A 62,852-nucleotide genomic window follows, 5' to 3' on the forward strand; every position below is an offset into this window, starting at 1 on the left:
TCACAGAGTTTGTATCTGTCCAGTTCCCTCAGACAACCTGTTAATTAAATCTACTTAAAGAGAAAACGCTGAATTTGCAGCTCACAGTAATTCCTCTGTTTAATAGTTCTCTCCTGAGCCTCCCTTTGAAGATGAGACACTATCCCTTCTACACCCTCCTCTCAGATTTCCGCTCTCTCTTCATCGCTTTCCCCAAGGATTGCCTGCAGTTCATATCACCCACCAGTCAGTTTTGGAGATGCCAGCCCCTCCCAACTCTGCGATGCAGAAGCTGGTCCCACACCTCCATCACCCCACTCTGTGCACCTATGTCAGCTCTGTGGCCTAAGAACCACATCACTGATTTTGCCCTCAATTAAATTTCATGTGGCAACTGGGTAGCTGACACAGTGCAATTTAAGACCTGACTTTGTATGATATTTTTTTTTCTTAAAATAACGTTTCATTAATATTTATGATGTGTCAATATAACTTGATATAGGATTGAGATCTGGCACAAGGCTTTTGTTTAAAAACTACATAGAACACTTCCTTTTTTGGTGGAGCTGGGTTTATTTGTTGATTTTCAGGTAGAGAACTGTATTTAATTGCTTATTCAGTGTCGGTACAAAAGACAAATCCTACCCTCTTTTAATAACGTGCCAGTGCTTTCATGAAAGGAAGTTGTATAATTTCTCTGGCACAATGAGGAAATGCAAACAGACCTTACGTTTCAGAAAGCTTTGTACAATTTCAGTTCAGATGATTCATAATGACCTGATAAATATAAAAGCTGCAAACACAAGAAAAGGAGAAAAGGGCTTTTATTTTTTTCTTCTGGTGGCACTTTTCAAATTTGTTAGTTTAGATGTTACTTGTCCTGAATCAGAAAACCCTTGTACGAAATGTGAAGTCATAACTTACACTTAAAAGCTTTTTCTGGACCAGGGCATACTAGCGTTTAATAGTAATATAAAAAAATGATACATAAAAGTAGCACTGCTATCTCTGATTCTTACCTCTCTGACTCTTACAGTAGCATTTACAGACCCTGAGTTGGGCAGCTAAGCAAGCTTTGAGGGGAGGAGAGAGAGAAACTTGAAGAAAACATGACTGAACTCGGCACGTTTCTCAGCTGTAGATTTGAGTTTAGTGCAGCTGTAGGGTGGGTATATGGACTTTTGCACTCGAACCATCCATTTTGATAAAATCAGCTTACCTACAGTTTCAAGACACAGATGACAATAGCAACACTGCTTTCCTTTTGCAGAAAAGAGCTCCATCAGAGGATCAGAGTGTCTGGGATTTTAGACTTTATCCAAAATTACTGAAGAAGCTGCTTGTTTCTCCTACCACTAGGGAGACCTGCCACGGAGACTGGCGCATGGGCACACAGACACAGTTGGAAGGGAGCTCAGCAGGAAGGTTGGGAGGGCACGGGCTCCAGAGCATGTCCCCCTGGTTATTTCTGCTTTTTTTTTTTTTTTTTAGCAAATGCTTCTCTGTACAACATATAGGCAGACATCCTGTAGAAAGATGGGAGCAAAACACAGGACTTCTCTTTCCTTCTAGCCAGTGGGCTACAAAGTTAGGCTCCCTTTACCTTTTATCCCATTTTCTTGCTTCCTGGCTACAGCGCTGGTCCAGCTTCAGTGTGAAGAGTGAGTGCTCCACTGAGTTGGGCACTCTCTGGCAAGGTGGGAGTGGGGAATGGAGGCTTGATGCTCTACAATGAAGCCTCCCTCTTGCTGAACCACACAAATACTGTGTACATTCTTGCTGTCCCACATTTGCAAATAAAAGGCATCCTGACAGCACCCCTGCCTGAAGAGTCCTCTGAATTTGTATGTACCAGGATGCTTCCTTTATTCATCCAAAATAATTGTAGGTGGGTGATAGGTGCCTACATGTTGAAACTGGTTAAGTAGCAGGAGTTATGGACCATCACAGCAACTGACTTTAGGCACTTTTGCAGAGCCAGAACCTGAGATGCCAAGAGATTCCCAAGTGCTGACAATGTCCACTAAAAATCCTTTTGACTTAAGTACTTGTTTAGGCATCTTCAGTGACACTCAAGTGCCCTAAAAATGCCTAGTTTTTAACTCTTTCCTGGAATATCTCAGCTACTCTGAGGTCAAAAGCTCAGGGCAAGTTGAAGTTATCCATTTGGGCACTCATGTGCCAAGCATGTCTTTCGGTATTTCTTTCTTCTGGATTCAGGCCATAGTACAGAACAGAGGAAGTCAGTATCAGCTTCCACCCATAGCACTGCATGTGCCCAACTACCGTCGTTTAAATCTACATCCAAACCTCTACAAAGATCATGTTCCCCTCTTTCCTGCAGTGTTTGTTGGAAAGAAAGCTTGATATAAATGTATAAGAATTTGAGTCTTCTCCGAGCCACTAAGTACCTTGATACAGCGCTTGAAAGTGATACAAGTGCACTGGTCCCAGAAGGAAAATTGTGGTTTGGTTCATATAAGAGCTTTGTTATTTTCTCTGAAGCAGTGTACAAAGGGCCCTAGAGAGGCAAACATTGCTCTTCTCTGCTCCTCATATGACTAATGGCCTGGCTGGTGCCATTGTTTCTGTCTCTTCTTCTGACTCATACCTCTCTACTTCTCCCATGGTGAATCGAGACTTTGGCATTAGAGCTAGATTGCCTGCTCTGGTGAAACGATGCTGGCTGATTGAATTTCCTCTTCGACCTGACAGATTGGATGGGCCCGCTCGTCTATCCAAGCGTGTCATTGGAATCAGCTCTTGCTGGCGGTGCTTTGCTTCGAGTGGCCGTAGTCGGGGCTGGGGTCTAAACATTACTGGGAATGCAGCATCAGAGCCACTACTGTGGTGATCTGAAGGAAAATAGTCAAAAAAAATCGTATTTTGAAGAAGAGAAAAGAGAAACACCGTGGTATTGTCAAGGGCAGTTAAAGGGTATTCAATACAATATAGCCTTATGGTTTTAAACCCTGGAACTGAAGCATTTTATAGAGCTACTGTAGAATAAGAGAGCAGTCAAGAACTAAAAATAATCTGAAATTTTAATTTTCTTCCCAAAGCTGACGTTTAAAAGACTTTACTGATCTTGCCTCTACCCTGAAACCCCAGAAAATAAGCACAGTCAACTATCTTTAGTGCCTCAAAGAGCTGCTCAGTGCTTTCACCAAGCAAGAGTGCTCCTTTATGTAGCTTTCCATTTTCTACAAATTTCACAAGTATACCTAGTGCCAGGGTTGAAAAGCATTGTGAAACCCACAGCAGAAGACAGAAATTGACTGAGGAGAAGACTCTAGTGCCACGGAAAATTCAGTTTACTAGTCAGCTGTGATTAACAACTGGGAAGAAAACAGTTTCACCTGAAACCAGGAGTTTGACTCTAGGGTGCTTTGATTATATTGGGTGTGTCAGACCAGCTTGCTTTGCCACAGATACACAATATAAATTTGCCTGCAGTAGGACAATAACTGGCTCTCTCATTCTGTTGACTTTACAGAATATACTTTTAAACTTTTCTTAAAGCCACCTGTTGTCTGACTATGCAGTAGCAAATTAGTTAATTTTAGAAACAGGTCATAACAAGCTAGAAGGTTTTGGGAGAAAAACACAGAAGTCCATGAATAATAAAATTAGACTATAGCTTGCTACAGTTAATGCAGACATTTGGTATAGACACACAGTCAAATTTATCAAGTTACTGCTACTGAATAACTATCAAATAATTTTAACCCAATGTTTACTTCACAGCACACAGTAAGAGCATGTGTACCCAGTGCTTGCTTCCACCGAACGGGGGCACGAATTTCTTTAACAGAAGCAGAACCTGCTTCTCTTAGGCCATGTGGGCATACCACACCATTAGCAATAAAATAGAATAGGTATTCTCAGATTTGAAGGGCTTCAACTTTGGGGGCATCACTGCTACAAAGTATGAATGATATATACTGTCAAAGAAATCGTGCATTTGTATGAGTGGCAGAAGGAGCTGATAGGTGGTTTAAGGATCTATTTGTGGTAGTTTCTGATCTTTTAGTTGCTAAACTTTCTGCATATGCTATATGTAAGAGCTAAACCACACTTGCTGGAGGATGCTTGTTGCAGGAGGGCTTCCAAGCATAGTCAGAAGATGTGGCATTTATCTCCGTAAACACATATGTGGATATATGAGGTTGTCATTCTAAATTCCTACATACTGACTATTTCTCTTCTTGCTTCCCAAGTGCAATTCATCTCATCCTAACACATTTTATGAGAGGTGCTTAGGGTGGCTTCCTCCTGCTGCAGACATTTAAACTGGTGTGAATGCTATGCAATGGACCTAAGATGGGACGAGGAAGTTTATTTGGATAGAGAACAAGGTAAGGCTCAAATTCAGGCCTAGTTATTAGTAAAAATGTATCTGTATTCACTGCTTCAGGATTTACTTCTCTCCCCACTGAAATAACGTGCCTGTCTTCTATAGCAGGACTTGGTCCCTTGAAAGTGTCTGAAATGCTTTTAGGTCTGAGGCTGGTGTGTAGAACAGTTTGAGTCTTTTAGAAAGATACATATCTCCCACCATAACATCTTGACAAACAGAACAGAAAAGAATCAACTGTATGGAAAAAAAAAAAAAAATCCCCTTGAGTAACTTCAATTTTTCCCCTCTGAATAGATCCTATGGGTTTCTGTTCTGCTGCCATCATGTGTGAGTACCCAGCCTCAGGGGGATGGTTTGCCTACACAGATCTCTATTGCCTTCATCTCTTTCAGAATAAAACAGATAGGGAAATACATTTTGCACCTGCAGGAAACAAACTTTGTTGTCCAAGGTTTTGACACAAATACGAAGATTAAAAATATGGTTTCAGTCACTATAATTAATTTTGCCAGAAATTAAAAGAAATTTCTGTAAGGAACCCATATGCATTTCAGGTTCACCTAAATAAACTCAGAAAGGAGTCAGGGAGATTACAGATGGAAACAGTGATGAACATTCAAGTGTCCTAAATTCCATGTTTTATCTGACACTGTCATGTTTTCTCTGACACTAGGCAATTCAGTGTTGCTAACCTCTGTCTCCTTACTTAGAGTGTAAGTGCGGATGGGTCTGCATTTGTGCAAGAGGGATAAAAAAGAAACTAGGCGGTGCTGGAACGATATTGAAACTGCTGCAGTAATGACCTTATAAACAGCATAGATAAAAAAGAAAGGAGGAAAGGGTGTAGCTCATTTAAAGAGGCCAGGGACTTCAATAGGATTATTCATTTAGTACTGTTAAATCCACTCAGCAACTGGCCAAGTTTCTCTCACTGCTGGAGTAGGATATAGAATAAAGCATTTCCATTACCTGTAAAAGTAACACGCCTGGCTTTTTGTCTAGGCTGGCTGGGGCCCTGAGGCAAAGAGAGGTAGCGTACTTCCACGGTGCTAGCCTGTGTATGAGACAGAAATGAGTTCAGTGCCTGCGATTGCCTCCACAACTTGCGCTTACTTGGTGGAACACTGACGAGGGATGGTTATACACTTTTTCTGTTATGCCTCTGCACCCTTACAGCCAAATTTAGAGAGGCGTGAATAAGACCAATGCTTGGCTTGGATGGCTGTACTCAACATCAGCTCCAGTGAAAATGTCTGTGTCTGATATAATAGCCCTGGGTTTTTTTTTTACAGTCAGCAGAGAGAAATATGTCCCAAGATTCACCTTTCTTATTTCAGATGACTACTTTAAATAAAATTAGTATACCCAGCGAGAACTTATTTCTCTTCCTTAACTGTGATTATCTCGTCTGTAAATGTCTATGCTATCCAGTGCCTGCATTAGGTCAGACAAATGTTACTCTTACTGATTGAGAGCCCAAACTGTCAGCACAAGGTGTCAAGGGCTTTGAATGAGGCCTTTTGTGACTATACTATGTTTTGTACATGCCAAAACAGTGAAAGTCACATTATTTTACCACTTACAGCTATAGTAGCTGTTTTCTCACCAATATATAGAGGTAGAACATAAAAGCATTGCTGTCCACATGCTAAGTGGAGCTCTTTCTTCTTATGCGCTGCATGAGAACATTGGGGAAATGATCCATTTTAATTATTGCAAAAAACATATAAAAATGGGTGTCTCTTTCCTTATTTGCAGAGAAGCAGAGGCATTTTTCACATGAATAGTATTTTACATAACAGGTACCGGTCTACCCCAAGGTAGGCTGTTTCCCTTCCTGCAGCTCTGCCGCAGGCTGTGCTGCCGGCGGATGAGGATTTCTTGGGCTTGTTTCTCATTTGTGTTGCTAGGCAGGTTGTGTCGGCTGTATGTCGGTGCCTGAAACATAAGATGAACCCAGGTGATTTTTTTTGCACTTGCAATGTTAATAACCTTGCACAGTCTGCTAGATCACGGGGTCAACGGGACACCTGCCCCGGCTCGGCCAGGGACTCACCACAGATTTCTTTGGTATCGTGTGGAAAAACGCAGCCTCGCACTTCCCTCAGTGCTGCAGAGCAAGGCAGGAGGAAGCACAAACACAGATCTAAGCCTTGGACCTCAGAGGTTGCATTTTGATGCCGTTTTTGATAGACTCTTGCCTGCTCAAAGTGCACCATCAAAATATACCTACCTACACAAGGCTGTTAACATCTCTGGGCTTGTCCTCCCTTTGTCATCCCTCTTCTCATCACACATTTGGGAGCTACAGATCTGAGGCAGGTCCCAAGAGAGCGGTAGCTGATTAACTGACCCCCGAGCCTTGCTACTAATATTACTCAGCCAGGAGCAAGTTGCAGAACAAGTTGCCCGGGAGCAGAAGGCTATGTTAAAAAGAGTGCCTCTCCAGAATGAGATGCACAGCTGAGTTTCCCTTCCATAATTGGACAAACTGCACCTTAATATTACCTTAGAACTGAGCATCTTTTAGTACAAGCTTTTTAATTTATTGCATACATCTAGTGAAACGAGGGAAATAATTATCTGTTTTAAAAAGAAAATAATCATGACTTTATAAACCCTCTTAAAAAGCAGAATCTGATCTCAGTCTCACATGCAAGTCTCCTTGTAAAGTTGGTTTGGTGAGCCAGAGCATTACCAGGCCTTCATATTTGAAAGTGAAGTGTTAGAAGTGGAATTATTTTACTTCCGATCTTTCATTTTCAAAAGCACACAGTTCTGAATACCGCATAGGAAGCAACTGACTCAAATAGTAATTACTGTGATTGATTTTGAAGAGAGAGAGTTCATTTCAGTAATCTAAGAGGCAGCCATACATGCAAATTGTTGCTAGTAAGATAAGAAATTAATATCATAAGGATAATTGGCCATGGCAAATCAAACAATATTAGGAATGGATATCATATTGACACATTGAAATGAGCAGGGCCTAGCATTTTCTAGTAATTGTGTGTTACACAAGTTAGCCTCATTTTTCTGCAAAATTTCAAGGTTACCGTAATGTATCCTCTACCGCTCGTTGCTGTAAGAGAGCACTCAGTTGTACATTCTGGGCCCAAGATTGGATTAAGTAGATATTATACACTGGGCTGCATCAGGATCAGCACAAATTTCCACAAAACAAATCCCTGCTGAGGTACTATTACCTCCATTTTATGAGGAAAAAAAAAAAAATAAACAACAAAAAAAACCCAACCAAATAAGCGTGTAAAGTGAAGCTCCGGAGGGGGTGGAATTTTTTTTTTTTTTTTTTTTTTCCTTTCTCCTCCTGTGGCAAGGGTAAAACCCTTGCTCCCACACAGACCAAGGGTTTACCAACCTGTCTCTCGGCTGACTTTGGGCTACACAACGTTTACGGCCACTGGTCCACCCACCTCCACAGGGGAGTTTCACCGCTGCGGGCGACCCGCCCGCCCGCCGACTCCCGCACAGCTCTGCCTCCCTCCGTGGGTGCCGGGCACCCGTCGGGCCCAGCCTCGGCCCGACCCGCTGCCCCCCGGGAGAGGGCCCAGCACCTCAGTGTCCCTTCTCGGGGATGCCAGGCAGACTTGGGAAGGCAGTGTCCGACTCGCTGTGCAGCGAGGGAAGCCTGACCTCTACAGCTCAGTCACAGATTTTCCTGGCTTTACCCACTGCCGTCAGGGTGAAAAACTGATGGAAAAAACCTGGTTTCCTTCCCGCCCCAGCAGCAAGCCCCGAGCCAAGGCTCCTTCCCCTCCTTCCCTTCCCCACGCAGCTCCCGGGGCAGGGTGACTCAGGGCTCCCCAACCCACATCTCCCACCGACGTGACCCCAGGACCGGTCCTGGTGCTACCACCCGCCGTGGCTACGATACGGGGAGGGCAAACAAGAGCTTTCAGTCTGCAAATACCGCGCGATAGCGGGTGGCTTACGCACCCTTTGCCGCACTTGATATAGATTATGTGCCAGGACATCTCTCATGGACTCCACCTCTGCGGGGGAGAGCTGATGCACACGCCGATTTCTACGCCTCCTGTAAATAAAAGAGAAGTTTAAATATGATATTAATGAGTTGTTTAAATACTATTCCCATGAAACGATGCATGATCTATTTTTAGTGCTAGAACAGAAGGCTATGAAGGACCTTTCAGTGACCAGTGAAACCACAAAATCATCCAAAGATGAATAGAAAGTGTCAGATTTTGCTCTTTCCCAGGTTTTATCAGTATACTGGGTAGTCAGAATGGGCCCTAAGCCCTCATACAGCTGGCAGCAGAAACTCCCCGTTTCCTTTTCATAGCTTCATGTGGAAGTTTGTATTTAAGGATTAGGCTGGGCAACAACCATCTGTATGTCCAGGAAGGCACTGCAAGTTTCCTTCTCTGTCTGAATACATTCTTCAGCATGGTCTAGCATTATGGGCCTTACAGTCCTACTGGTTTTAACTCCTTTGAGAAAGCGCAGCAAATTCTTAAGAACGAAAGCACATGCCAACTAAGGAGTCAGAGACCTGACCTGTGGTGAGGAGAACATATAGGGTTTCCTTGCTACAGAGCCCGTTTCTCCGTTTAAATGAAAGAACTACCTAAACGATAGTCATCTTAGTATTTCTAACAAACTGAGATAAGAAGCCCACAGTCACTTGTAGCTGCCTGGCTTTTTCACTAACAAAACAATGGAGGAGGGCTGCTGTGAAATGTTAACTGGTTTTGCTAAGTCAATCAATCTGTGTGAGAGTTAGTGTTTGGCTGAATTCCCAAGAAAAGAAAGGGAAATAGATAACGATCGTCAAGGATGAATCACTTGTTGTTTCTGGTTTTTTCCTTTCTCCATTTTGCTTTCTTGTCTCTTTTTTAAAAAAAATGTAATTGCAAATCTTTGTTCTCAGCTAAGTGATGTCCTTAAAGTGTCGTCTGTAAATTGTGCAATTCAAGAATGGATTGAGAGCAGTTTACAGTATTGCCAATGCTTTGTGTGCATTTATTTTGTACTCCCTCAAAAATAAATTTAAAACTTTTAATGGCAGATGGATTCAAGCTAAATTGAGTTTATGGTGTAAACATAGGGAAAATGTTGGAATTTTCAATTACATCTATTTTAACAAGATTACCACTGTTTTGTGCTATAATCTAATATTAACATCTTTGCTGCCTCCCTGTAAGTGTTCAAGGCCAGGTTGGACGGGGCTATGAGCAACCTGATCTAGTGGAAGATGTCCCTGCCCATGGCAGGGAGACTGAAACTAAATGGTCTTTAAGGACCCCTCCAACCCAAACCATCCTGTGATTCTATGATTCTATAATTCTATGTTCTTGAAAACCTGTAGGACCACCATGGGCTGCCTGGATTCTATGTTTTACTGCCTCTTACCATCAAGTAGACAGTGCGCACTGGTGGCCTGGCCCTGTCCAAAGCCCCTGGAATATAAGAATTAATTCCTGATACATTTCAAGGTTTGGTAATGTATTTTCATTCTGCATCAGACCAAAACTGAGATCTGCCAGATTTTTCATGAAGTAAAAAGAAAGAGAGAAATTGACAGTAGGTTAAGGTGTAGTGTTAGAGGTAGGACTGGGGTAACCAATAGTTTAAGGATCTTGCTGAGGCAGGAGAGACCCATCAGTCTACCACTAGGCTATTAGCAAGCCAGAGTGACAGAAAAGGACTCTATTTCTGGCTTTGACCAGAAATCTTAGTCTGACCCTGATAAGTCCTTCCCAACAAACGTTGAATTGACATTCATCAATTCACAACAACTGTAACAACAACAAAGCTAGGTATTTACCAGCAGGGAAAAAAAAAAAGACCACCACTATCACCCAATTCCAGGCCAGCCGGGTGGGTTCATTGGTCGGTGGTTGGTTGGCTGGTTTTTCACTTGCCTTCAGCTCTCAGGGATAACGCTGAGAGGATCCAGGGATGCCACCAAGTTTCCAGGCTTAGGTGTAATGCACCTTTATTCCATACTGGGTCCGGTGTCCATACTGTGTCCCACATCTGTGGGACAGCCCACATATGCTACTTTCCACAGAAAGGAAATGAGTCTCTTTGCTGTCAGCAGCCCCTAGTTGCCGTCTCTTTGGACAATAGAGACACCCTAGGTACGGTACGCCTGGGAAAGCAAATACAAGCACAGCCCCTGGGGACTAATGGCAATCTAGGCTGTCAACAAATAGTGGCCTATAAAATACAGGCTTAGCGCATTTGGTAATGCAAATTGAACTGACATAGTTGATGCAAGTAGCTTTGACATCATAGGGAATAACCACCTCCGTGGCCCGCACCTCAATGAATGTCTTCACAGGGTCTTTATACATTGCAGTTGGGAATAAATAGGGGAAAGCAGCTAAATAGGAGAAAGCAGAACACCACTGGGAAGACATCAGATCATCTCTTTACTTTTCTAGTTGCACAGCTGACCCCCTCCACATGCCAGCACAGAAGTGGCTGGTCCTAAGTCATTGAATGGCTTATCATTTTGCTCTTAAGGTGACTTAAATAAAATAAATAAAGTTCTGAGTTTCAGCTGAGCTGGGATAGCAAGAGAACAAACAACATGATGATAGTCTGCATTGTTCTGGATCATAAATAAAAAATGTGTATTCTTTTTATGGGATTATATATTAACCTACCCAGCTGATAACAATGCACAGGTATGGTAATAAGGAACAGATTACTTTTACATTTTGCAATATACAGTACATTAAAAAATAACTTTCAAAAAACCCAAATAAGTTTGGTATGTTACCAAACCCATAAAGCAATCCTTATAGAAAAAATGTCTTTGTTCTTACTGAAACTTCCAGCATGTTACAATAAAGCACAGCACAGGAGATGTATTTGTGAAAAAAATACTGAAATTATAACATACTATGAAAACTGACTGTCTCTCTGTAATGAGTACCATGACAGCATCTGTTTCTTCCTTAGACATGAAGATAGTTGATACATGGAGGAAATAAAATGTCTTCCACAAACCTGGCAGTATTATTTTTCATATGCTCTATGTACAATTTTGAGCTTTGTGAACTCTCCACCAATGTTCACTAGTCTTGTGAAGGCAATAACATTCATCAGACACAACTCTTGCAGAACTGTACCACCACAAATGACAACATGGCACTTGTTTCTGATCTGTACTGTATAGATACATTCTATGATTTACTCTTACCCAAGTCAAGATACTTGCAGTAGTATGAAGCCAACATTAAGTAAGCTCAGCATCAAATCATCTTTCTCTAGTGGGAATATTTCCTAAAAAAAAACCATCCATACAAACACATTTTTGATATTATCTGCTTGGCTCTGCTTTTGCCACTTCTAAGGCTTATATTCTTCAAAACACCATAATGAAATGTTCTATTTTAATTCAAATGTGGATTCTTTGTTGCACAGTCCATGGGCAAATTTCTCCAGTCCACATTGGAAATACTTACTGCATATTGGACACCCACTTCATCTGCAAGAATCACACCATCATGAATGAAATTTCTGAGAATGGTGATAATTCACTGCAATGGAGGTCTGCTTTGATTGTTACAAAGCATTTCCCCTCGTGTGCCTAAAGTCTGCAGAACTCATCAGAAGCTCTAGTGAGAGAGTTTTCTCACTACTTTGGCACTGTAAATATTGCTTTACACGCCATACATTGAAATTTTACTTCAAATTTCCACTTGCTCGTGGCCAGATTTTTGTATCCTCACTGAAGACAGGGACTTTAGGTACAAGCTAACTCAATGATAGCAATCAAACAGTTTACAAATACATTTAGAAACCTTTTAGTCTTAAGCAGGTTTACTTAATTGCTCAGGAGAATGGAGATATAAGAACTGCTGCATTGGCTCAGACCAAAGATCCAACTAGTTCACTATCCTGTCTCCTCCAGTGCTCAACAGTGGATACCTATTAATGAACAGAGCTGGGAAAACATCTTTTCCTAGAACACTCTCACAGCCTCCAAGAATCAGGATGTTTCTGAGCCATGGGCTGCACTTAGTTTTTTGAAGTTGGTACTTCATTTTTAAACAGGCTGTCTCAGTAGGATAACCTGTGCATCAGAGATTGATGGACAGTAAAATTCAATTACAGCTGGAATAGAGCTGGAAAAAAATTAGTCCATCATCTCGGCTGTTTATTATAGAATATTTTTCAGTCTATATTCCCTGCTCTGGAGAGAATTTATGAATTATGCTGAAGCAATCTGTCTTATTTTGTCTTTCCCTCAAGAAAAGAAGAAGAATGTGGTTTGATAGACATAGATTGTCTACTAACCTTGCACATTTTCTCTTGGCTCAGAACATTTAAGGGAATACAGCAGACAGAAAGGAGCCTGACAGACACCCAATCTTTTTTTAATATCATCTGTTCAGCAAAGGATGATTTAGAAAGAAAAGGGCTAGGTCTTATGCTGCGTGCTGACATCAGTTTCAAGAAAGCAGATGATTCTTGACATGATGGAGCCAAAGTTTCAAAAGAGATTTAAATTTAACACCCAATTGGTATTTGGACTTTCTGGTATGAGTTGAGATGATCATTGAAAAAAGAATATGCAGGACCCCAGGAAAGAATTTGTGGGGGCAAGTGCCATTAGCAATACCCAGACTCTGGACAGTTGGTTCCAAGTTGAGGAGAAATACATTCACAGCAGTTAAAGTATGCAGGAGTAAGATCTGTACAGACTTCTCTCCTAGAGGGTAGTTCCCTCAGTGATAGCTCTGGAGATCTCACTAGCTTTCTCCTCTGGTCTGTGCAATGCCAAGTTACATTACTGTTTCATAGAATCATAGAATCACAGAATGGTTGGGGTTGGAAGGGATCTTTAAAGGTCATCTATTCCAATCCCCCTGCAATGAGCAGAGACATCTTCATCTAGACCAAATTTCTCAGAGCCCCATCCAGTCTGACCTTGAATGTTTCCAGGGTTGGAGCATCTACCACGTCTCTGGGAAACCTCTTCCAGTGTTTCACCACCCTCATTGTAAAAAATTTCTTCCTTATATCTAGTTTGAATCTACCCTCTTTTAGTTTAAAGCTCCTTGCCCTGTTGTGACAGAGACTGTTAAAAAGTCTGTCCCCATCTTTCTTATGAGCCCTCTTTAAGTATTGAAAGGCCACAATAAGGTCTTCCCAGAGCCTTCTCTTCTCCAGGCTGAACAACCCCAACTCTCTCAGCCTGTCCACACAGGAGAGGTCCTCCAGCCCTCTGATCATTTTTGTGTCCCTCCTCTGAACCCGCTTCAACAGGTCCACCTCTTTCCTGTGCTGAGAACTCCAGAGCTGGACCCAGCACTGCAGGGGGGTCTCACCGGAGAGGAGCAGAGGGGCAGAATCCCCTCCCACAACTTGCTGGCCACACTGCTCTTGATGCAGCCCAGGACATGGCTGGCTTTCTGGGCTGCAAATGCACATTGCTGGCTCACGTCCAGCTTTTCATCCACCAGGACCCCCAAGTCCTTCTCCACGGGGCTGCTCTCAGTGTATAATTGGATTAATTTGGTATGGAAGTACCAAAACATGGCAAGACAGTTTGAGGGTCTGAAAACTGAAGCAGCAAAGATTTGCAAATGCTACAAGGAAATCTGCTCTCTGCAAAAATTTGTGACCGGGGTAATGGAGTCTGGACATGTGCTCTGAGCTCTCCTGCAGGTCTCTCGGCACCTAGCAGTGATGAGCAACACCCACTGGCCAGCTAAGTGACAAGTACAGCTACCTTGAACCACTGCTGTGATTTAAAGCAGAGTGGCCTCTGCACCTGACTCATGATTCCTTTTCAGAACTGCCCATTATAGAAGAGAAACAGAGAAAATGTCCCTGGTTTTAATTTTCACTCTGTGAACAAAGAGCCAAAGTGCAAATATGATGAACACCAAACTGCCAACATAAACCAGCAACTTCTCTTTTCACAACTGCTTTTTTTTTTTTTTTTCTTGCCTTTCTATTGAAGTCATAAAATTCCTTGGGTATTTCCTCATTTTTGTCCCCTTTCTTCCTGACCCTACTCTGCAAAGGGTCAGGAGGTCAGTACTCACTGTAAAGAAGCTGTGGATGATTGTGAAATTTTCATGCCGCTCTCAGCCATCTCAATGGCCAGTTTTATCTCCATCTTTTTGTACAATGACACAATGCTGGATTTGGGCTGGTGTTCACGAATTAAGAATTTCTTCAAATACTTATTGTCAAACTTCTTAAATCTGCAAAAGAGATATTAAAATCAAAGTATAAAAAAGGGAAATGTGTTCTTATTTCTGTGGTACAAGCTGATCTTCATTCAAATGAACACATGTAAAATTCAGTGGTGGAAACTGAATCTAAATTGGAGGCACCTGTGGACTCCTGAAGGCCTAGTGAGCAGAGACCTTTAGGGAGACATTTGGCATGGTCTACTGGCCTACAGAGATTGCAAAGCCCACCAGACAAAGGAAGGAAACAAGCTGCAATCAGAGCAAAAAAGAGGGCTGGGTGTGTGTTTGCATATAACACCGCCACATTTGTCAGAAAAGAATATGGCCAGTCTCCACGCTTTTGTACAAATGTTGTATTCTAGTAGGGCATAACAGCAGCAGCTGCTCTTACAGTAATCCTGGCCTATTCAGCCAGACACCAATGAGGCTCTAAATGGCCCAGCAGTTACAGTAGTTTGGGCCCATTATGTTGCTTATAATTTTGAATCCTGACAATTAAAGCAGAGAAAATACATTTCTTTGTATTCTGAATAACAGAGAAATTGAATGGACCATAAAATACTATGTGCTCGCATGCTGCGGATTATAAAATATCACTAATGTGTGGCATAATTTGAATGTGAATATGTGTGTGTGCATGCTTTGGAACAGGTATGTGCTTTCAGGCAGATATTTAGCAGAACAGCAGATCTTCTTACATGTTTCTTTCAAAGGAACAGTTTACCACGGCACGGTAACATGCTCCACAATGCTAGGAAAAGCACTACAGAATTTGTACATTTTTTCTTAACACAGGCTAGTTTTTATACACTAATAGCAGAGATAGATACACAGATGTTTCCACTGGGATTAGAGCTCTTTATGTCTTCCTGTGTAACAGAAAGCCTCCTGGAGAGTCATCACTTAGGTAATTAATTCTGATAGACATCTGCTAAACATCTTGAAGTCTAGAGAATACCTTTTAATACAATCTTCTTACATTAAATGTTTTCATATACAGTGTGTTGTTTGAATCTGCCCCTGAACTGAAACACTACATTTATACCAGTTTGGACAAAATTTTCTTTACATAGCTGTTGGGTAGATGTGAGATAAGGGGAAATAACATTTTCTCACTGATATGTGAAAATGCAGTTATTTCAATTGAGTTACTGCCCCAAGAGGGATTTGTTTAGTTTATTGACTGCACAGGCAGTAGTGTGGTCCCAATGGACATCCTAAAGCTATCTCTGTACTTGAAGAGCCAAGAGGACATTTTATCTTCTTGGTCCAGGTATGTGCCCTAGAAACATAATTCCCTGTCGGGACAAGAACTGGGTACAAACCAGCCACCTTTTTCCCACTCTTAATTCTTGATTTCCATAGGGAGAAATGCGGTCATGAAATGTGTTGCCACGTGTCCCAGCAGGCTCCCAGCTGGATTACTGGGGTGCGATGCTGAGAAGTGAGGCAGACGACTCCAGCACAGAAGTCTGGTCATAGCTTAATGGCTAACGTTTAGCCCATGATATCAGAACACGATGTTTGTGGAAAAGGAAGATTAGCCTCCACCACACTTCCCTTCACATGCTGTGGTGATGGCCAACATGATCACAGGGCTCCCTTAGGGGAAAGGTAAAGGGAAGAGCAGCTCAGAGTGGCAGGTCCATCTCTTCTGGACAGTGCCTGGAAGAGCCACAAAGTTTCACAAAACCACCTCATCTTGCTTATAGAAGACACAACACAGGTCCTGCATTTTTAAGTGAAGACCTGCTTGAAAGTATCTGTTTATGCTACTGGATATTTAAATTCAACCATTAACTTCAGTACTGTTATTTTAAATATTACTGAATACAAAGACCTGTAAGGACAGGTGACTAATTAATATTGACTCTGTACTCACCAACAAGGGATGATATTTGCCGTGGAGACTTACAGCAAAACTCAATGAAGCAGGTGCACCTTATGTAGCTTCTGTTCTAAATCCAGACCTAAAGGATCACTTCTATGGATCTAGGATTTATGCCAAAGTTATGTGCACAGGCTGATGCCTGCAGCCTGAGTTCATGTGCTATGTTTTACTTTCAGAAGACTTATTTTCTGCTTGTTTGTGCAGGAGCAATTCAACAGGCAATATATGAGCACTGCACTCCCAAGAGATAATGGTTACTCAGGAGTTCACTTTTTAAAAAGAGATATTGCACACATCCCCCATGTTTTCATGCTATTTTAGCTTTATGGGGCACAAGATTGATTGCCTATTCTATTTACCTATTGTATTTTACAAGATAGATAGGTTATTTTATTATAGTAAGCTGCAATAAGAGATGCTTACTTATCTCTCAGCTGATAATGACTCCAATGTCCACATATGTCTTCAATACCAGCCTTCAAGTGATCCATCAACTAGAGAAACAAACATGGAAAAAATTTAAATGGCCATTATGAGAAAACAATGTCACCACAGATACACAACTGTTGATGGGATTTTGCTATTTTTTTTAATTGGGGGGTGTGAAATAACTCAAAGTGTCTACATTTCTCTAAAAATCAAGGCAAATATCCCACTGTGGCAGCTTCTATGCTTGGCTGCAGTGACAATATTTTGATGGAGGCAACAAGTCTGTCAGTCTGCTGTCATCTCACCTTCACCTAGCAACATATAGGCACAAGGAAAGGTCCAATGGGAGATGATACTGAGCATCCAAATTATCTGGTCCTCTTTGTCTACTGAGACCAAAAACAGAATTCTTGAGTCTGTCAACCAAGTTTACCTTCTGCGTGTGTGACTTCCCTGAGGGGGGCACAGGGCCAGGTACCCCACACCTTAACCATTGTCTTGACTGACAAATCCTCTGTGGATTTTGCAAATTTTCATGAGAATGATAAGTTCATCACTACTAACTATCAGAATTTTCAGTCATATTTTGTGTGTTTCAAGCATTATAGAAACAGAGAAATAGCCAATTCTTACATGCTGATGTAAGTGATGCTTTTAAATATAAATTCCTTTCAATGTTAAGTGTCAAGGTTGGAGTAGTAAGAATTAAATTCACTTGAAATTCAAATCAGTTGAGACACGTTAATTTTGCTAATGTCTCTGCATGTGCTTTATTTTAAGGCACAATGTGTCTCTTAGTTTAAAATATATTCCCTATTGTGAAAATTAAGGCACGTATGTATGTTTTGTATAGTGGTGTTAAGTCAGTTTGAGCAGCTTTCTGTTATTTTATATAATGGCAATTTGAGAGCTAAAGCAAATGTTTGAGAGGGAAGAAGATTATTACTCAAAATAATTTAGAACTAAATTTGTAGACCAATGGTTCAACTCATTTCAGTTCAATAAAACTTGATTAAAAACTTTTAAGGTGTCAGTGTATCTAGAACCAGTCGAAAGATGTCAACAAAGGTTGCCATCTGACAAATCTAGCTGGGAAGGATGACGAGTGCATTTTGTGAACTCTACCTTTATGCTTCTGTCCTCCCATGGTCACAAATACGAAGAAGGGCCCTGCTACACCATGACAGCTGTGGTACAATATTATAATATAACAGTCATTGTGAATACAAGTGAGATAACATATTTTTGAAAATTATGCCTAGGATTTCCTCCAAATGTTGTTAAAAGCGTTCAGTGTCCAAATCTGTTGAATGCCAGTGCTGCCAAATGCCTCCCTCTGTTCAGCTCTTTTGGAACACCCTTTCTCTTCTTCTTTTTAGGATACCAGCTACTGCTATAGAAAACTTACTCGGACATGAATTTCTTCATTGATGGACTCCTTTTTGTTGGTCTTTTTAACATCTAGATATCTGACCAATGGTCCAATTGTGATTCCCTGTATTTGGAAAGATGAGTTGAACTGTTAATTATCTTTTAGAAAAAGCATAAAGAAAGCAAAAGGATTTAATTTTAATCAATTGGAAAAGCTGTGTCTTAGACAGTAGAATGATCTGTTACTTATATGGAGAGCTATGGAAGAGAATTAAAACTCAAAAATTTAAAAAAAAATTACGCACCAGATTTTTTTTAAGCAAGATTGTATTTATCAACATGTAAAGTAACTGACTCACTGCCAATCTTCTTCAAAACAACACTCACTTGAAAGAAAACATTATCTTTGTGAGGCTCTTACAGTCTTGAAACCTCTTGCTTCAACATTTTCAGAATTAAATATTTTAGGGGTTTTTTCACTTAAAAAACATTTTCAGCTGTTTCCAATTCTTTACTGCATTGCTACAGAATAACATTTAAAAGGGGAAATGGAAACAAACTTTTTTTCTGAAACATTCTGGTGGAATCTAAGTGCCTAACCACAAGTGCATAGTGCCCTGTTGACATTCTAAAGTATCTGAGATATTTGGGTGGGAAAATACAGAACATGTGGTGCAAGACCTCCAGAAGTTCCAGTTCTTTCAGGTACAGCATTGTAGGCCAGGTGGGAGAGCCCAAACATCTGAAATAGCACCAGACACCTATTCTTACAAATCTGAATTGCTTACTTCATTTGCCTTTAATATTCTTTTACAAAGAATTTCAAAATGTTCTCATTTGGTCTCCAAGATTAATGAAGATAAAAGTAAAAATTTCAAAATCCCTCATAAAACAGAGATATTATGTTCTGTTCAGTTTGAGATACACCCCTAGCAGAGAATGATTCTGTTCTGAAGTGTAAAGTTAAAATGCTTCATATTTCAAATGCATTAGGAAGCACATGCGGTGTGAACATAAGAGCTTTTGGACACAAAGTACCCTTTTCCCTGAGTGTTTTAGAAGACACAGATTTTCAATACAGAAAAAGTTATTTAATGACACCTGAAAATCCATGAAGGGGTAATTACACGATGCAGTGCTAAATCTGGACATAAAATATGATAGCTTGTCCTAGTTTAAGAGTAAATTCAATGCAATCTTTACTATGAAGCTTTTGGTCACCTCTGGCACATGAAAACAATCCATTAAGAAATACACTTACTTGGATGAACACGGTGAAATATATAACTACAAGGGTAGCAGTAATGAACAATTTTTTTCTTGGGAAGAGATTTACTGGAAGCAAGAATGCAAGAGAGAAGCTGCTGGCTCCTCGAAGGCCACTGTAGGAAATAATGAGTTGATCTTTGAAGGTGAAGGGGTATGTTCGGAACTTGTTACTGATGTAGAAGAGAGCAAATACACCTCGGAAGGGAAAAAAAAACCACAACAATTATTAAGCAAGGTGAAAAAATAAAATATTTAAATCAAAACAACAACTTGGGTCAAGCAGGTGTCGGCATACTTTTCTTTTCAATTTTGGGTTCTTGTATCTTCTCTTTGATCAACTGCTGAAACTGTTCTGTGTGAAATAATCTACTAGAAAAGACAATGGTTGCTAACTGCTTCAGGATTTAAATTCACTTATGCAGTTTAAAAGTGAGATTAGGGGAAAAGATTTACTTTCTATAATTGTGTTGCACAGTTCTTCTCTGAAGTATTCTGGAGACAAGACAAGCCACTAGATGAGAGTTTTTCCTGTGCCTTCCCTTGCAAGGTTTCCTGCTTTCTGCACAGTATCTGCCCAAAGTGTTTGAACAGTGCTTTACCAACAAGTCCTGTGGACAGGTTCACTGAAAGGCAAAGAGTAATAGCATTTTAATTTTTAATACTCTGGTTTATTGTGTCTCTAATTCTCTGTTTATTTCTCAAATTTAATTTTGTTTTTAATAAAAGTTAAAATTAATCAGACAGCCTGTGGCTCTGTACAGACTGCAGCTTTTCTTTATAGAGTACATTTAACAATTTGCTTGATTTACTCTTAATCTTCTTCATCTTCCATAAGTAACAGGTATTCTGTGTTTTGTGTGGATACTGTTACATTACTGAAGTAAAAGCTGAGAACTGCTGATAATTACTGGTATTATTTTACACAGCTGTCACTGATAAATTCAGTGAATTATTATAGGTAAGGCCAGTAGCAGTATCCTGTTATGTAGGTTGCAGGATACTGCTTTATGTAACACCTTCTTTGTCTACTTATCACTATGCTAGTCATCAGCTACTCAGACTGAAACTGCGTATGTGAGGTATCACCTTCAGGCCAATTCTCTTTACTTTATTCAAGCTTCAGAGAAGATGATGTAATCATTTTAGCAAACAAATTTAGCAGAAAATATTTTGGCCTTCCTCTGGAAAGCTCTAGCACTCCCCTTGGTGTTTGAGAAAAGGAGGGACATGTGGCAGAAAAATAGCTTCTTTAACAGGAGAGCACTTTTCCTGTCCTGATTGGAGGTATATTCCCTCTGAAAGTGAGCCTTTAAAAACTTAGAGGCCATGCTGGGTCCAGGATTAGCAAGAAAATATTTAATTACTTGCTTTTTGCTGTCAACCCACAAGTATCCTATCACTTCTCCTGTTGAGTACTTGTGTCATCCCTATATAATAGAGCTGTTCAGATGAAGGTACTCAAGCCTTCACAGGCTTCCCCTTTTCTCTTTTTCCTCTGGTTAAATGCTTTCCTCCAGGGCTTCCAGTCTTAAAAGTCAAAGGTCTTGAAATGTGTATGGGTTTTGAGGGTCAAGCCAAAATCTTGCTCCTGGTCTGGCATTCTTCTTGACTGAGAAATAAACCACCTGAGCGATTTAAAAAATAGCACCTTCATCTTGGATGTTTGATGCCAACACTTAGCCGGTCCCAAATGTTAGAGTACTGCAGGCTGAAAGGGACCTTTGGAGGTCATCTAGGCCAAGCACCTATTCAAAACAGAGCTAAGCAGATCGCATTGCTCAAAGCTCCACTCAAGTCTTGAATAGCCTTAAGAATGGAGAGCTGGGCCACTGTACAATATTAGATCACTCTCATGTTAAGAAATGGGTTCTTATTGTCTAATCAGAATTTCCAGTGTTCCAGCTTGTGTCTGTTGCCTCTTGTCCTATTGCTGCGCACCTCTGAGAAGTGCCTGGCTCTATCTTCTCTCTCTCCACTGATCACATACTTGTAGACAGTAATAAGGTGTCTTCTGTGCCATATCAGGTCTTCCCCAGGTAGCACAGACCCAGCATTCTCAGGGTCTCCTTGTACATCCAGTGCTTCAGCCTCTGACCAGGTTGGTGGCTTCTATTGCACTTGATCCAGAATTTCCATGTCCTTCTTAAGCTGGTGAGCCCAGGACTGGAGACAGCATTCTGGAGACAGCACACAATTCCACAAGTGCAAAAGAGAGGGGAAGAAACACTTTGCTGGACCTGCTGGCTACACACTTGCTAATGTAGCCCAGGACATGGTTGCTCTTCTTTGTCACAGGGACATAATTCTGGCTTCTGCTCAACCTGTTGTTTACCAGGCCAGGTCCTTTTCTTCAGAGCTGCTTACTAGACTCCAAGCCTGTACTGGTGCATGAAGTTATTCCAACCCACATATAAGTCTTTACATGCACTGTTCTTGAACTTCATGAGCTTTCTGTCAGCCCAGTTCTCTAGCCTGACCAGGTCCCTTTGAACGGAAGCCATCCAGAATATTGACTGTTCCCTACAATTTGATTTCAGCCACAAACTTGCTCAGTGTGTACTCCATTACACCCTACAGGTCACCAATGAAGACATTAAAACAATACCGATCCCTGTACTGTGCCCCAAGGGATGCCATTAGCCACCAGCTAGATCAGTATTTTGAGCCCAGTGGTTCAGCCAATTCCCTTCCCACATTAACAACCACTTCAACTGGCTAAAATCCACTCTTTGAAGTCCAGGGTTGTAATTCTGCTGTTTCTCAGTTTGCTTACTCCTCTCAGGATCTTAGCTTCCACAGTCTCACGGTCACTGCAGTTAAGGCTGCCCTCAGTCTTAACATCTTCAGCCATTTCTTCCTTCTTTGTGAGTGGTAGAGTAGACAAAGCCTACTCCCCAGTTGATTCACCAACCAGTCTCCGGAAACTGTCACTTGCCGTTTCTTATCAATCCCTTTTTGCCCTCCCCTTCAGGGCACAGCTGAGCCCAATGAAGCACCTGACAAGTCTTGTTTCTCCTCAATACTGTAACAGATGATGCAGGGGCCATGCCCAGAGCTCAAGCCTGTGCTCTGAGTGTAAAGGGAAAACAGGCGAGGGCTGAAGGCTGGAGGAGGTGATGGCAGGTGCCCGGTGTTGATTTCTGCCTCACAGGATGCTCTAGAGAAGCCTCCTTTGAGTGTAAATGAGGCACGGGGGAACTAACTACTAACTTAGATAGCCAAGGTAGGTGCCTAAATTTCAGTGCTCAGAATATCTCCTCCAAGGCCACCCAATGGTATACTTGCATTTCTCATTTTCTTTAAAAACATCAATTACTCTGAAAAAAACTTACTGAAATTCAAAAAGAATGTTAAGATGGTGAATTCAGGCACTCAGAACTTAAAAAGTGTCAGAAATAAGGCTGCTTGCATAACTGTATTTTTGTCCTTCTTGTGTGTACACAAATCTTGTGTGTTCAAAACATCTTTCATTACAAAATCATCATTCACTCATATTTTTAACTAAATTTAAGTGAAAAAATAACAGTGGCTGAGTAGGGTGCGTTCCACAATTCTTCACCTCTCCGGGAGTAAATGCATTTGCTTTCTGATGCAGCAGGTGTAACTTAACCTGATGCAGAATAGAGTATTCAGGTTCAAAAAAAGGATGGCATAATTCATGGGCAACAGGACCAAACCAGCCCCTTGTTTATCGCAGGCAAGGAGTGTACCCTCTCCCATCCCTAACACAAGGACTGTAGATGCTGAGGAAGTAGGAGGTGAGCAGAGCTCAGACGGTGGCCAGGCTTGCAAGCCTGTCCTATTTAGCATCTTCTGCAGGCTCCACTGAAGACGCTGCTAGAGGGTTGGTCTGACCTGTAGGCCATTCCTTCTTAGAATGTTTGGCTGGATGGTACTAGTAAATGAGGGAGAAGATGGCAATGTTTTGCCTCTCCACTTCCACAGTTGCAGTAAGTTGTCTAACAGGCACAAGAGCAGCTTGTGCAGAAAGTCAGTGCCAGGACTGCTACCACCTCCAGAACACCATCAGCCTTCTTATAACTTCTCCTTTTTCAACATTACTGTCAACCCATCCTGGACATTAGAATAAGATGTGAAATTGCATCCCACAGTTTGTGTGACACCATGTATAAACTGCCCTGCTCATGCTGGAGGTACCTCAGTCTCACAGATTAGGGAATAGGAGACCTTTGCAGGAATGGGAGATAGTGTGTGTAGAAATGGAGTAATTTCAAACAGGCACTCTTTGCTAGCAGTTTAAAACTTCAGAGCTGACTTGAGAGGAGCAGTAGCATAGTGTGGTTGGCCTATATGTGCTATAAGGAAGGAAATAGAGTGTCTGTCAATTATCTATCAGTGTTAATTTTCACCTTCCCTCTTTTTCAATGCCACTGGCACCCCTGGCCCAGGACCTGTAGTGTTATAGCAGCAGAAGTGTGGTGATGTACATTATCTAATTAGTAAGTTAATTACAGTGTGCAATTAAATCATTACGAAGCCCACTTACCCAAGGGCATATAGTTAACTAAGATATCAGCACATATATATAGGCATAATCATGATAATATTTTAATTTTGCTTAAAATATTCCATTCTTACCTACATAAAGTCTGTGCTTGGAGACTGGCATTCAGATTTGTTTGGATTTTTTTTCCTCCCTTTTTTCCATGTGTAGATTTGTGAAATTAACTTGTCAGTAAAATATGCTTAGTAAATTCATTATGAAAGTGGTTATACCAGCCTGCACAGACTTTTCTAACACACTTTTGCACCAAAGGGTTTCTCTCAGAGATGGAGATCATATTGTCCCCAAAAGCTGACTTACTCAGTGTCCGCCAAATGAGGCAGAAGAACAGAGTGAAGCAAATGAAGGCCCAGTTCCACTCGTGGTTTTTCCCCACTGTAGACACTCCCATGAACATGAAAATCAGGGTCTCACTGACACTGCTCAGCATCTTCATGAAATATTTTATTGTGGTATAGGAATTCTGGGAAACATTCTCCTCCACGTATTTTTTCATCGTCACTGCACATGCCGTCATCCTGTACCAGGCAAAACATCAGAGATCAGCCACAACCTGTTTTTCTTTTCTTTTAAGAACAACCTCAGCCTTCGTTACCTGCATTCTCCATCACCAGCCTCTGACCTTCCTAATATCAAGAAGCATTATTTTTTCTTCAATAATGTTAGCTATTTCAACAGATAGAAGAGCATCTTCATTCAGTTTTACAAATCTATTTTGCATACAGGAAAAAGGAAGCAAACCAGTCAGCTTTCCTGATGAGGAAGTGAGGCCATCACATTCCAGTTCAAAGTCCATTTTATCCTGAATGCCTAACACACAACCACCAAGCACCAAATATTTGAGTCTCAAACAAAGGGTAAGTTGGTTTTGTACCAGCCTACGGACAGATCGGTTAGAGAGACGTAACCTTCCACTTAGTGATCTTCTCCTTTCAGCTGGTGGTGGGAGGACATGGTGGTAGTCGTAGGCTGTGGCCAAACCTGATCAGCAAGCCCCAGGTAAGCTTCAGTGACTCCACCAACAGCAGCCCATTGCTGTAGAGGGGAGGGAAATTGTTATCCTCCAGAGGTTTCCTTCTCCCAGGTTGTGGGGAACGTGCCTAAGGAAGCAAAGGGATGTTTTCCACCTCTTGGCTGTTGATGAAGACTAAAATCTGCTCCAGAGGCATCAGCAGCGACCCAGCACAGACGTTGGTAGCAATTGCACAGAGCAGTAGTCTTTGAGCAGCCCTACCAAAGGGGGTTTCCTCTCCCCCCCTTAATTTTTCATAGTCATAGGTAATAGATAGGTTGAATGCTATGTTAGCAACATATTCCATCATCTATCTAGTTTCTACTGATATTATTTTAGTCTTTTGGGGCTTCTTGTGATGATATTTTTCCAAACCTGTGAATTCATAGAACACTGACTGTACATTAAATAACCCTTCATCTAGTTTCTGCTCATTTAATTTCCACTGAAGACATCTCAAGGGTATTCTGGTGGAGCTGAGATATTTAGCAGGTCCAAGGACACTCTAAGACAAGGCCATTAGGCATTAATGTTTAATTCTGTTGACTTTCAGAGACACATACATAATAGACTTTCATGATCCAAGTGAAAAATGAATGAATTCCTCAATAATTCAGAAAGGTGACAATAAGTTCCCATCCCTAAAACAAGCAATAATTTCCTTAATGAAGCAGTAAGCATAATAAATCCCAATTATATTAACATTCTTTTATTACTAATAATTTCAGCACTGTAATGAAAATAAGAAGCAAAAAAAAAAGAGCTATGTAGTCTAGTGTACTAGTGTAACGAACAGTCAGGGAAGCAGTATTTTGGGCAGTGCAGGTAGGAAAGGATCCATATGTTATTAGTGCTCACCACATACTGGGTCTAACCCTGCTCAACTAAATTCACCAGTCACCTCAATCACAGCAAATGTGTTGGATATGCAAAACATAGTACAAGATTTGTCTGCTTTGTCTAATTGCTCAGAAAAACTTATCTCCTGTCCAACTACTTGTTTAATGTGGTTAAATATTCAAATATTGCTTCCCAGGGTCACCCTGAAAAGGTTGTTTTTACAAAGCTTATTCTGCTCTAAAGCTAAACACATTGGGGTTGTTCAGCCTGAAGAAGAGAGGGCTCTGGGGAGACCTTATTGTGGCCTTTCAGTACTTAAAGGGGGCCTATCAGAAAGGTGGGGACAAACTTTTTAGTAGCACCTGTTGTGATAAGCAAGGGGTAATGGTTTTAAAATAAAAGAGGGTAGATTTAGACTAGATACAAGGAAGAAATTTTTTACAACGAGGGTGGTGGAATCCTGGAACAGGTTGCTCAGAGAGGTGCAAGATGCCACCCCATCCCTGGAAACATTCAAGATCAGGCTGGATGGGGCTCTGAGCAACCTGATCGAGTTGGAGATGTCCCTGCTCATTGCAGGGAGTTGGACTAGATGACCTTGAAAGGTCCCTTCCGACCCAAACCATTCTGTGATTCTATGAAATCAGGGTTTGACAAGTGAAGGTGAGTAAATGCACATGCCTGGACATCAACAGCCACACCCATTTGTTAGGTTTAAACTGGTTTGTCCTCAATAAAGGGAGCTCCTTTCTGGAGCACCAGTGTCCACAAGACCCAGCATGCAAAGTCAGAGCCAACATAGGCCATGCAAGGCTGCTGCCACCCCCCAGCTGGGCACTGAGCCCGCAGCAGCCAGCAGCACTAGCTGGAACATTTACCACCATCAGGTCCCCGTATCTTCACACTTTACCCTCCTGAGGGGCTGTTTGATGTGGTGTCTCTGAAATTCACCTACCAGCAGCTTTCTCGTAAAGCCTGTCACTCTCAGCCCTATTCCTTCCTTTCTCTTCAGACTCCTTTCCTGGCGCCATCCTCTTTTCTTCCCACAATACTCACCCTCTCCGCATTTACTGTGGTTGATAGACCTGCCAGCTTTCTCTCTGAAGCATGCACCCCTGCCTTCACAGCACTTTAAGGAAGCAGTCCCCAGCATGACACCAGTATCAGGCTAAATATGATTGTCAGTATTCATACACACGAGTATTTTTATGCATATGTGCTCAAAGTTCTCGGTTGGCTGGTTTTGCCCAGTTTCAGTTCCAGTGATGCTGTTCAAATGTAATGTAATTCCAATAAATTGTGTTAGAGCTGATGTTCACAGCTGTATGCAAAAGAAAGAACTCTGACATTCATTATTAGGTTTTCCATACTCATTACTTTTCAGCTCTCTTGTAAGCTGATGGTGATGCTGCCTAGAAATAAATACAGATACAATGATCTGTTATCAAATCATTCCTTCTGCTGATCTAATCGGAGGTAGCAGCCAGGCGGTGGCAGCACTAGTCATTTTACCCACAGCTTGCAGGATTTTTTCCAATGGGCAAAAATGTAAAAAAATTTCAGAGCAGATATGCACTCCCCAGTAGTACATCTATGCCTATGCTGACTGTGGGTTTGCTGTTCCCAGTTACTGTTGCATTTGACAGATCCCTTAGAAGCCATCCGCTGAAGATGTCTAGGCCAGAGACTGAAAATGCCTGTATTGGACCAACCTCGAGCAAACCACCTCCTCAAAACAATGCCACTTCCCTTGAGAGCGCACCCAAAAAGTCAGAAGGGATACTTACGCCAAAATGCCCGAGATGTAAAGGGTTTCAGCGGACAAGTATGACAGGTAGCTGAACATGAAGACCAGCAGGGGTTCGATAGCAGAAACGTTGTGGGTGAATCGAGTCATGAGGGCTGAAACGAATCCAAAGACGATGCCAAACAACACGCCACCCAGCCCCACCACGAAGAAGCGAGCGAAGCCAGCAAAGACATCAATCGATTCGATTTCTTCGTACCTGTGCATCTGGGTGAAGGCGATGAAGATGTTATATAAAACCTATGGGTGAAAAAAAGGAGACAGCAGTCAGGCATCTTTCTGAACCTGGAAGGCTTACTCATTTCATAGCGGGGTTTGTGTGTGTGTATATATGTGCCTGAAATTACTTTAGACAGCTCAGCAAAGTAACAGTTGAAATCTCAACTGGTTCTTAACAAGTCCCAGAATTAAGGGTCTGTTAAGTGTCCCAAAAAATAGCAAAAAAAAAAAAAAAAAAAAAAAAAGAAACTAAAAAAAGCAGGGTAGATGGTTATGTAATAAGACTAAAACTCTGGGGGATCAAATGCAATCGAAATAACTGAAAAATATTCGTGCTTTTTTGCTTTCTGAAGGTACACTTAATTATTGGTCTTTGTAACAGATGTTGAAAGCCCAGCTGGATACCTTACCAACCACAGTCTATCCCCTTCACATTCTCTTTCTGACTCAGAATGGAGCAGGGCAGGGACTAAAATCACACTTTTGATTTAAATACCATTTAGGCTGTCTGTATGATCAGTAGACTGGGCACACTTCAGTAGGTAGGCTGGAACGCTAAATGTTTTTCCATAGTACTTGACACATGAAAATCATGAAACATCACTGGGAATGGAAAAGGAAGCAGGAGAGGAAAGGGAAGGGAAAGGAAAATGAGAGACTCAGCTACACATTGTCTCTAGCTAGATACATACAGCCTCCCTAGTCTCACATGTTTTGGGGTTGATGCCACTTAACCTCCTTTCCAGGAACTCTGTGTCAATATCAAAGTGGAACCAAAAGCTGTAGCACTCTAAACGGCCTAAAGATCCTTCACACATATATTTTGACCAGAAAGCTCAAAATTACAAAAATAAAAATAAAATAATGTCAGATTAGAAAAAAAAAAAAAAAAGACTCTATTTTCTACATTGCTACATAATTTGGTCTGTAAGATGATTTCATTCATTTTAGAACAGATAAGTTTAGCACACTTCTATTATCAATAATTTATTTTCTGCAGAAATTAGTGATGAAAAATCTTCAGTATGCTCCACTTTCATCCACCTTTTAGAAACTAATAGAAAGTTTCCACAGCAATGAGTAGTGTAGTAATAAAAAGGTCTTAGAGGTTGCTGAGAGCAGGTTAACATTAAGTCCTGTCAGATCTGTTTACAGGGAGTGTATAGCATATGAAAGTCACCTTTCATTTTTCAAGAGTATTTGGGGAACATCTAAAGACACCAGCTCTCCAAAGCTGTTGCACCAAAACATTAGTTCAAAAACACAAAGTGGACCAAAATAATTTGTCTTATCTGGTTTTCTTTGGTCTTTCTTCTTCATATAGTTAAATCCAGAAGGCTATTAAGAAGATTAAAGCAGATATTTGCAGGTAGAAGAGTCAAGCTCATTAGGATAATAATGATTCCCCAGCTACTATCTAATCTTAAATTGCTGCTGGGAACATATGACCTTGAGCTATCACACAGCCTGTTCTCCAAGAAGCTCATTGCTAATATTTCTAAGAGACATACAAAGCACAACAAAATGCTTCATGTGAGAAAATACCCAGAGCTGCTTTTCCCGATGAGTATGTATGAAATGTGGCAGATAAGGAAAAGAGGGTTTGTATCTCCACAGCAAGTAAACCTTACTGTACCTACCATATAGCTTTTAATTACAAAGCCTGTTTTCTCTTTGTCCCCCCCTTTCTTGCAGACTTCAACCTCTTCCTAAGACTTGTGATTCTTCATAAAAGATACCAAGGCATTAATCTATGTTGACTTACGAATAAAGTGAATTATCCTCAGCAGATGACTTAGTAAGGTTTTATCTCTTTTTCTAGTTCCCAAAGTGTCTATATAGTATAACTGAATTGGCATTAAAATGGAAATTATGGAAAGATGATATAATATCCATTTTTTGGTAGCATGCTTTGTGGGAGCAAACTGTTCTGTACAACATCCTGCACTGTGTCATACATGTAAGGGTCCATGTAACTGCTGCTCAGCTAAGTTACACTGCAGTGTTTATGCCAGTAAATTGAGTACTATAATTCTTTATATGGTAGGAAAGCCCGAATCAGCTTAGGATGCCTTTGTTCACTCAAAAAGAAGGGGTGGATTGATTGTTGGCCTCATTTAACAATTCTGATAACGTCATGCTTTGGGGTTTTTGGAGAGGATATTCCCGTGTAGTGGTGTACCACTGGGTGGCTGTTAGAGCCAGGGAGGGGAAGAGACGGCACGGCACGGCACTGTCACCCACAGGGGACCTCCCCTGGGACTGGTCCCTGCTTCAGCTGTCTGTATGATACAAACTTTTCACGTACCAACCACATCAGAAGCAGTAGAAAAAAGATTTTCAAGTGACTGCCTTAACCACCAACACAGGCAGCCTTGATAGCTCTTTCTTTCCACCCTGATAACTCTTTCTGACCACATGCACTTAATTTAATTCTAAACACAGTGGGTCAGCTTCAACAGCAGGAGCAGGGAATATCTCCCTTGTTCTTCTCATGCACCCATACATCCCAGTGGTCAAATCCTTCCTCAGTGACATCAGAGAGGTAAATTCAAATCCCCTTAAATAAAGAAATTAGTTTTACTTGGGTCTTCATCATGCAGTATATTTTTTTAATTGCTCTGCTACTGCATACAAAGAAGAGAGGGCACCAATAGAGAAAAGTCACTGCCACTTCATTGTGAGTGCAGCATGATGTGTAAGTGTTCTCAGTGTTTCTAAAATCAAGCCTCGGTGATTAATTAGTCAGGGGAAATATCCTATTTCCTGATGCACACAGGTGCTTAGCTCCTGCTGAGACAGAAATTGTCTGTGCGTATGTGGGAGCAAAGCTGCAGGTGCCTGAAACACTTTGCAGCAAAGTCAGAATCCTCCACCTCTGTTGAGTTTTGAATGAAATCTTCACTGGATTTACCAACATTACTGTTCTGAACCAGGCTTTGAAACTCCACTAATGTATGATACATGCTAGAACCAGTCCTGTCGCTGTATGCTCTATCCTGATGCTAATAGTCTGCTCAGAAGCAACTGGGAAAAGAAGCAGTTAACAGGACCTGAAACCTTCTTGTTCCACCCACAGACATGGCCCTACTGAGGAGAACAGGAAAAAGTACAAATGAGTATAAACCAGTAAATTACCCACTTTTGTCCCAGTCCCTTAAGTCAAAGGCATAACTCCTAAATCATCATCCTAATTCTACAGTCTGTTATTTTGCAAATTTTTTATATCAGGGTATTGAACTAAATATAGGAGAGGGAGTTACTGTTGTTTCAAATGTAACACACAAGTTCTGCAAAATTCATGCCAGTGTTTCCTGCTGGGGAAAAAAATGTTCAAGCTGATAAGCAGACTGGAGAGAACCAGGGGATATTTGTATTTAAACAACCAAAAAATATGTGTGCTTAAAATATCTTGGTGATATTATCTTTCTAAACACATAGAGCTAACACAAAGGAAACGGTTAAGAAAGAAACAGGGAGGAAACAGCAAGATAGAACACCTGAGATAAAAAGTTTTAAAACCTTTTAAAAAGCAAGTAGGGTATCAGAGAGGAGAAAGCCACCTATGGGGTTCCATCCAGGTGACAAATGCTTCAGTCTTCTCAGACATGAAGACAGATAGACATTCTGAAAACTTGAATGCCCAGAAAATGGATGCAAGGTGGATGATGCAGAGATGCATCCACAGGACCTGACAAACTGAAAGCCCCAAAGATGAGGGCGCATGAGGCAAAGGGAACTCACAGTGGTGTAGCCAATACACCTCATGCACAGCCCTTTCATCTCTTTTACTCACACACCTAGCACTGCTGAGGAATGCCTAAATACCACTGTTTTTAAAGGCTTTCTGTCACTACACATTTATGCTGTAACAGGATGCTGACTGAAAGCTCAGGTAAATACCATCATGAGTTGGACCCATATCATAAATAACAGCTGGGAACAAAGGGAAGGCAAGGTAGAGAGCCAGTCAAAAAAAGGATGAAACAAGCCCTTCCAGGGTGAGGAAGAGGTGTTACTTTTTTGAGGCCTGCACGTGAAGAACCAAAAAAACAAGTGGAAATGATAGGTGCACTGGGGATTTTTTTTGTTGTTACAACTATAACACATACGCAGTTTGCATATAAAGTTAAGTAACATTTGTCCCTTAGTTCTACATCAGCCCTACATCTCTGATCCACCAAGAGGAAGGATTTATGATCAATAGGCTGTGGCTGCCAGAACTTACTTCATACCTTTTCCCTTTTGTGTTACTCATAAACTGCACTTCTCCCACAAAGCCTTTCAGCAATGAACTCTGTACAGATTTTACGAGTCTAAGCTGTGCTGTACCTCATGTATAACAGTATTTGAACAGTTTTTATGTGGTTTAGATTCTTGTGATTTTAATTCTGTAAAGATCTTATCTAGTAGAACTCCTTAACCTGCAGTTAACTTGCTGCGCATGAGCAGTCTTGTTGGTTTCTGAGCAATGAATTTCCTGCTTGAAATTTCTTCCTTGAAAAACAGGCATGTTTTAAGTATTTTTGTCACTTGTGGTTTACAGCTAGAATTTCAGGTTGCTCCAAGTTTTAGTAGAACTAATGAGAAAAGATTAAAAGTATTAGCAATAGGAGCTCTGTAAAAACACTCTTTTCTTATTAAAAAAAACAAAAAAACAAAAAAACAACAAAAAAAAAAACACAAAAAAAAACAAACAAACAAAAAAAAAAATCTCTCTTATTCCAGAAGCATTGTTTCAGGCCACTTGAGACTAGACAGCCAAGAAAGGTGAACATTTGTCAAGTGTCAATTTTTATACTGATAGAAAGAGAGTTATGCAAAGTTATTAGTGGATTTTGGAATTCCTGACTAAGGTCTCTGGGGAACTTCCTAGAAGGGGCTGGAGGAAGGACTGTGGCCTCCAGAGGTTGTCCACATCTGGCTTTTTTTTTTTTTTTTTTTTTTTCAGAAGGATCTCTCTAAGACATGTGACAAGGCAGGGTCTCCTGTATTTTTTACCCCTGCTACCTTCAGTCTATAAGCAGTACAATTTTCTGTTCATTCGCTTGCACAATGTCAAGAACATTCCTAGGGCTTATACTGATCCTGCCAGCAAAATCAGCTCTATCTTATCCATTTACTTCAGTGAGTACAAGAACAAGATGTGATGTCTAATGTGTATATGTATGCTCCTCTCTTCCAGCAGCTCTAAACCAATGTTTTTGAAAGAATTAATATACAACATAATCTTTACGGACATTACAAATACTGGTGTGTAATGGAGTGGAGTATCCATAGAATAAATGGTGCATCTAGGATCTCCTCAGAGCTGCTCTTCCTCTGTGCCCAATAACCCTACACACCACAAGAGCCCAAAGAGGGGAAGACAAGGAGTGAAAAGAAACTCACCACAGTTATGCCATCATTTAGCAATGACTCTCCAAAGATCATCATGTAAAGCTGCTCATTAACAGAGGCTTCTTCAAAAACTACCAGAGCTGCCACAGGATCCACAGCTGAAATCATGCTGCCAAAGAGCAGGTTCTGCAGCAGGTTCAGGTCAGTCAGGCCAAAGGCTTCGATCTGGCAGACTCCGTAGAGGGAGAGGCCAATCCCAAATGAGTTGAGCAGAGCTCCCAGCACAGACCACCATAGGATGGACCCCAAATTTTCAAAAAATGGGCGAGTCGGCATGAAATAACCTTCCTCCAGGACAATGGGTGGAAGAAGATATAAGAAGTAGATACTTGTGTTCATCACTGGTGGAGATTTGTGGTCAGAAGCAAAGATGATCGCTCCTACTGCTGCTCCAATGGCAATCAGGATGCAGCTTTCAGGCATCAGTCTTGGTAATCGGTGATAGATATGGAAACCTTGAGTAAAACATTAGGGTGTTATTCAAGCTTAAATTAGCCTGATGTCATACAGAAGTTTGCCTGTCTTTGAATACTTTGTCTTCAGATAGACAGGTTTTGCTCTTAGAATTATGAATGTAAAAACAGGCAGTAATGTTCCCTTCAAAATTAAATATTCCCGGACTTGTGTCACTAAAGCAGGGGTAGAGTTTGGCCATGAATCTCTTCTCTTCTCCCTCCACAGCTCTTGATTTCTGAGCAAGTGCGCCTGAGTCTAAGCTCCACTTATAAGAATGCAGAAACCTCTTCGAAAAGTTCTTTCCACAATTTGGAAAGAAAATATTCTTCAGGAATTCTTGCTGCCCAACCGCTACTGCCAAACCTCTGAGGCACTGCATTGTCCCCCCATCTCAGGGACCCCCATCCCTGGCTGCAGGTTCGAAGGCAGGTCCCCCCAGTGCCAAGGAGGGTCCCTGGCTGCAGAGCTCCTGCTGGAATTGGGCTGACCGGGAACCAGGAGATGCCCAAGGGAGCAGGGAGCAGCTCAGATGCCACAGTCTGCTCAGCTCCCTCCACCTCCAGCGCTCCCCTGCAGCATTGCATGGGCTCCAGGTGATCCACAGACAGAGGGAGTGAGTACTCATGAACAAAATATCCAAAGCAGCAGGAATCAAGCCACAGTAGCAGAAGGCTTTGTACAAGCTGTTTAAACTTGCCTTTCTGGGAAAACTGTTGTTCCTAAAGAACTTTATGAGTTAGTTTACTAAACAAAACCAGTGATTTCAGCAGAGCTGAAGGGACTACCAGCAGCCATCAAATATCTGAGAAAATAATGAGTCCTAAGGGACTTTTTTCCTCACTAGAATAAAAGCTGAGTCTACACTAGCAAATGAAGCAGTTCAAAGACTTTTCCAAGCAGAGAAGTTCAGCTTGCATCTGTAGAGCCAAATCCTCTTCTCTGCCCCAGCAAGAAGTGGTCACATCCAAACTACCTGAGGGAGCAGTTCCTGGCCCACCGTCTGCCTGGGCAGTGCCTGGGAGAAGAAGGCTTGTCAACGTGGGCCAGAGCTGAGGAGGAGCACACCAACACTGGTGTGGCATGGACTGTCACACAGAGCTTTCTGATGGGGTGCTTGTTAGTTTACAAGCGTAGATGTAGCCAAGCTGTTTTGCAGAGAAAAGGCTACACTTACCATATAAATACTGGGGGTGTCAATCTCCTCCTGCCCCACCTTGATACACTACTACTGCAGCTGCGTTCATATAATTCTTCCCATTTGACAGAAATACTGATACCAATACTATGATGACAGTATGAGCAATGGCTCATCTAGTCGCTATACCAGGAACTGTGTAATCATACTGCGAACGAGAGGTGCTTCTCCTAGAAATGTAAGGAGTTTTACAGAGTTTACAAGAATGAGAATGAGGCAGACTAAGAAATCTATATAACCAATGGCTATGTCTTCATGCCTGAAGCTAGGTCAACCGTCATCCCATAACTCTAGAAGCTAATGCCATGACTGCATTTCTGTGACTCTCAAATTAACAAAAGTAAAGGCAAATAAAAATATTTTTATGAGATTTAAAATAATTATTTGGGACACTGTTCTTACCAAAAGATATGTTAAGATCTTAACATTACTCATCTCCTTTTTTAATTAAAAAATCATGTTCAAGTCTTCTGTCAGTTTTACATAATAAGGAGATTGTTTTGCCTTTCAAGACCTCAGAAATATTTCCCACCCTGAAATCTTGAAATCCAGAAACAAAAATAATACCTGAATAAAGCACTGAAAATTTTTAATACTTTGGAAATCATCTTCTCTGGGTAACCAAATTATTCAGGCTGGCTCTTTCTTCCAAGTAGATTTGAAGTCAGCAGCTCCACACTTTTCACTCATAAAAGAGTATTATTTGAAAACTCCCAGCTAAGGAGCAGGTCTGCTTGGGAGGCATCACACAGTTCTTCTAAAGTTTCTTCTGAAGTATCTATTTCTTGCTCAAAACAAGAATATTGAGTAGATGTGCCATATGGCAAGTCCTGTGCTTTTATGGATGGTGAATAAAGCAATTGATCAATAGGCTCACTGCTAACACACTCTGCTGATGCCATAACAACAAATTTGATTTGTGAAAAATTTTATTATTATGTTAGCAGTGAAGACATTTGTTTATAGGAATTGTATTGAGATCATCAGCTATTATGAAACTGGCAAATCATGGCCAGCAGTAATGATTTTTGGCAATTGCGTGACTATGACATAAAAAATGTTTATCTTCAGGCTACCTCCAGAAAATCACCAGCCCCACCTGCCAGCCTGTTCTATAGCAATGTTTGAAAATCCCATGGAAAGTTCAAAAGGACAGGGAGATCGCGTGTGCAGCTCTTCACATTGTTACTATCTTCTTCATTTATTTGATATTGTTACATTAATTCTGAGCGGTCAAAATAATTTCAGCCCAGCCATGCAAACGTGTAAGACTTTTGCTATGTTAATTGCAGCCCCTACTTCTCCATGAGTAGTCTGTCTTCATTCAGATACCTACCTAGAGCTCTAACAGAAGCTAGGTGTATCGGTATGTATACAAAAGGCACTCACCCTACATCTCTGATGACCTACATCCTCTTAGACTGTCAGTCCCTCTCCTCTGGTATTACTTTCTGAGCCACTTTAAACAGAAAACGTGTAAAACAAAGACTCACAGGGAAATGTTTCCTATTATTTGCACAATGGAGGAATTCTTCCCAATTTTCTCACCTGAATTCAATACGCTTGAAGTCTCAGTCTGGTGTTACAGACTTCTACAGCTGTGGCAGGTTGTAAATTCTGATATCTTGTGATCTTTAAAGACTAGGAAAAGGGATGGACAGCACTGTGTAGGGGAGCTTTGTTGCCACTCACTAGCATAGACAACCCTAGAGACAGGGGGGTTAGAGGTCACAATACATTTACTTAAGATGGAAGCATTCAGAGGCGGAATTTTGTCATGATAATGAACACACCTGTTCGTTTGAGGGCAGAAGGTGTAAAAACAATCCCAGCTACAAAAATGCATGGAAGATACTTGACTACATGGTATGTTTTTAACTTCTTGCCAGGGTAGGAGGAGCCAAGATCCCATTTTCTACTTACCTATTTTTGCAAGAGAGGCAAGGAGGATCCAAAGAGTGACTTCATAGGGAATCTGCACATAGTCATAGTCCACTGTGAAAACATGTAGCCTCGTATCTTGTGAAGAGCCAACAGCACCCCCGTGATCAGGTTCATAGCGAGGCAAGAAACCCTTGCTCGGGTTGGGCTCCTCCACATAAGCAGCAGCAGAACAGCACACCAGACTCAACAGCAACAGCAACCAGCTGAGAAGCTTTGCGGGTGCAAGCGCGGCAGAGCCCATGTCTGGGGCTGTGACTGTTTTATTACAGATGTAGCGTATAGTGGGTGCATGAAGGTTTGCAACACTCACTCCTGTGGATTCACGCTGCTGAGCCACAGCCGCTTCTTCCTCAGGGCTGCTTCATTTGCCTATTAGAGGTCATTTTAAAAGCCCTAATGTGCCTGTCCTGTTCCTTGTGTTACAAACAGACCTGGAGTTTGTATGAAGATACCGGTTCTGCAGGTTCCTCCGACCCAGATAAACCTTGGCCACAGCATCACCCTGTTAAGGAATAAAAAGCCCTTTCCAACTACATTATTTATCCAGCCGCTCTGATTTTTTTTCTCCACTGTCAAAAAAAAATAAATAAATAAAATAAAAAACGTTGCAATGCATACCATTCAGGCAGCAATCGCAGCACAATAGCATCAGGTAGGGGAGATGGTGGCACCCTGGGCAGGCAGGAGAGCCTGCTCTAGGCTTTCCTCTCCTGCCCTCACTCCTCTTCTGCCTCCCCAGTGCAACTGGCACCTCAGGTACCACACTTGGCACTGCTCACTGCTCCTGTCTCACCTGGTAACAAAACGACTCGGTGTGTCAATAAATGGACTCTGCAGGGCTTACAGCAGGGACATCTGGTGGAGGCCCGCCCAAATTACATCCTCGTTTAGAAATGTGTTCTCTCTCTTAAATGCACGTAGGTAATTTAGCGCATTCTAACGACAGAATGAGGAAGTCTGAGTCACATCACCTGCCTAAAACTGGATCTTGAGTTGCCCTGTATTTGCCATTTGTTTTACTCATGCCAGCAAGGCATTTACTGGATCACCACATTGTCCTCCAACCCAACATTCACCCTGATGTCACATTTTTTTAAAAGGTCAGCCTCTTGTCTCCTTCACAAAAACTACCACATTTAGTGTTAGGCTAACAAAGTGTGCAAACATAGTAGTGTTGTTAGAAGCTGCTAAAGCCTGTATTACATACATTAGAAACGAGTAAATTTAATTTACTGACAAATTATTCAAATTGCCCGCTGATTTGGTTGTGTTGGGAAACAGTGCAGACTAGTGAGAACAAAAATGTACCCTAAAACAACTAGCGCTGAGGACCCCACACCTACACTGCATGTGTTTGGGAGGGGATTCCTTCAGGCCAGCTGGTCCCACAGACTGAGTATCCCTTCATGGGTGGAGAATATCTTCCCCTTGACTTTCTGTAGAAAAGGGATCCAGTGTGTGCACCTGGGATGCTCTGTAGTGCAAAGCAAAAGGCAACAAGTGGTGACAAGTGGGAAATTTGCTTCAAAAGTTTACTGTGATCTGAAGTCAGTGCCCAATTCAGGTGCAATTGCAGTGTCAACATTTTTTTGTGGTACAGCCAGTGATGCTGTTTGATGGTCTGCTTCTACATGAGGCGCTATCTTCTGCTTCTGCCCCACAGCACCACCACCAGTCCTCCCACTGAAGGCTTTGAACACAATACAAAATTAAGTAGATAATGCTCAGCCTGCTTGCAAAAGAGTTCTTTTTTTCAGCACACTGGTCCTGATAAAGCAGTATTTCTTGAAGTCCCTTTTCACCACAACATCTAGTAGATGAGCTATTCAGTTAGCCTTATAAAACAAAGATTTGTTAACTTGAAGGCCAAATCAAGTCAGCAGAATACCAGATCAGTGACTCTCTTACTCAGGTTTTCTCAACACTAACCATTGCATTTCACTTAGCTACAGTCATACACACACAGTCTGCAAGATGCTTTGGGAGTAAGGGATACGAACTCTGGAGAGTTAGCAGCCAGAGGACTGCAAGGAAAAGACTTCAGAGTCCCTGGCAACCTACTAGTTGTTATAACCAGGACTTTGGTCTACACCTGCAACACACCCATCATACCAACAGGTTTGGTGGGACTCATGAGTCACCAGCACCAGACAGGACCAGCAACGTGCAAGTGTCTCCAAGACAGGACCAGCAATGTGCAAGTGTCTCCAAGTGTGAAATATTTCACAACTGGTAGGAATGCTTCCTCCCATTGCAGGAAGGATGGAGATACCTGGGATCAGCCCTGCCACAGCACTTCTTCTTTTCTCAACCCCTTCAGCATACCCAGTCATAGCAGTCTCTCATGGTACTTCCTTGGTGCTCCCACAGGAGAAGGTAACTCATTTAAAAAATTCAGATTTGCCCCACTGGACTGCACAGGAAAATTAAACTGCAAGCTTCCTCTGGATCTCCCTTTTTTAATCTTTTTCTAGAAAACAAGTACAAAAATATTCCAGAAGACATACAGTGCAAAGAACAAAACATTCACATGTATGTCTCAACATCACAGCAAAAAAAAATATAATAAATATAATTAAAATAATAATAATATAATAGTTTATGAAAGATAGCTCACATTCACAGTTGTGTGCAGTTTCTAACACTTGGTTTTACTGTGGGGGCTGCAGCACTGTCACACTGCAGTCCTTCTCAAGGTTTTATAGTGAGCTATTTCTGAGTGCTGTGACAGTCCACAGTGGTCAGCTGGTATAGCAAATGTCTTTTACAGTCATGTCACCATTCCTGAGCCCGCTGTAATCCCTCTGCAAAATTTCTGCTATCGATATACTAGGCTGAATGACCTTTGGAAAAAGGCCTTTGGGCTGCAGTTTCCCAACATCTTAGTAGCTTTCACTGGCATGTGATAATGCATATATTTCCAGAACTTCTTGTTTGGAGCAGCAGAAATAGAAGACTTCCAGGTAACAACTGGTAAAATCCGAAGAGCTTTCTTCACTACTGGAGGCAAAGTCTCTGGCTCTTGGAAAGCCTGGAACTTTATTAATACCAGTTTGATCTTTTTGTCTTCCAACGCACAGTTCACAGCTGCCTGCAGTTCAAAGATGCTTGGTCCGCTGATGTAGGCTGGGCTCAAAATAATTATTGCTCGTCTACTTTGTTTAATAGCTGTAACAACTTCATCTGTGTATGCTGGAGAAGAAATGGCAATTATTACTGCGTTCTATAATGGACTTTTTATCTTACCAGTTCCTTTATCAACAGCTAAAACCCAGAAATAAGGAAAACCAAAAATACGGATGCTGAGCAATCACATAACCCCTAGAAATGTGTTTGCTATCAGAGGGTACCACAGCCATTCTTACGCAGCCTGGAAAACACAACTTGCTGCTCAGGAGGTGGTGGGCACAGCTGAGACCTCAGCACACTTTGTTGCTACTCAAACAGGGTGTCGAGGGACATTTGGACTTGTCTTTGTTTCTCCCAGGAACAGGTACTGAGGGCTTTCTAATTACTGCAGGTAGCACCGAATAAAGTTGCTCAGAAAGTAACTACTGAAATATTAGGGGTCTTCTTTTCAGGGAATGGAGACTGTTCGCAAAGAACTTCTTAGACAAGAAACTTTGTCTCAGCCTAGTATCTCCCAGAGACCACACTCAAACGTGCTTATACCTCAGGTGCAGGGGCCAGATGCGAAATATCAAAACACAATGAGATTTGAGCAAAAAGTCCAGTACTAAAACATACCATTTGCTGATCTGATGCATGGGGGTTTTTTTTGAAAGAGAAAAAAAATATTTATAAAGAACTGAAGATTTTCTGCCATCTACAGTGACCTTACCTCCTCCTGGAAGAATATCTCTTTCAAGAATGCATAGCTTGTATCCGTATTTATTTTCCAGAATATCTGGAAGAAGCTCCAGGGCAAATTTTTCCTCACTAATTAAAGTAGAGTCACTTTCAAAAGAGTCTAGTTTTGCATAAGACACAAACGCATCAAATTCTTTGCCATCTAAAAAAAAAAAAAAAAGTAACACTTTATACATTAACAAGTCTGAAGCATTCAGCTTCTTTCTTAATGCTCAGTTTCCATTTATAACTATTTAAGCAGGCACAACACAAACCTAAAATTGTCACCTGTTCTTGAAGTACAGCCATCCAGTTACCCAAAGACAACCCTTACTCCTCACTCTCTTGTGAATTTTGTAGACACACACTACAAAAGCAAATGAGTAAGCTGTAGATGACTCATGCAAGGAAGTTTAAACCATCTGCGTTTTCACAAACGTGCAGTTTTCACCAGTGGAAGATCTGGCCCCTTTCAGGCAAAATCCACGTTGTAGGGAACGATTCCCAATCTTTTCTTTCATTTACCCCAACACTGATTCCAAAAATACTCATCAATGCACATCCTACTTTGAAAATATAGTGAATTTTAAAGGAACAATGTTCTTAAATATTAGCCACCTGCAAAAGATGTGCTATTTTCATACACTATTATGTTTCTAGTCGGAGAAACTGGTGTAAGTAGTAAAGCCAAAGTCAGATCCAAGTATCAGCTCAGACGTTGAGTACTGGCCAGTTCCTGAACTTTGTTTCAGTCTCATTAAAAGAATATGCTTGTGGCGCGCAGATGAAAATATATAAAGACATTATCTCAGCTTTGAAACACCCTGGTACCGATGACCGGAGATAAGCCCATTCTTAGCTACAAGGCAAAAGCAAATCTTATTTATTTGCTGAATAAAATCTGAACTACAATTGAGGGAGGAGGAAGGAAAACAAAAGGAATTTCTGGTGAAAGCAAAAAGCACAGTGGACTCAGTCCGGCTCCTCATGTGTAGTTGCTTGATGCCATTTAAGGTGTCCTAAGGTTGATGGGAGTGCCAAATTTGACGTGGGGACTATTGGAGACTCAAATCTTTTGGAATGGCAAGACATCCTCAGGCAGCCCAAATGACATCAGACAGCTTTGTTCAATCAGCTGAGTTGCGTCATATGTCAATACACTTAATAGAAACCAGAAATTCAGATGTTCAGCGCAGGGTCCTACTGCAGGGTGGTGCTGCAGGGCGAGCTGAAAAGCTCTCTAGATTCCACCACATTGACTACATCTTCACTGCATGGGAACTGAGACACCTACTTCTAGCACACACACCTAAGTAATGGTGTTGAGTATCACTCCGTGTCTCGGTGTTAAACTCCTGATTTCCATCCCTAGATGTAAGATTAGGATCACAAACCTGAACTAGTGCTATCAGGTTCCCCCAGGATCTGGAAGATCCCATATGGATTCCAGGGAGCAAAGGAAATACACACAGAAAACTAATGACATGCACAAGCTGGGGGTCAACATCTATATTCAGAACCGGCACACAGCAGAAAGTATGTCACCAAAACAAATCATAGGTGTGCAGATTAGGTTTGGAGGCCAAGGATGTGTTTAGATAACACGCATTACCTCTCCGCTCCTCCCCCCTGCTCCTGGCCACACGCTGCCACCACTGCCTTCTACGGGTGCTGAAGCTCTTGTGGTAACAGAGGAAGCTGATTCACTTTGCTAGCTACTCACTGTCTTTTCCTGAGTTATTTTTCTGCCAAGTTGAGCCAATTTAGGCCCACAAGAGTGAATCACCCACAGCAGACACGCAACACTAGTGTGGGACTCAAAGGCGGGGCAGTGAGTTACTAGTTTGGTTTAGCTGAACTTCAATTCATCTATACCCTGAATTGAAGCTCCTTTGAAAACAGTTTTTAAATAATAAATTGCACTACAAGCCAGACATTCCTCATTTCACCCACAGAGGTCACTGCAATTTTATTAGACAGTGACCAGTAATAAATGCATCACAGTTTTCCTTTATAATTTTACTATTACAATAGCAAGTTGAAAGCAAATACATGGTAAGCACCACAAGGAATTTATTTTTTTTCCCAGAACGGTATAGAAGGGCAGTTACACCCTGAGGAACTTTTGGCACAAACATTTAAGATGTCCAAAGGGCAGAAAATGAAAAATAGCCAAGTAAAGCAAAGTGACTGCATCCCTGGTCTATAAATGTTAATATCACAGCTTCTGCATTATTATTTTCTCTTGTGGAAGAAGACAAGATTTTTAAGAGATGTATCTGAATTGTCTAAAGAGGAAGCCCAAGGGTTAGAGAGACTTGAGAAAAAAGGTGACCTTATCGCTGTCTTCAACTACCAAATGGGAGGGTACAGAGATGATGGCGACAGACTGTTCTTTGATGTGCACAGTAATAGGAGAGGAGGCAACAGACACAAGTTGCAACAAGGGAAATCCTTATTAGGTGTTAGTGAAAAAGTCTGCACTTTAAGACTGGTCAAACACTGGAGCACATTGTCCAGAGAGGTTGTGGATTCTCTCTGCACAAGGTCCTGAGCAACCTGACCTAGGTTGGCTCTGCTTTGAGCAGGGGGTGGGATCACACAGCTCCCAGGGGTCCCTTCCAACCTTGTGAGATTCTGCAATTCTCTGATTCTGTTCAAAGGGATGGGAGAGAAGAAATGATGGAAAGAAAGAAACGGCAGCTTTGCTGCTCTACGAGCAAGCCCTTTCAGACCCCAGGTGACTTGATACGCATCCACGTGAAGTGAGAAGGACATAATCTTGCAGGTGAGAACACATTTTATGGCCAATCACCTTAGGCAGAAAACCATTGGGGTAGGCACAGTTGGTCTGCACGCTCCATGCCCCTACACATGGTGCTGTGCACATGCGGTACGTTAGAGTCAGAGTGGGACAGAGGCTGACACAGTGGAACCCAACAGTGTCTCCAACTTCAGTGCACGAATCTTGGCAGGTCTGTCTCTGTCCTACTGACATATGCAGTGAGCTCTACGGGGACTTTCCAGAGGTTCTTAAATCAATTTCTTACCAAATAGAGGGGAAATTTTGAGTTATTTCCCAAATTGCTTTTGCCAGGTGCTTTAGGGCTCACAAAAATATTTTCCGAAAGTGCAATTAATGGTCTCATTGGATATGTATTTATAGATAGCTAGATACTGTTATTTCACACTCATATATAATCTACATATACACGTGCAAACAAAAAAGCAGACTCAGACACATATATCTCAAGCTGCATCAATATTCAAGGATTTTTAGAAAAATTTCCTTGGGCACATACTATCAGATTTCTTTCAAGCCATGTAAGAAAATTATATGTTAAATTCTTTGAAGTAAGCACAGTCATTTCTGATACATTTTTATACTGCCTATGTTGGAGGCCCATTTTAGCTGAGATGATGGGACGATGACACTATGAAGATCTGAAATGTCAGAAGCTGATCACTCTGATGTGAATGTCAAGATGGTCAACATACGTTTTAGAAAGGAAATATGAATATTTCCCAAATGTACACTTCTAAGTGCTCTATATCATCTTATTACTCTCCTTTGTTTATTCTTCTGAAAAATTATTTGGCTTTAAGTGAAAAATACAACGGACTCTGGAGTCCTTCACTTAGTTCTGCAAGGACATTTGATTCTTGTTCACAGGTTCTGCTGAACACTTTGGGAGAATGAGGTTAAAATGTTGGAGACGCTCTATTATTCCCTGCAAAGGGATTGCCAAAATTCAACTTCCTACTCTAATTTTCTATGGGTAAATTAGGGATCTTGTAAAAGGCTAACTATGACATTTCAGTTGGTGTTAGATATTTCCTCCACACTGTCTGGACTTTTTCCATCTGAATCCACTGAGCATCTTGGTAGCTTTAACAGCCTTTGTATCAGCTCAAAGAGAACAGGGTCATTAAGACAATTTAATGAAATAGTTAATTCAGACCAGATTAACTCACATGGCAAAAGGCAGTAGAAAAACTGGAGAAAAATAATATTATACAATGTTTCTTACCTCCTGTAGTTTCGTTGTGAACCAGATAGCTTCGGTACATCAGCACTATTTCAATCCAGTGCTGGTAAATAAAGGCAATGCACAAAAGGAATGCAAACAGAGTAGAAATGGCACTGCATAGTATGTATAAGAGAAACACTGTAGAAAGAAAAGGGTCTATCATGACTCAGGCTTTCCAAAATAATGTTGACACTTAAATGAAAAACTCAGTCCAGAAATGGGGGCAAACCATCTCACAGTCTTCATTCTGGCTCCACTGGCAAACTTTAGGGAAGTCAGGAATTCATTTAGCTGTAAGCCTTAACATAGGAGCTTCAGTCTACCATCAGGGACCTTTTTTGAATGGTATGTCCTTGATGGTATGAAAAGCCAATCTGTGATGGAAGGCACAGAGAAAATGGTCTGCGGTACACTCAGCAGGGCCGAGTCTGTGGCACACTCAGTAGTCATTGCTTGAGATGAAAAAGTCACATCAGAACACACAGAGCTGCACACCGTGCCCTGCTGGAGACTTCCTGTGCCACTCCAGTGACGAATCTCCACTGTGAACTATGGTTTAATGGTTTAATTTCCACACTGATCCTGGTTTGGGCCTTTGCTTGAAAGGCTGCCACATTCATATCAGCTATGGTAACTTCTCAGAAACGTGCATGCTAAGGACCAGGGAAACAAACAGAAATGTCCTATGAAAATCAAGGAATACTATTGCTTTCAGAAGCCACACTGCTTCAGTTTAGTAGACTGACTATTAATGTTCAGAGATGATACTCTCCTCTTCTTTCTCCCAGTTACTCTCCAGCTTCCACTTGGCCCACCTGCCTGTAGTAAGTCCCCAGATACCCCCGTCCTTCTGAGTAGTCCTCAGAATAATGTACCTTTCTAGACATCTGACAAATCAAACTTTTCCCATCCAGCTTCAAGAAACTTCTGCAGAGGGCTAAAAAGCCAGTCTCAATGGGGAATGAATTTGCAGCAATGAGTAAATAAAAATGTGTCTTCAAGGGGAAATAGTAATCCATCGATAGTCTTACCTTTCTGCTTCCTTTTTAGCTGGATCACAGCAGTGGCATTCCCCACCGAATTCTCAGCAAAGCATGTGAAGTTGCTTCTGAGGTCCCTTTCAGTAACTTCTTCCAGTTTTGCAACATGAAGAATTGTGTGCCCCTTTAAACCTTTTGGATAAATCCTAAAGAGAAAAATACACATATTTGTGTAATACCTTTGCTGTTCATTAGCACAATCCCCAAATGTCTTAAATACAAAGAAAGAGAAGCTTGCAACTTCTTAACATTCAGCTTGAATTTTTAACAGCAATGCAATATTCTGGTTTGGAACTTCCATTTGTTTTTTACACTGTAAGAAAATACTAGTATCAAAGATCTGTAGACTGAAAGGTTTTTTCTTAATTCATCCACCCAGCAAAATACTTAAGCACTTGCCTAGTTTTAAATATATAGGCCCCCTTTGACTTCTAGAAATTATTTGTTTTTCTCTAAAATGCAAAAAATTCCCCAAGGGAAACGGAGGGAAATGAAACTTCAAAAAGGAGCCCTAGACAGGACTAGCTGGGCAAGAAGACTGAGAAGTACAGCCTATTGCACAGGGGGAAAAAGCTCAAGGATAGGATAGGCAAACAGAATAAGACAGATATAAGGGACAGATGTATAGGAAATCAAGAGGTAACAGAGGAATCCCTTCGGGGCTGAGCAAGGGTGGGGAACAGATCTGTGTCTGCAACCACTTGAGAATACGCTGGGTTTCTGAGACTTAGCATTTCTCTTTGAAATTCACAAGTACAGGCTTCGCTGGGTGGTCCTGAAGGCACCTCACATCATGACAGCCTTCCATGGCCCTGACTCTGCTAATTCAAGATACACAGGCATGAGCACAGGCAAGGATTCAACCTGTACCAAAAGTCTGTTTGGAATGTTTTATTCCTTTGAGTTTTTAAAAAATAAGCAAACATAAATTGTATGCATGCAAAAAGCTAAAAAGTTGGTAAGAAGAACATTGCAAAGCTAAACATTCAAAAGTCAGGAAAATCCAACTTCTAATATACCTCATGAGTGAGTGTGTGCACGTGTGTGTATGATACCATCATTTGTTAGGTTTTTTTCCCATATGACTCCTATTAAGAACTTGATTTTAGCAGTGACAGCAGGACTTTTTCTTCCCCCAATGTACATCCCACGAAGATGACTCAGGGCTGTGTAGTAAAAGACCCACTTGCCCATGTTGCCTCCACTATGTTCCTTCCCCAATTTGGTCACTGCATAAGTGAATGAGACAAGGAAGTACAGGAAGGAGAGGGAAGGGTGGTGACTATTTGGGTTGTTCTCAAGTCACAGGAAACCTTTCCCCCACATGCTGCTTCTCTGTAGAGTCTGCTTAATTCTTGCTGGAGAAGACTCTTGAAATTCAGTATCTTGAAATTCAGAGATGCAGTTCCTCACACTGTCTCAATGAACATATCCCAGCATCTGAGGCACCCAAATTCCTTTCAGTGTCCGCAATACTGTTTTACTGATCTGGTTTATTCCCCACTCAGAGACAGCTTCCAAAGACAGATTGTGTGAGTTCCTTGCAAGGCACAACAGAGGCAACACTTCAAAAACAGCTGGAGCAGGCACAGGCAACCAAGCACCATTCATGTTGACACTGTCCGTGAGCTAAAGCTTTGGGAAGAAGAGTTAAGATTCCACAGAAAGTTTGAGTTTCTGACTTTATGGCCATCAATATATGCTTCTGTAGGTGAAGTGCACGTACCTGTCACATGCCCATGGTCATACATATTAATATGTTTAAGAATAGAGCCTTCTGAGTTTCTTTCAGTAAAATATATTCAATAAAGCTGTTGCAGAAGGAGTTTTTACAGTTGCTGACTCTAGTAGCAATCAGACTACTGGGTTTCTTCTTACCTTGTTTCCTGATTCAATTTCTCATTTATTTTTTCTTTGCTGTTTCTTTTCCATGTTACCCTCATATGAGAAACTCTTTCAAACCCAAACTGTACATGACATTCCAATTCAAGTGGCTTTCCTGGAACAAATTAGCACAGGAGAACTATGCATGGAGGTCACCAGAATAATTTTCTCTTAAATAGCCTGGGATCTGCATAATACATGATGCTTCCTTTAATATCCACAAAGATATATATCAAGAAAAAACCTACATTTTATATAAAATTCTCATACTCCTAGAGAGCAAAGCTGGTTTGCTTTATCAAGATCTACCATTACCTATCAATACCTCATTTAAACATTTTCTTTCACTTTCAGATAAGGAATCAAAACTTACCAAGCTCTGCTTCGAGGATCACCACACCACTGGGATACAAGAAGTTTGGTGGATGGATAGTGTTTTTTGCTGCAATTAATAGGAATATGGTTAATAACTATAATGCTATCATCAGTGCAGACCAGAGAAAATATATTACAGCATTTTCTTTCTCAAATTAGGTGGAATTTAGACACCTAATTCCAAGAGGGTGATTTACAGTTTTTGAGGTGCCTGAGAATGCAGATAAGGGAGTTCTGACCACAAAACTTATGTAGCTACTTAAAGATCTACTATCTCAGTTACTCTGAGGCATTGCCATCTTACATGAGCTGAGGAGCTCAGCATCTATCCTGCACTTAAGGTTATTTAGGATTCAAAAATTAGGGCCCCGCCTTGTAAAACCTCCTGAAGGACTCAGTCCTCATACCAGTTCCCTGTCAAGCCCCATTCCATGCCCAGTAAGCACACATACAGCACACACACTTCATTCACAAGCACAGGAACTTGCATGAAAATTTAGCAAAGCAAGGGCTGACAAAGGGCACAGATAATGACACCCACAGTTCGCACAATCTACTAAGCTATTACCCAGGCTCCGGAAAACAGCCTGAAGGGGCTAACACCCACAGATTTGATATTCTAGGAAAGCCCCATACTGCAGGAAATGGTGCCACATGACACTTCATTTTTAAAAAAAAAAAAAAAAAAAAAAAAAATGCCACAGCAGAGAAATGTATGCAAGATTCAGGGAGAGTATATATGCATATGGAACCTTTCAAGTGTTTTTCTGACTGTCCCGTGAAGTGAGGGAAACAAGCTGAGCCACACAGTGTGTTAGCTCAGGTTCAGCCAGATCAGGATAAAAGCAGAACTAGCCCATGGCTGCTTGGAAAATATTGTGAGACTGCAGCCAGAGAGAAGAGTGAAAGAGCACCAGACGTTGTAACCCAGCATATAGAGGTTCCAAAAGTTGGTGGAGATTTGGTTTGCAGGCCCTGTCCTGATGGGGTGTATATATTTTTTCCACGACTTCTTAGTACCAAATGCATCAAACATCTGCAAAAAATGAACCAGCTATTTCAGAGGAGTGCTGTGCTCACTGGACCACAGAACCAGGTTGCATCACCTGACACTTTTATTTCACTCCCTAAATCTCCCTTCCACAGAGTGGCCCACTTTCCACCAAGATGGTGAGAACAGGTCCTATGCTGTTGTCATACAGAAACAGCTATAGTGGGTCCATCCAGCTCAGGATATAGAATAGATGTAGCTATGCCTTCCTCTGGGACCTGTGATTGACTGGCGTGACTGGAGCGTCTGGCGAGAGTGTCTTATAGCACTCAACCACAGATAGCTGGAGAAAAGCATGACCACATCTCTCTTTTAGCAAACTAAACAGTCTCCCTCGTTCCTGATCCTGAGTTTAGCACGCTCGCTTGCACAGTGGTGACATTGTCCAACAGCACTTTGCCAGGCAGTATCTGGGCTTCGCCTAAAGGGCAGCAGAGGACAGTAAATATTACGGAAAAGGTCACCGTGATTTGAAGGAGGTTATAAGGCCGTGCCATATCACTGTGCTGTAGAGTGCTGGCCACATGCATTCAGTAATCCATACGAAGTCTAAAAGAACAAGTCATGCGGGCAGTGATGCTTTCCCCCAAACAGCACATGCAGCAACAAATGCCTTGTTTGTTAGTTAGACTACTCACAGGTCTCCCGTTTCCTCTGCTGTTGTGTGGAAGATGGGCAGTGATCCCACTCACATCACCTTCCTCATCGTTGTCAAGTGAAAACCGTGAAGGTCCCATCCATGCCACAAGGAATAAATTTTAGCTAACTCCTACCTTCACATAAGCCTCTACTTCAGGGACAGAGGTAAGATTGAGATACACTGCTTTTGCCCAAATTTCCCATGCAGGATTTGCACTCCTTCCTCCTAGTATGCGAATATGCTCCTAACGCTATCCATACAGTACATGCAGAATATTGGCATCAGTTGGAGTTTCATGAATTCTACTCCCAGATCAAAAGATCTAAATCCTTTTGTAGATTTGATCCACACTCATAGGAACTATAATAAATCCAAGGTGGAATTAGATCTTGAAAATTATGGGATTGTGTGCTACATGTTATTACTGAACATTGAAGGTTCTAGTTAATGTCCCAAGATGTCCTCAGAATACTTGGAAGGGGATTTTAATAATCATGTAGCTAATTCAGTTTATGGGTTTTTCAGAACAAGCGGCTGAACAAAAGACATGAATAGGATAGGAAAGAATAGAGAAAACGTACTTCAGCTATTTTATTCTGAGTTATTGTATTACTCACCAATGACTTCCACTGTTACTGTTGTTCTCATTGTCCACTTCGTAGTGTTATCATATAGAGTGTAATCACACACATATATTCCAGCATCTTGGTAATAGGTTGGATTCAAGTAGATTTCATTATGCTTAAGCTTTAAGCTTTGTCTGCTTTTCCTATGTTTTATCTGATGACCATCCTAACAAAAGAAAATAATATAAAGGAACTAGAAGTCCTTTTTTATTGTTGTTGCTGTTATTAAATTATATTTTAAGATATTTGGATAGGATTACCATGTCAGTAGAGCTAAGCCAAATTTTTTGCACTGAAGCCCAAAAAAAGATTTATTAGGAGTCTGAGGGCATTTGTCAGTTATATTATAAAACTTTGGTCTATAATATGTGAATACCATTGTCTTTTTAAAAACAATATTGAAAATTCACGGTTGCTGAGAGAAATGTGGAATCATGAACCTAATCTAAATTAAACCCCTATTACTAAAGAGCAACAAAAAGGATCACTTTTTTGATCAACTGGGTATTTTTTATTTTGTAAATAAATTATTTTGAAAACATTTTCATGTTCTTTTATGAGAGGTAAATAATGGGTTTGAATTGGCTGAGATTGACAACACTCCTGCTACTTTTAAAAGGATGAAAACCAACTAATTTTTTAAAAGCAGCCCTATTTTTCAGTTTAGTGTATTCATATTCTCTAAGAAAGACCACTACAAATTTTCCTTAAATCAAATTCCTGAAAAAAAATCCACTGACGTAAAATGGAAAGAATCCCCTTAAATCCAATGTGCTTCAGATCAAGATATGGGTAAAGATAGACTTCATTTAAAGTCTGAAAGTAAATGAAGATTAACTTTGACTAGATCATCATTCTACTTGATAAAATAAATAATGTAAATCATACCAGGCAATAAAATGCACAATTGAATTTCAGTCATTTTCATTTGCTCATTTATAAAGGTTTAGATGGCATAATACCATTCTTACAAACACAGTAGGAATAAATTTTAGCTTGCAAGTATTTTAGTGGTTATTTGAAAAAGAGTAAGTCAATAATGCTTTAACAGAATAGTGATTCAATAAAAACAGTGGTCTTGAAAAGAACAACTTGAAACATTAATCTTAAAAGAATTTTTTTTCTAACAAAGCCACTTTTTTCTTTGGTATATTTGATATTTTCATAATTTAAAAGGTCAAAGCAAAACTTAAAATTTTAAATTTCAATCATATGTCAGTTTTGTAAAGAACCTATTTTGATTCTCAATTACTTCAGTTTCTTAGCAGAAGAGAAAACAGTTCTAGGCTTCCACCTCATGGAATAATATTTTGGGTGTGGCAAAATTCTTCAAAACTCTTACTTACAGACTTGATATATAGCGATTGAAGAGTCAACTTGGGGTTGAATTTCTCAGACTGCATTGTCTGCTAAAGAAAATTTCAAGAACCTACGGCACATGAGCATTGACTAGACCTAAGTCTATACCTCCAGTGACCTTTTTTGAATGCTCAAGAGAGTGACTCTTACCTTGTACCATTTTACATCTGCCTTCTTTATATGGCTGTAGCATTTTGTCCCAGGACAAGTTATTGAATTCCCGCTGCCAGCTAGAAGGTATGGGGTATTTGTGTCATAACCTGAACATTTTGCCATCTTCTTTGTTTGAACCTCCAAAACAATTTTGAGACATGGGATTTTTTCCCTGGGTGATGCAGGAAAAGAACTTAAACATTTAATACATGAAACAAAACAATTAATTCTTGTATAGAAACATAAGACTTTTAGTCCATTACATACCGTATCATACAGATGTACACTCCAGAAGCACTGTCCCTTACTGGTTTAAACCAAAGTGCATCCCCTTGGAGAGCAAGATTAGAGCTTTCCTTGACAGCCTTCAGTGGCTCTTTATCTGTCTGACACCAGAACCATTTCACCTTATGCTGTTTTAGAAGTGAGTTCTTATAAATGTGGGTAGCATCTCTATCTGGTAAAGCACATTGTAAAACAAACTCCTCATCACTAATTGCACGATACCATATTTGAGGTTCAGCATGGGAACATCCTGAAAAACAGGACAATAAGATATCAATACCACCTGAAAGAACACACAGCCACCATGATTAAAAAAAAAAAAAAATAGTTAGGAATACTACAAAAATATAACTTTACCTTTCTTTGTGTTAATTATTTTTTTTTATGTGACCAGATGCTGGGCTAATAGATTTCCTTAAACACGGAATTTGCCATTGTTCTCAAAAGTTTATTCAAAGGTTTCCAAAGGTTTATTAGGCCTTTTTCAAAAGCATAGTGTGAAAATAGCTTAAGATTTTTAGTGAACTGAAGATTCTTACATGGGTGCTAACCTGTTAAAACCCAACTCCACAGAAAAGCAGATGCAACTCTTCTAGCTTTCTTCATATTAATGGAGAAGAGACCTACAGAAGCAGAGCCTGCCCACCCCACTCCCTACTTAGGGTAAGATTGACCAGTGTTATTGTCTCACTGCTTTCAAATCTTTACTCTCTTACGTTTCGGTTACTGACACTAAAATTAAACACCATTTTGGATTCTGAAAGCTGTGGTCACCCATCCTAGCCCCAGATTCTCTAAAGGCTGACCGACCTTGCTGCATAACCCCTCCTGCCAGTCCGGATGTGGTAATCCTTGAAAGTATGGCAGGATTTCACTTCAGCAGAAGGGAGGGCATGAAATCTTCGGTTCCTTGCCTGTCCACCTGGGAGACTCTTCACAGTTTCAGTTTCTCTCTGTGAGCTGAGATGGATCAAGCTCCTTCAGATAGATTGTGTGGGTAGAAGACTTTGATATATGTCTCACCCTGCCTTTCTCTTCCTTCTCCCCCCACAACAGGCTTGGGCCAGCTGCTAGAGACTTCAAGGAGTCACAGAAGCAATTAATTTGCTCCATTCGGTTCTCAGAAATTCTCCTTTTCTTTTCATTAGGGAACTGAATTTTGAATCATATTTAGGGTAAACTGTATTACCAAAACTTAAAAAGTTTGCAGAAAGGCTAGAAACAGCTGTTTGCCTGACACAAGCATTAACAGGTGCAGGAAAAACTCATGAAGGCATGGCAAAATGCAGATCCACTTCTCCCAGCTGTCAGAAAGCACCAAGAACACCAAACCTCACCGAAGGAGGCTCTTACCTAGCAAGTTAATCTCTGTAACTTCTGCTCCACTGATAAACAACACTATAATCCACCACAAAGTGAGCATGATTTTCTTTATCAGTTTTGGTTGATATTCTAAGACATTCTGTTTAAGAATCATCTTGCTTTCTGTAAAAGAGAAAAACAGATTTTTTTTTTTTTTTGCAAGTAATACTCCAATAAGATAGATAGGCAATTACATACTTTATAATATAGCTCTGTAAAACTTAGCAGACAGTATATCCTAGATAGTGTGCTTTTTAAAAATGGGGGTTGCAGGACTCTTCCTGCTCATACTATTTCACACAAGTGCAGGACAGATGATAGTCAAGAATATCCAACAGTCTCTTTAAATACATCTTGTGTAGAGTTGCTAACGGATGGATTTCCAAGTTATACCTACAGAAATGCAGATCTCCACATCTGGAGTGGAAATGCAGGTCTTTCAGCAGCTGTTGCTGTTAGAAGACAAACCTGTTCTCTAAGATGAGAGATAAGATACCAAATAAAAAAATCAACCTTTAGCTAATGACAACTATCAGCAATAGACTGAGAAAGATATAACTGTCACCAAAATCCATGGAGCTCTGTCGTACCTGGAAGGCCAGCTGGCCCAGAGTGTGGAAACTGGATTCCTTTGGGATTTAACCAAATCTGAAGAAGTGCTGCAGATGCAAATATCATTGAGTCCATGGGACTGTAGAACTATGCAGAAGTAAAACCCTTAAAGCATGTACTGTGTGGACACCAAGTCTTTGGTTCTAACTCTCTCACCCAAGAGGCATGCTCCTATTGTGTTTATTACCAGCTAAACCAAACGTATCCTAAAATGCTCATTAGAGTCAGCAGAGCAATCTGGAAAACCCTCCTTCTCCTCTGTGACTTAACTGCATGTGCAGCATCAGGCCTCACTTCTGCACCACAGTGCTGGGCTGTGCTGCTTCAATGACCCTAGCAGCGATCGGCTGAACAGGGTGGCATCCGCACCATCAGAAGATATCATCTCTGGTGTGCCACCTGTCAGCTGAGACCAGGAACACCCAGGGGATTTGGGAACAGGCCCACAAAGCCCTCAGCTGCACCCAGACCCCTATATTACAGCATCCTGTCCAAGGCGAAACCCTAAACCCTATCGTATGAAGTGTTTTGCCTTTCCTACTAAAAGGTTTGATCTGTGTCTCACAGCCTTCTCAGCCACAGGGCTAGAGGGAAGGCAGGCTGTCAAGGATGGATATTCAACAGCCATGGCTTAATTTGCGTATTTAGTAAGAACATATCCCACGCCTGCAATTGACGTATCAGGAGTGCCTGATTCAGGATCTCAGTGAGTAAAGACCATGTTCTTTGCTGATGTTCACATTATGTAACTGAGACTTAAGGAGATTTTTATTTTGCTCCTTTGCCCAGAGTGACTCTGCATTTGCACAGCTGCCAGACAGGCACTGAGTCAGCCCAAGAGAAAAAAAAGAAAAGGTCTGGCAAAGGCTAGTCCCTACTCTGTTGGCACTTCATGCAAATCAGACAGGACTCATACAGGCAGGCAGCAAGAGAGCATCTTGTGCACACTGAGCTAGCAAGAGAGGGGAAGAGAACTCCCACTCTGCACTTTTTCAGGCAGCTTTTCTGTGTGGAGAGGAGCATTTTAGTCACCGTTCTCTTCAGCACGGCTCTATTCCTTGCAAGTAAATGGAATTACCTATTTTTACATTCAGAGGTCACATGGAGTAGGTTAACTCATTTGTCTTAACCCATATTGGTGCTTTGTTACAGATTGGCTGCTGCCAACTGTAATTTCCCCATACAACTTTCAAAAACGTCTTGAAACTCCAAGCCAATGTGTATGTCTGAATAAAGAGGCAGTTTCCTACCAGCACTGGGCAAAAGTCCACCTAAGCTTTAAGCAGACTGTCTTACCAATTGCAAAAGGATCAGTGGATCCCAACTCTTGAATCTGGGTTTATGACAGTTGTAAAGACCTCTCTCAAGGCATTCATTAGGGCTGCATCTCTAGCCCTGTGAATAATGTATAAGACAAAGAATGATGTTTTGACTTATGTCACCCAACAGCCCACGTAGCACAGGTATACTCATGCCAGTACCAAGCAAGACTCAAGGGCCTTGTGGGTGATTCAGTGCTGTAGACCCTTGAGCAGGTGAGCTGATGTAATGGGTCACTGTTGTCAAAAGGGGAAGGTCTCATTTACTTCTTTGTCCTCCCTACTCCCTTGATCCCAGACAAATGGTCAAGCCCCTCTCCTGTGATGCTCTGGTCCTTTCTGGTGACTCATTCAATCTGTTAAGCCATCAGAAGCTGTCGGAGGAGTGCCTGACCTGGCACAAGATAAATAGTGCTGTTTACTTCCCGTCTGCCCGTTTGTCTGTAATCAGGGACACACAGGCTACATGTAGTGAAACCACACCAACTGACCATTCACAAAGTATTTAATAATGCCAGGGATGTATAATCATTCTGCTCTTCAGTTTACTGCCATGCTAACAATGTCCCCTTCAAGTTCAAATGGTCACCACGAATGAGTCATAAGTGTGAAAAAGAGGGTTAACTAATGAATGTTATAGCTTTGGGTAGAAATACATGTAGCTTTCTGTTGTCATTCGCTAATCATGGGAACATACATCACTGCCAAATTTGTTGCTAACTGATAATACTGTTATTAGAGCACCTTGAAAACTTGGCATTTCTATAGTGCTTAAAAAGTATGGTAGTGTGTGAAATTAAGAAGCTTCATCTTGCAAGTGTGCTTGGCAGGAAGGGCGGCATTCACAGCAGAAGCAGACAGCAATTACCAAAGGAAGGGGGGGTACCTGAAACAGGATAATGTTAAACTGACCAATCAGGTGTATTTGCACTGCAGGTGGACTCAAGGTGATTCAGTGACTCAATATATTCAGTGACTCATTTTATCTTGGTCAGTATCTGCCAGAAAAAGAAAGCACTCTACTCTGGGCAGCGTCTCTCTGCCTTCTCCTGCCGTGTACACACCCATATTATCATAGCCTTAGTTGCGGAATTTAGGGTGCCATTTAACTGGAAAGTAACTTATAGACAACGGAAAATAAAGTGGTCTTAACATAAGTTCCTGTGGTAAAAAACGTAAGAGAGAAGAATAAGAACTGAATTATTTTCCTGTGTTTCAACTCCTAAAGGTCTCTCACAAGAAAACAGTAAATTTCTATTTCACAGTATTTTGTGTGTATTTACATAAAATATAAACAAAAGAAAGTAAAATCATTTTCTTGAGAGCTGCACCACATTTCGTTACATCTCTGAAGTCTAATAAAGAGTGGCATACCACAATCTTAAAATGTACTATTCTGATTCTGATGAAAATCACTTCAGCATCAGAGCAATCAATTCCCGTGTCTAGTATTGGAATTACATCAATGGAAAGGCAAACTTAATGTGATTCTAGGAGAAGATTAGTATTAATCACACAGGAGAAGAAAAAAGCTTCACCATATCTATAAAGAAAAAAAATCTAATAAAGCTACTTACTAAGACACTACTATTTTATCTGACCAAGCATTTAAAAGCAATTTACTTTAAAATGCGCATTCAAAGACAATAAAAACAACTCACCTGTCAAGCAGATGGGGTAGGGAGGGCTAAAATCTGAGGCTAAAAGCTATAATTAAAAAAAAAATAAATTATCTGAAAATCTTACCTGCACATCCTACACTATATGATAAGAATTGTGGTTAGTTCTAGCTGTTCACTGTGTTGAGTCTGTTTCCTTTACAGGAATTTCCTCTACCTCATTGTCATCATCCCTTCCTTTCTCAGTTTGGTTGTGTTAGGTTCAAAATTTCCGGGTCATTTTCTTGTAAAAAGAACAGGGGAAAAAACTTTGCCTCTAGTAAAAGATCAAAGCCTTTTGGGTTCCAAAATCTTGTATTTGCACTGTGTGCCAAAATGTGTTGGATTTTTTGGTTTGCTTCATTTAAGAGGAGGAAGAGTAGAAGTTTTATTTTTTGCCCAAATGCTGCTACTAGATGGGTCAAAAAAGTAATATCTAAAACCTACAAGAGAACCACACTTCTGCCCAATACTGAATAATATTCACTATAAGCGCCCGTTTCTTACCCCTATTCTCAGCTACCTTCCACACCCCCTGCAAGTGGGCCCTGTAAGGGTGCTGTGACACACGATTACTTTCTGTGTCCTCCCAGTTAAGCCTTGTTGGTTACCCAAACACAGATTTGGCAGAAAGAGAAAAGAGAAGCCCTGATGAATCCAAGCTATCTGTGACCTGCCCCTTGGACCTGCAAGGCAGGCAGAGCGCTTCAGCATACACAGTCCCACACGGACCCTCTTCCAGGCTCCCTGTATGGATGTGAAACCCATAAAAGACAGGCTGCACAGTGACTCAAATTTCATAAAAGCATCTGAAAGCACCTTGTCATCAGTTCAGACCCAGCTCTCTCTATCTCAGTAGAGGTTATGTAAATATATAGGGCCATCAGTTTGCACCAGACTTATTTCAAGAACAGTAGCACTTGTTTCTTCTTTTCTTGTGTGAAGTTCACTCTCTTTACTTCAGGTTGGATCAATTACTCTATTTCCATGAGAATCTAAAAAAGACTTTTGCTGTACAACAGGGCATTTCAATGTTGCCTCTGTTTATACGCACATTTCTTTATGCAATGACCAGTATTAATGCTTGATTCTGTTGGGTTCAGATCATTTGGAGATACAGGATTTGTATTCTTAGATTCCACCATGTATTTAGTTCTCTGCTCCTTCCAGAACAGACCCCACTGATGATCAAGCCTGGTGATTGTCTCCTAAAATATTTTCAGCATTTTCCCCCAATACAAAATATATGTTTGATTTGTAAGTTATGAAAGGCTCTAATGTACCTCTGTAGATTTCAGTATAAAGAGTTAGGCTCTTTTGAATGTGTGGTTCTGACTAGGAAAAAAAGCATTTTACTTTCCTCTTCCCTTGAAGGAATTGTGGAGTGCAACACAGATAAAGTCAAGCCCATGCTGCTTTCAAGCCATTGCTCAGACTATCAGAAAGATAAGATGGTTCTTTCCCAAAGATGTATCTTAGAGACACAAAATATACTTCCTTCACTTTAAGTGCTAATTGTTGTACTCTCCAAGTAATAAGTTTATTACATTCAAAAAAATCTAACTGTTAGAGCAGATATTAGAAATACAACAGAAGCAGCAGTCACAGAGTTTTGAAGGCCATGCTGCCAGAAGACTGACTGGTAGGTCATACTGGTTATCATACTGGATGAAAATCTTGTCAAATGGTACCAAATATTTGGCTGAGCCTCTGCTCCAATTCACCCCTTCCTCTTTTGTAAAAGTAATGTATATGCTAAAAAAGCAGCTTCACACACCTGTACTTCCCAGGTTCATATTTCTCCTTTCCTGCTAGAGTCAAGTTTATAAAGGAGAGGGTAAAAGATGATTCCAGAATACCCTTTCTGCTTCCTCTCTCTCCCCTCCCTCTCTCCCCCACCACTCACTTACTTACCCTCCCACTCACACATTTACATATTTTATGCTATAGCTCCAGGAAATTGTGCCTCCCCAACCCTGTGGAAAGTCAAGATGGGGAGCCATATCTTACCTTGTCCATCTCACTTTTGCTCAAGCATTTTGACAGCCAAGAAGCAGGGGAAAAAACGCGCCATCTCAGTGTGTATGTAATGCTTACAGCATTTGGAGGATTACGTCTGTTTCAATAGTCTAATACTCCTCTGGCTTGACACATTTACACATCACCTCCTCCTCTGCCCAGCTATGGTTAACACTGAGGAGGTAAGAGATTTTCCGCTCCAATTATCTTCTACACTGAGTCAGTGGTGTTGGTTCTGCTGTCACAGGAGGTGTCTGAACTATATCTAAACATGAACCTCTGTCCATTTTGTACTAGGTTATACAGTCAGTGAAATGACATATAGTCAAGGGCAGCTTATGGAGCAGTGGGGTAACTCACCTACTATTCCGCTGTGACATAACAGAAGGTGGTGTTATTTAGTAAAAATCTGCTGTGCTACAGTGTATTCTGCTTTGGGCATCAGGGTGTAATATGGCTAGTGCCACAGAAGTACTCTGGATGTACTAATATCTGAATAGATCACTCTCCTCCAGAGAAAGAGCGAAGCAAATAACCACAAACGAGGCCTTTAAAATCTTTTCACTCTCACAATCGTTAGGAGTTAATCAGAAAAGATTGTCTAGCACCTCAGATACCATGGCAATCCCTTCTTGTCCTCCTTAACAGCCTAGCCTGCTTACTGCAAGCCAAGAAACAGAAAACTGACAAGAATGTCCATTGTTGTATTACGGGTTTTCTTCCAGAAACTTACTGTGCTCCTGCACAGAAGTAGGTCAGAATACTTTCCCCATTACTCCCATAGAAGACCTTACTGTCCTAATGGTTTTAGTGCCCATCATAAATTTATTCAGGTCCCCATGTCCTTGTGTGAATACCATTCCTTAGCTTAAACAGCTCCTCTTTCTAGTACTTTTTCCTGTATGCATTTGTTGACAATGCTCCTATTCATTTCCCTGTTCTATTTTACCAGCCTAAGCAATTTAAATTCTTCTAGGACCCCTTCACATGATTCTCCTGGTGATCCTCACAGCTCTGCCTTGCAGGTCTCACGGTCTCACTTCACTGGCAGCACTTCATTGGTATTTGTTGTTTGACTTTCCTTCATCATGCTGGCAGCTGAAAACAACCCTGAGGTTCTCACAAGTTTTGATTTCCAAAGTATGAGTTACTTCCTTGTAGCTGATTTTTTGCTGCGAGTCCCCAAAGGCAGTATCTTCAGTAAGTATTACATAAATAAATATGCTTAATATACTACATATTAAGTCACTATACACAGATAGAGACATTTCTATCACAGCTGAGCTGAATATTTAGGCTTGAGTCTCCAAGTGAATGCCTGAGTTCAGAAATGAGGCGTAGCCCATAATGAAGTCCCTCAAGAGATCTCTTTGCTAGGGATACTCAGATTATTCCTAGTATGAACTGATGGCTCTTCACAAACAGTCACTTCTGAATTTGCCCAATTGTTTCTAAAAAGTCAGATTCGTGTGGCATTCCTTCACCATAGTCAAAAAACCTTAAACATCTACAATTTTCCTGCAATGCATAGTGAACAGTATTGCAACCACTTACTGAAATGAGGTCTCCAGCACATGACTGAAATTGGCTTAACTATGGTAGTGATCAAAAGAATTAGAGCAATAAACCGTAAATGTATTCGATTATCTTTCAGAAGTACCTTGAGCCATCAATGTACTGAATTCCATTATTTTTTGTAATTGATAGGTAATAAGCAACAAATATATTACACTGGACTGTGGTATACCTCCCTGACATGCATACTATATCTCACCAACAGAAGCCAGATGGAAGATCAAAGAATAAGAGACAAATCCCTGTGATGAGTTCTTTATCTCTTTAGCTGAAAGCGAAACTAAATAATGAGACTATCGTGGTCTATCTGCAGCTGCTTTCACTGAAGTTCAGGAAATTTGTATTGTTGAACCACAGGAAGATGTCATAAGTTGATCAAAACTAGAACAGATTCTTGTGGAGCCTTTTCTCTATTTTGTATTTTATGTAACTTATGACTATTGCAGAAAGCTTAGAAACTGCTGTTTCACTCAGGCAATTCATCTAATTATATCTATTAAGTCAAAAAACTTTCCCAAAAATGCAATCACGTTTTCTTTTTCAGAACACTGAATACTTTTCAACTACATCACAAGCATCTCATTAGGAAAGGTGACATTTCAAATATTTTACTAAATATATATAGGATTTAATGATGTAAAAGTTGCCTCTTCCGTGCAGGTCAGACCATAGTCATCTCTAAAAAGAAAGTCAATTTTTTTTGCTTTCTCTGAGAAATCAAGATAGAAAAGACCATCTTTAATATATAACTGCAGTTCTAGAGTAACCTTCCAGGCCAGACTCACACATCTATCTTCATACCTGCTACACCAGACACCGATTATGCTCTCACAGTCAGTACTGTGCTGTAGTACATGCAAGAGAGACAAGAATCTTCAAGACTGGTGACTTACAACAGCTGTCTCCACACTGATCCCATCAGCATCCTCCTCTGGGAGATTACATATTCCAATCGCTTGTTTGGATTTGGTTTTGTTTAAATTGTTCTACAGTACAAATGATAGATTCTTTGCCTGTGGAGACCAGCTCTAACTATACTCGTGCTTTTTCTCGCATTTTTTTCTTCTTACTGTAAGTTTGATTTTTGACACTTAATGCTGACGAACTGCAGCAAAAATGGAAGCCACAGATGTGGAGAGGGGGAAATGAAGTTTTATTAAGTGCAAAAATGGAACAAAAACTGCAATATAAATCACTGAAATGACCCATTACCTCAAACCAACTATCATGTGAATTCACTTATAAATTCACATATACATGGTCAGGCAAATCAACACAACTACAGTCTATAAAAGTCATATTAGCAGCTCCTTTCCTCTAGGCACTGGTAACAGAAAGCAGGCATTTCCAAGCCCTGATTAAAGTCATAATTAAGTATATAAGAGCAATAGGAACAACATCTGGTGTTAACATGAGTACGCATATCCTTAATTTCTCTTGTCCCCCTTTACCACTGCATGGGCAGTGAGGATCAGCTGTAGAGATTACATGACTATGTCACGATACTATTCTGTGCAAAAATACTTGCCCTTTTGCAGATATCAAGTAGTTCATCGTACCACACCTGGATGTCTGCTTTGCTGGCATTCAAACAACTTTGGAGTTAATACCAGTTAGCTTTCAACCTTCCTTATGTATCTCTGTTATTCTGTAAAACCTCAATGCGGTCAAATTCTGTATGGTCTTACAATCTTCAGGGTGCGGGTATATGCAGTCACATCATCTCTCCAAGCTGAGGAGAGGGGGAATTCATGGCAAATTCAATCTCAGTTTTAAATATCTGATTCTCATAAAGCATAGGCTCAGTCCAGAGCTTTTAAAAAACCATGTGCACTACCCATATTCACATGCGTAGTATAACACATTTGATACTTTATGTTGTTAGGCAATACACTGATAAGAGCATATGAAAAACTACGTGGCTGAGGAGCAAGGCTAACACACCTTGGCTAAGTACCAGGAAAATCATTAACGTTTCTGTCAGCTGTTTGGCCAAGAAATGGATGTGGCCAGTATGTCTGATGGCATTTTTGAAGTAAGGGCAATCATTAGTCCTGCAGGAGAATGTTAAAACTGATCTGTGATTATAAATCACAGGAAACACTGGTAGAGAAG

General features: G+C 41.0%; 2 protein-coding genes across 2 annotated transcripts; both read right to left on the reverse strand.

Annotated features, from left to right (window-relative positions):
- Positions 1–2,092: 2,092 nt before the first annotated feature.
- SLC9A4 (solute carrier family 9 member A4) lies at positions 2,093–37,155 on the reverse strand. The gene is made up of 12 exons (XM_032997148.2): positions 36,879–37,155; positions 33,296–33,759; positions 27,666–27,925; positions 24,327–24,544; positions 19,494–19,696; positions 18,270–18,356; positions 16,856–16,926; positions 14,389–14,550; positions 8,297–8,393; positions 6,146–6,277; positions 5,309–5,393; positions 2,093–2,834 (listed from the first exon to the last, which is right to left on the reverse strand). The coding sequence occupies exons 1-12, from the start codon at positions 37,138–37,140 to the stop codon at positions 2,533–2,535; spliced, it is 2,343 nt and encodes a 780-aa protein (XP_032853039.2). The 5' UTR covers positions 37,141–37,155; the 3' UTR covers positions 2,093–2,532.
- A 2,394-nt stretch (positions 37,156–39,549) lies between these two features.
- On the reverse strand, positions 39,550–55,748 carry LOC122154743 (interleukin 18 receptor accessory protein). The gene is given in 11 exon segments (XM_042806182.1): positions 39,550–40,091; positions 40,741–40,911; positions 44,780–44,917; positions 45,811–45,965; positions 47,683–47,818; positions 48,077–48,145; positions 50,387–50,561; positions 51,905–52,079; positions 52,175–52,442; positions 53,546–53,673; positions 55,609–55,748. Coding segments are annotated over 11 exon segments (1,929 nt in total). The 3' UTR covers positions 39,550–39,717.
- Positions 55,749–62,852: the final 7,104 nt, after the last annotated feature.

Source organism: Tyto alba, unplaced genomic scaffold (genome assembly GCF_018691265.1).
Source record: "Tyto alba isolate M040663 unplaced genomic scaffold, T.alba_DEE_v4.0 Super-Scaffold_45, whole genome shotgun sequence".
In the NCBI taxonomy this organism is placed as follows: Eukaryota; Metazoa; Chordata; class Aves; order Strigiformes; family Tytonidae; genus Tyto; species Tyto alba.

Excerpts from the sequence above, each read along its gene's own strand:
- SLC9A4 (XM_032997148.2), bottom strand. The coding sequence starts at position 37,140 with ATGGGCTCTGCCGCGCTTGCACCCGCAAAGCTTCTCAGCTGGTTGCTG. Across the intron at positions 27,926-33,295 it reads TAAATGATGGCATAACTGTG|GTTTTATATAACATCTTCAT; the intron begins GTGAGTTTCTTT and ends TTTCACCCATAG. Across the intron at positions 2,835-5,308 it reads CAGGCGTGTTACTTTTACAG|ATCACCACAGTAGTGGCTCT; the intron begins GTAATGGAAATG and ends ATTTTCCTTCAG.